Raw genomic sequence first — 69,440 nt, forward strand, 5'->3', positions numbered from 1 at the left:
ACAGACCTGATAAATATATCTTTAGACAGCTTTAAATGTGTACTTTTTTAAAACAGAACAATTCAAAACAAAAGAAAACAGACTGCTCTCTGCTTATGTACTCCGTATGAAATGCGTATTTCTCTCTGGCGCGTTCACTACTGCGAAGATCGCGTATCAGTATCATCAACCTCATCTTTGCAGCCGACACAGAAAACACTTGTTTATTAATAAACAATTAAAATGTCTCCTTGCTATATTTGACATATTCATTACTTTTGCCGGTTCTTTGTGACCGCTTTTAGGTGCTTTATTGGCAGCGCCACCAACGCGTCAGCACCGAAAACATGGAGATTTTTTTCAATCCCTGTTTTGGCAGGGGAAAAACTGATCCGAAAATGTAACGAAACGTTGTAGAAATGTAGTGGAGTAGAAAGTATAATAATTGCTGCAAAAAGTAACGAAGTAAAAGTCAAAAGTATGCACTATTGATTCTACTTAAGTAAAGTACAAATACGTGAAAAATGTACTTAAGTAAAGTAACGAAGTATTTGTACTTCGTTACATTCCACCACTGCCAGCGATGTTACATTTTATAAGAACATGTTCGACTGTTTCTGGTAGTCCACATTTGCTGCACAATCCTGTATTGTGTTTACCAATTTTAAAAAGTGATTTATTTAAAGCTGTGTGACCAATACGGAGCTGTGAAATTATTGCGTCATCCTTTCTTTTGCCGCAAACTTCTCTCACATTTCCTACTTCATTTATTTCATAAGTGTCTTCCCTTCCCTTCCATGGGTCCAGAAACCTTGCCATCTATTCTTAATCGTCCTAATTTAATTAACCCCTTCATTTCAGCTTTCCCCAGGGGGAAATTACTATTATTCTTGAATACTTTAAAGCCTTTTTGCCATCTGCTATTGTTGGAGAATTTCCCTTGTCTCATGTAAAAGTCTGAATACTGTAATGCCAAGCAGAAAATGGGTCACAAGTATAAGAGAATGGAAAAGTACCCAAAAATCTGTAGTGTTGGGATGCACTGGAAGAAAAACATGTTATATAAGATGTTTTTGAGATGTTCCACCAATAGAAGAAGGTCTAGGGGGAGATGTTTTTAATGGTGGCAAGGCCACAAGGAGTGACAAAGAAGAAGAGACAGATATGAGGGTGCCCATTGGGCACCTAGCGATAAGAAAAAAAGTATAAGACATGAACACTGGCCATTGTAACCTCAGATGACCAGCTGGCTTCTCACTTTGCTGCTTGTCAATAAAGTTAATTCTGTCTGACCTGGAACTTCGACTATGAGAAATTTATTTGAGACCTGAACCAAGGACTTTGAATTTGCCACAACACTATTTAATTTCCCACAATTCAACATGAACAGGAATCCACAAAAAGAAGACTTTTATTCCTAGATGTTGAATCATTGAACACAACAGGATCTGAAGGGTTTCTATGAGAATGCTACATGCGATTTTCTGAAATTTAAACTCGCGACTGACACCTGTGGCCAAAAAACGGAACTGCTCTTCCTTTCTGCTCTCTCTCGTACGTGCACACTTCACAAGTCATCCGCTGCAAAGAAGTCAACATTATGTTTACAGAGGTAAGAACAGTCAAATACATATATTGTTTGAGAAACTAAGTTTGTTTGCTGACTAGCGGTGGTGGCAGAGTGATCTGAAACGTTTAACATGAACGCGCTTGACGTCACATCCGCAGACAGCGCGCGAAAAATCCGACCCGACAGAAAATAGAAAAAATAGGATACAGGCTTATAGATGCACCCACTGTGAGCTGACAAGGTGTCAGTATGCTCATCAGGGGATGTTTGAGTCATAAATGGTCAAATAAAAAGGCTATTGTTACGTTTATTTTGGGGAAAAAGTTGCATGTAGCCTCTTTAAGTCAGAATTTCCTTCTTTTTTTTCTTATAAGGATCAGAGCAAATAACAACTTGAAGCAAATGAACCACTTACACCCATTGAAGGGCCAATTGAATAGCAACCAATTCTGAGGAGTAAACAGATAAGAAATTAGATGTTTTGTTTTTTCCTATTTTAAAGTCCAGCTGTGGAATGACTACTTCTGCAGCTGTATGCCCAGATTCAGGATCTTTTGAGCCATCAGTATACATTTAAGTACAATAATGATACTTTTGATCTAAATATTGTTTCACCAGTAAATCTTATGAGATATTTCTCTGATGGTCTTTTATTTCTTCCAGAAAGTGCAGATCGACCAATGGTATTGGGAATAACCATGGAGGTATAGCTAATATTGACTAATTTCATAATAAAAAATTCCCATTCTTTGTGTTACACCTCTTGTGCCTCAGTAGTAAAACATTTCACAATGAAACCTGCCCATCTTTTCAGCAATATGTAAACATTAAAACAATTATAATATAAAACAAAACATGAAACAGCAAAAACATTAAAGTACAAAAAAAACAAAAAACATTTACAACACGTGTAACAACTTGCCCCAAACTGACATTTATTTTTGGAACACGATTCATTCTTTCAGTTGACCCTTACCTGTATGTATTCCAGTGTGGTTTTATTGGGTTTACTTATTAACCAACAGCTATAGGAAAAACTAGATTTTAGGTCAACGTACCCTATTTGCATATACATACATTTAGAAAAACAGATGATTTTTTTAACTTGTACACTTGCTCAGAGAACGGAGGCCTCAATATGTTGAATCTCTAAGACGAGAGGAGGCCTAACTACATTCAATACTCAGGGCAGCTCCAAGGAGGCTTAAAAAGAGCCTACAACTCGGAATTGCATAAAAGTGCCTAAATGTACAATTATCTTAAGAGAAGGCCTAGCATTGCTTATTAAAAAAAAACCGCCAAGGAGGCTCAAGAGAGCCTAACAAGTCAGCATTGTTACTCCGTCAAGCTCCCATCAAAGAGGCATGTAGTGCACCTAAAAACTCGATTCTGCCCCAGGTGGAGCTCTGAGGAGCAGTTTCTATAAAGGCAGAAGCCAAGGAGGCTCAAAGGGAGCCTTACAACTTGACAACCCTGCCTACTAAAAAGCAGGGGCATCACAGTTAGATTCTCATAACGAGAAGCCTAACAATGCTCAGACCTAAGCAACAGCTGAGGAGGCTCAGAGAGCCCAAAACAGCTTCCCGAGGAGACTTGATGGAGCCTATCAACTTGTACCATATGCAGGTAAAGCTCAAAGAGTGGGGGCTAAAATAACTCTCCATAGCGAGGGGAGGCCCATGGCACTTCCTAAAGGCAGTGGCAAAGGAGGTTCAAAAGCCTGACAGCTCAGCACCACTAAGTGGTGGAGCCCTGCGGATGGAGGCCTCAACATGACAACTGTTGAGGCCGAGAGGAGGACAAGCGAGAGGAGGCCTAGCAACATCCTACATTTAGAACAGCTTTCCAAGGAGGTTTACAGAAGCCAACTACTTGATGGCGCTATCTCAGCGGAGCTCTAGGAAGCAGATGCATATAAACAGTCAGGGAGGCTCATGAAGACAAAGCCTAACTACCTGACAGCGCTATCAGGACAAAGCTGTTATTTATCCTCTGGGTCTAGAACACTCAGCGCATTTACTCTGGATCACTTCCCAGTCCTCAGACTGCCTTCATGGCTTGAGGCGTAGACCTGGACCGCCGTGGTATAAATGTCTTAAAATCCGCGGAGCACTCCTTCGCCTTGCCAAAAAGCTCGGAAGGTGAAACCAGCGCATCGAGGAGAAAGTTTTTACAAAAAGTTTTACAAAGAGATGTATCTCCGTAGCCACCATGGAGCGACCATGGATCGACCAATCGTGGCGCCAGTCTGTTTTGTGGCACAGAGAGCCAAATCTGTGGTACGGCGCCGCTCCTCTACGCCTCAGGGGGGAGCCCCTGGCCCTGGTCCAGTTCCTTCAGCAAGTGACCCGCTGCCGCATATGCTCTGCCATTCAGATGTGATGCAACACACAGTGGCTTAGTTGGCAGAGTTTAATGTAGATGCCTCACCTACCGAGATATAGCTGGCCAGCGTCTCTTCAATCGGAGGCATCTGTAGCAAATTAGTTCAAAATAAATATTAATAATCAATCAGTACTTGTTATAATTAGTTATGAATATTTGGATCAGTTAATAGAATTAACTTAATGTAGTCAAATGAATAGTACAATCAATTAACCTGTATGTCCTGTGAACACTCAGTGTTAATGGCAGAGATGCTCACAAGTCTCTGAGCTAGAGTCCAAGTCAAGTCTCAAGTCTTTGAGCTAGAGTCCAAGTCAAGTCTCAAGTCTCTGAGCTAGAGTCCAAGTCAAGTCTCAAGTCTCTGAGCTAGAGTCCAAGTCAAGTCTCAAGTCTCTGAGCTAGAGTCCAAGTCAAGTCTCAAGTCTCTGAGCTAGAGTCCAAGTCAAGTCTCAAGTCTATTGTGGTTATAATAAGTGTTGCATCACGTACAGCGACCCATCCAGGCTGCTTAGAACACTGCATAGCTATATATAAGGAATTCAAAGCATGTAATATGTTATTATGACTCCTTTATTTATTACAGTATCAGCTTTGATTTTGGTATATAATCAATGTAAACAGGCTATTGCAACATGACAAAAACACCAAGAATGCTTTACTTTTAAGTTAATATCTGTATTTTACCTTGTAGCATTAACATACAGTACAGACCAAAAATTTAGTTTCTGAAGAAAAAGGACTCCCTTGTCTGTCGCTGAATTATAATGAAAGGCCTTGGCTCCTATTGTGCTGGCTCTGTGGGGCCAAATATATAAAAATGTTATACCTTACACTTACAGTACTAAAATTGACATACTCCTATTTAGTGCAAAACATCACATTGTAGCTGAATGCAAAACACTATTGCAACGAACCAAATGATGTGAAATATACTAGGCCTATTATAAAAATATACTTTTATTGACCCCTTTCCGTGGATGAAAAACACTGAAAAACACTGATTGATCGATATCATGTATGAGGAATATACATTTCGGTAAGTTGTACTGTATCTTTCAACAGCGTTCGTGTTTATTTACTATTAGCTAGTAGAAAGGATCGGTTCACGTGCCGTTAGGGATTGGGTTGGTCACGTCACATTTACAAGCGCCAAAACTGTATTTATTGTTTGAATTTCGTAATAGAATTGACAGAATTTGAGAGCTGGGATTTTTTTCTATCATAAGTAACTTAACCTGCTCTGTCTAGTCTGTCGGTCTCCGTGTCCTCTTTGCTTCGCTATTTTTCTGTGCGTGAGAAAATGGATGTGTGGCGTGAGAGCGTGTGAAAAGTGTCAATCGCGTGAGTCTCACGGTGAATGCGTGACAGTTGGCAGTTCTGTTTAAGTTTTTAAACCCAAAGCTTACGATGAATGGCACAGCAGCCAGTGGCCGGTGCAGTCAACATGTTTGTTGTCCTCTCATGTGTGGCCGCGCGCAGCAATTACGTAGGCAGGTTATAGGTAACGGAGGGAGGGGAATAACAGCGAGCTCGTCAGACGTTTTCTAATAATAAACATTGTTCACAAGTCCCGCAGCTCGAGTCCGAGTCGAGTCTGAAGTCTTTCGAGGTCGAGTCTCAAGTCACGCTGTGTGCGACTCAAGTCGCACTCGAGTCCAAGTCTCAAACTCGAGTCCCCATCTCTGGTTAATGGTTTATTAATTTTAAGAAATATTCATTTCATGGGTGAGGAAAATGTTTTATGTCCTATACAATACTATTCAGAGTAGGTAGTCGAAATAAAAAAAACGTAAATCAAACTAAATCACGAACACTCCTAATCTAAACATATACACATTCGCACAATCACACATACATAGGTCAAATAGAAAGTGACAGGGTGAAACCGTAAACAGGGAATGAAGCTATGGAAAAGATTCATCTGACTATGAAAAGAACCATCAGCTTATTATTTTCAGATCACCTCATTAAATGTATACTTGCATGGCCTTTGCAGTGAAAGCATTTCGTGAAGTTCCTGAAGAAGGATTTTGATGGTTCCATGAGTCTCAGTCGATTTCTTCTGCATTGAATGAAGAAATTGTGATGAACTTGCATGGTTTGTTTGACTTTGTTCACATGGCTGGAGCGCAGATTGTGGCCTGCCAGCCCTGGGCTGGAGAAGCCATGCAGAGCAACCAGGAGAAGAGAGGAAGTCGAAAGAGTTGATGGTTGTCCATTCAGTGATGGTAAAGTTGCAGTTTTCTTCTGAGTTGGAATGAAGAAATTACAGTCTGACTCTGTTGGGAGAGTCAAGGCATAGCAGGCTGTGGTCAAGGCCTGCCGGCACCCATGGGCCCCGGTGGGGGTCCCCACAGACATCAACCCAAAGAAGCAGCAGTAGAAGCCAGAAGAAGAAGAGAGAGGGTTACTGAATTTGTCTCTAATAAAGCCTGAGAAAAGTCCCACCTCTCCAGGTTTCCTTGACCAACGAGAAGGGTGGAATTTCCAAGCGGGAAAATTCCTCTACTGGCGATTTATGGATCTTTGTTTCAAGCGTGCTCATTTGCATGTGCAACTGGATTGGTTGCTGATGAAGAAACCATGAAAGATTCTTGTAATACTAATATGTTGCGCATCTATCGACATATCATTTACACGGTAATTTCGATCTTCAAAGTACCAATTTATAGAGATCAAAAATGGTATAGGTGAGGTTACATTGACCGTTGGTTCTATCATAAAATGCACAGTATAAAAAAAAAAATAGAATTACAAGACACTACACAAGACAGTAAATCATTCACACAATGTTCTGGGATGCATTTTCATTTATAGATCAGTTTGTCTATAAATGAATGCAGGAAAGTCTGTTTTAAGGTCTGTTTCTGTCTTTCCTATGGCCTCTGACCACATGACCACCTTTTTAACAGTAATAAAACCATCTTATCTGATGGTAGTCATGGTTCTTGTTGGGGGGATGGGACCATAGATCCCAGAGTGAGTTTTAAAGATTATTTGTTAAATATAACAAATAATTGTGTCTGATTTGTCTCAGTCGTTACACATCGACACATAACCATATTCCTGCATCCCCTCCACATTAGCATAGTTTGCCTGTGAACGATGGATGCATACAGAATATGACTATCCCCAAGATGTCTGCAACTCAGTGTGAAGTTTTGGGAGTCTCCTACTCGCCTCAGCTGCAGTGGTTCCTGAACCACTGCAGAAAAAGGGACAAATTAGAGCGAAGCTTCCTCTTGGGAAAGCACTCACAATGTATGAATATAGCCCCCTCAAGGACTGTACGTGCATGCTCCTCGCCCAGGCACATAACGCACATATTATGTGTGTCAGGGAACACTGACACGAATGAACACACTTTCCTAAAGTTCATAGTGCTATTGCTGGCCATAGTTTGACTATTTAGACACATGCTCAAACAGACAGTCTTCCGAAGACAAGAAAGAGGATGACGTATTTCACAGGTGCCCTTTTATACTCAAGGTCGCACCAGTAGTGACATCATAGGCTGCTACCTGCCAAGTTCATTGTCATTTTCAGACTTATGCTTCAGGCACTGGTCATGCTGGAGGCATTCCCCATAGCACCCTCTAGGGGACACAGCGCGAGTTCCCATTCGAAAGGGAATCAATGATAATGTCATTGAATCAACGTTATGAAGTAATGTTGGCTCAATATCACTTTTGCACTAGCAATTAACGTTGAAACAATGGTAAGATTTGCAATGTTCCTTGTTCCCAGGATGTACCACTGTGTAACATGGGCACTCCAGCCAGAAGCCACTGACTTCATGTGTTAGTCTCAATAGCATAAGCTTTTATAGCTTGTGGGAACTGGCTCAGTGCAAGGGTCACTCAAAGAACATTAAGAAACGCTCATTGTGAACGTGAGGGAAACAACACCACATTTTTCTCAAGCAATAAAACAATGATGTGAGGTAATCAAATGAAACACCATGGGATTGGATTGTAATAGAATAGGTTCATGACCACCAATTTGAAATATAATGATAATGGCAAACTGACTTTTAATAGGTGAGTACAAAACTAACATGACACTGTATGTTAGCAAAACAGAGATGATGCATGAGACCAAATGAACAATTCCTTATATATTAGTTTTATTTTAAAATGTATAAAAGGTAACATTATTACTGTACAAACATGTCAGGCGTGTATATGTTATGTAACATAAAATGTCTTTTAAAATCGTGGAGCATAAGTGCATCATAAAATAACATTCTATGTCTTTTGTGACACCTGAGAATTATGGGTAAAATTACTTTCAGCTGTTAATTACTAGATACCAGTAGATTATACGTTTCATATACTAGTTATTGTGCTGATGTCTTCACCAAAAATGAAAAACCTAAAACTATCTGAGGCTCACTGCTGTTGACTGTACAATAGAGAAGATGCCTGTGTTTTAAACCATCAGCACACTTTCTCACACATAATTTGCACTGTCAGAGATTCCATCCAATTTCTGTAATATCATTGACTTCAGTGCACTGTATCTGTAAAAAAACAAAAGTACAACAAAGATAAAAATGAATATATTGTTGTGTTGTTGAGGGAACAAAGAATGTTGTGCTTGCTTACTTTCTTGTCAGTTTTAAAATCTCTCTCTCTTCCTCCTCTTTCAATTTCTTGATGAAACTGTCCAAAACAGGCATTTCAAACTTAATATACTGTGCAACCTGAAAGACAATGCATTAATGCATTAACCACTGAAATATAAGCAATGAATGTTCTGAATATAAACAAAAACAGCACAGTAATCACACATACACTACTGTTCAAAAGTTTGGGGTTTGGTAAGATTTGTTTATGCTTTTGAAAGAAGTTTCTTATCCTCACCAAGTCTGCATTTATCAAACTTTTTTTTTTTTATCAAAAATACATTAAAAACAGCAATGTTGTGAAATACTATTACAATTTAAAATAGCTGTTTTTATATATTTTAAAATGTAATTTATTCTGTGATTATTGGAGACAAAGCTGAATTTTTTATTATTATCAATGTTGTACTGATTAAAATTTTTGTGGAAACCGTGATAAAAAAAAATCTGGATTCTTTGATGAATAGAAAGTTTAGAAGAACAGCATTATTTTAAAATAAAATCTTTTGTACCATTGTGTCTTTGCTGTCAAGTGAAGTAAATCATTTTAATTAATCTTTTCTGTAGAAAATTTTCATTTTTTTAACAGTAGTGTATAAATATGCAATAGAAATATCTGTACCATTGTTATTCCACTTGGAAGGATCCTAAAATTAGACTTGATATCTGGAAGTGACATTATTGTTTACTGTATCTAAATTTGAACAGGGAAGCCAGGGGAAATCACGTTCTGAATGACCTATTGTGAACTTTGAAATGTACAAAATACTCACATCATATGTAATCTCTTCACCAAGGTCCTTTTCCATAATAAATAGTCTGGCGATTTTTTCACATGGACCATGCAGCAGGCGAGATACCAAAGGGTATTCTGTGTCCTTCAGTTTTGTTCTCTCTGGGTGCAAAAGATGGAGAAAAAATCATATAATCTGCACATTGTTGATGCTTGCAGAAACTAAACAATGTAAACTTCAGAATGACAAGCCTTACCCCCTGATGCATGAACTAGGTAGAGGTCAAACTCATCTGTCTTACTTTCAACCTGTACAGAAGTATAGAATGGAGAAGTAAAAGAGTAGTAAAGATCTTCAAATTCAGCTGAATTAGTGAAAACTTACCCGAAACTTATTAAGAAGCAAGTTAAGAACTTGCTGTGTTGTTAAAGTGCTGTTCACTCGTACATTAGTCACTGATCCATATGATGGAGTAAAAACTGATGTCTGTAAAGAAAGCAATAATTAATAGAATGTTCAATCGTTCATAAATGATGTGGTACAAGATTACTGTAAAATTTGGCAAATAAGGTTTGAAAAAACAGAATACAATAAAATGAGCTACAATAAAGATTAATAAAATAAAATGTACTATACTATACAATACAATAAGTTATGAAAGGTAATATAGTCTGTGGTGATAAATTGATCTATGCCATAAGACAATTGCACTTCTGTTTCATGTTTTAGCACAAACTTTTGTTCACAATAAAGCAAAAATAATTGATAGTGTACATTAATAGTGTAAAAAAAAAAAATCTGTTCATATAGTTGCAAAGCCAAAATGAGGTGTTTGTAGGCTGTGCCATTTAATTAGCATAAGGCAGTGGTTCCCAAACTGGGGTACGTACGCATACCCCTGAGGTGACAGAGAGGGTACACGAAACAAAACGCTGAGTTTGATCTATTTAAGATCTATTTAAGACTTAAACTCTCTTCAATACAGAAACATACCCTATGTGAATTCTTCATGTTTTAATGTTGATCATATATTATACGAGCAAGAATGCAATTTTTCCCGAATATCCACACAATTACAAATGTTACATTGATTTTATACAACAGTTCAAAGAACAAAAAGGTTCTATTAAATGACATACATTTTAAACACAGTACTGTCAATATTATTTGCTCTATTTTGCAACAAAATAATAGTTCCAATGAAAGCCTGTGTGTGTGTGTGTGTGTGTGTGTGTGTGTGTGTGTGTGTGTGTGTGTGTGTGTGTGTGTGTGTGTGTGTGTGTGTGTGTGTGTGTGTGTGTGTGTGTGTGTGTGTGTGTGTGTGTGTGTGTGTGTGTGTGTGTGTGTGTGTGTGTGTGTGTACATCTCCACACCTGCAAAGGGACCAGGCCAACTTATATGACCTTCGAGGACCATTTATGAGAGAGGCAGATGACAACAGATAATAAAAGCACATGGTGCAGCCAAAGGGAAGGCCTGCACAGGAAAACACTGCCTCTCAACACCTGCATCCATCTCACAACACTGATGTACAGCATAAACACTTAGACGACGGACACTTCCCTTAACAGTTGCTGCTGTGGCACTTTATGAGAGCACCAGGCCCTTTGCCAGGCACAAGGCATGTTATCTTTCTGTGAGCACTATTGTACTATTGTCCTGAGCTTGGAGCATGGAATACTTCCAACTCATCTCTGCCTTCAGCCTGAAAGGCAGCCCTGGTGTTCTCGAAGTGAAAGCTTTATAGATAATCACAGTTCAAGTTTAACTGTGCTTATCTAGAATAATAAAGTAAACTTACTTTGTGGTTGTAGAAATGGCCATTGATGGAGAAGCGGTTTCTTTTTATTCTCTGTGAATCGGCAGAGCTGTGGATTTTAGATCTTCTTTGGATATTCACAAAGCTTGCATCACTTCTGGTTCTCAGCAGTTGAGGAATGTCCTCCTCAGCAACATCCACACCTGCAGCAGAACAGCAATCAGAGACATATTAGTATTAAGATGAGGCATTCAGAGATTAGATTAGTTCAGTTAAGAATTATAATCTGTAACAACCTTCAAAATTAAAAAGAGCATTTTAAGATTTTCCTACTTTTGTGTGGAGAGATCTGGATCTTTTTCATACTCACTGGGTACAGGTGTACCACTGATTTTGTTGTTGTTGGACTCTGAAGAAAACTGGTATGAAAAACTCTGTTCACCATTTTCATTCCTGTAAACAACAAAAATAATTGAATGATATCATGATGAACTATAAGCTTTCAATGGATATGGTACAACAAATGGGAATAATGTTCTTTTCATGGTCAAATTTCATGGTCAAAAGTTCTTTTTCAGCAGTTGTTGTAGCAAGACTATAAAATAGACATTTATTTAAATGAAGTTACCAATATTTGGCATAAACTTTAAACTCCTTATTTGTGTGATTTAATTTTCCAGCATTAAGCACTATTGATTTTACATTAACATTTGATGTTAAGCTACTTTTCAAGTTAATTTGACTTTATATTGCACAATTTACATTCTCTATAGAAGTGTTTTGTCTTTTTATATAACATTCAAGAAAAGTGTCAATAATTAACTGCACAAAACTTATTTATTTTCACTTTATATTAGGAATTTTGTATTAAATAACTATTTAATTGGAAAAAGAAACATGATTATTCTGACTGATTTTTCTGTGGTAGCTATATAATATTACAACTGATTTGACTAATGTGATCACGATGACAATCTTCTTATGTTCACATGCTGAACCTTTTTGGTTCCAGCATCGGATCAAGGTCACCACATCTTCGTATATGATACTTATGAGCTGATTAAAATTTCCATGATACAGATGAGTGCTGCACGTGAGCCCAAGACTCTGAATAGCTAGTTCCTCTGTCGTTTCACTAGTGCCAGAATGACCACAGGTCATCAACACCTACCGTATTACAGCTATGATAGAAAGTGCATTAAATCTCAAAGAAAAGTATTTATTGGATTTTAGGAAAAGTACAAAGCATTATCTATGATTCATTCTAAGCTGACCGAGGAAGATAAAGGAGCAGCCAATTTAACCTGTAAAAAAGCTTTACACCCATAACTGGCCTTTGGATTGAGACGTCTATGATTGAATTAATGAAAGAAACAGATGGAGTTACGACCTAATGAAAGAAAGGAGACATCTGGGTGTGGTGTTCCACCCACCTGCTGGACTCTGAGCTCTCCGACCTCCACGCACCAGTGCAGGCATAGCGAAAGCGCTCATTGTCATCATGCATTTGGAGTCTGATTGGCCTCTTCAGGCCCCAGGAGATGTTGAGTAAACCCTCCACGATCAGCTCGCCCTCTTCCTGCAAGAAATAATAATAATCATCATTAACTCTTTTGTCAGACGGAGGAAATCCTGCTGGCCCATGTCTCAGCTCGGTTTCAAGTGTACGTGCTGAAGAGGCAGTTGCAAACCACAGAAATTCAATTGGAGACGGTGAAGTTATGGAAAGACGACTTGGGAGGAGTACAATACAGCACACGTACTAGATGTATTATTTTCGAGTGTGATTCTGAACAATGGTGTGCTTACAATTCAGTAATATGAACTATTAGTTCAGTGTTGAATGGAAAATGTCACAAGGCTATAATACACATTTTATTGTAAAATATTATTACAATTTAAAATAACTTTTTTCTATTTTAATATACTGTTATCAAACAAAGCTGAATTTTCAGGAGCCATTTCAATCTTCAGTGTCACATCCTTCAGAAAGCATTCTAATATGAGAAAGCTCAAGAAACATTTATTAATATATTATTATTATTAACAGTTGAAAATGGTTGTCCTGCTTAATATTTTTTTTGGAAACCATGATATATTTTTCTTTGATATATGATTATGATATATGATTCTTTCATGAAAATGAAGTACAAAAGAACAGCTTGACATTCTTTTGCAACAATATAACTGTCTTTATATACATTATAAATTACAGTAACTTTCAATTAATGCATCCCCAATTAATAAAACTATGGATTTCCTGAAAAAATTTAATCACTCTCCTTTGAACGGTAGTGTACAATATGGCATCATCATGAGGTTGTGAGCTTTTCAGATTGGGAAGTGATGTCTGGCTTAGGAAAACTGACCTCTTCTTATTAGAAAATTACTAGATAGATTGATAGAGAGAGAGAGAGAGATAGATAGAGAGATAGAGAGACAGACAGACTTCATGCAGTTCTTTTCAGACAGAAACGTGCCACTTAAGCACAGTCTTAATACTATCAAGGCCTAAGTCAACAAAGTAGATAAGTCTCTTCCGCTCACATAGAAAAAACAATATCGTCTGACTACTGCATGTGACAGAGCTAAATATACCAGAGATTAAAACTGCAAGATTAAGGACAACTGCTTAAAATAACTGGTTGTAATAGATGCATGTAACAGTGTCACGGCCTTCTATTTATGTACGTTTAAAAGGTATAACCTAATTTTATGAGCACCTTTCTTAGCTCTACTGTACGCTATCTTTGCTTTTAGCTTAAGGGTGAATCTGAGGTGAGAAAACATAATTTACATGTGAACATTATAATTCACATCTCTGATATTATTACCAGCTGCATTTCACCTAAAAAACCCTTAGTCAAACTTTAATTCAGCAAACCACAAAACCACAGTGTTAAAACAAAACTCCTTTATGGTGATATTTACATAATTGTATTGCTGGAAGAACTTATATGCCAACAACTAATTTCAATCCTAGGCTATATTTACTTTCTGAATTCACAGAGAACAATAATTTAATCCTCAATTGTTCAGATTATTGTGATTCTTTGACTCTTTAACTTTAATCATTCAACACAGTCACAAAGCAAGACAGAGGTCAGAGCTGAGGCCCACCAGACTTTTCCCCACTGGATCTCTGAGGACTTGCTCTTCAACAAAAATCCTCGACCAAAATAATAATCTGTAATGGCGTTGGCAGCTGTTGTAATTGTGAGTGAGCGTAGTCAAGTGTCATGTAGGTGGAGGGCCGAGTGCTCCCAGCATCTCATTGTTACTGCAATGTAAACATTCAGGGCAGCTGCGGTCAGCTTCCTCTCTACTCTCCGCTCAGCACACACACACTTCCTGTCAGTCATGCAAGGTCAGAGCTTAGCTAAATTTAGCACCATTGGCCTTGGCTTATGGTCCTTAACTGCCGTGGCTGTATAAAAGGAGTTGAGCTGCCTCTAAATCAGAACAAACCAAACACAGACACAACCTCTCCACAACAACCACCACTCTGATGCTAGAACCTTGTCCTACAGGTAAATTTGAGATATCTGATCAACTGAATGATTTAAATTCAACTAAACATTTCTTGACTGTCAAATCTCATTACAAATGCAGACTGCATAACTAACTAACTGTTGCTCATCTCTCTCTAGGATGAAACCCAGAAGATTACTCCTGTCTGTGGCTCCTCTACCGACAATAACGGAGTCGCACGAGGACCTCTCGCAGACCCTGGATGAATATGTGAACTCCATTAAAGAATTGGCCCAGCCTGCTTGCGGCCCTTTGAGGATATCCAGGACTCAGAGGCGTAAACCCGTGGGGAAGCACGCGGGCTCTTCCCGGGCTCTGCAACCCCGGCGCGTTTCCCTCGGCCTGGATGAGGTCACGCTGAGGTTCAGCAGCCAGACGGACTGTGGCACTAAAGATCCACTGGACTGGTTGTTTGCACAGACACACTTACAGTCTCACGGAGAGAATTTGCGCAGGACTGACAGCGCACCTGCTGCTTTGTGGTTACTCTAATGCGCCAAAGCATAATGACATGCTGATGGGAGGATAACACTGAACGTTTGATGGATGAACGCAATGGAAGATTGAACTGAACTTCTTAATTTATTGTCTGAACAGACTTTTTGTACAAAGGTGCTAATGTTTACACCCTGTCAAAGTCATGGTTTTCTACATTCTATGCTTTTTTAAATAAATGTAAAACGTAAAATGACTTCAAGAATGTTAATGATTGTGTTCTTTGCTAAAATTTCTGTCTATCTATCTATCTATCTATCTATAGTAGGCTATGTACGCTATATATATGCTATCTATTTATCTATGCTATCTATCTATCGTATGTACGCAATCTATCTATCTATCTGTAGTATGTACTCTATCTATTTCTCTATCTATCTATCTATCTATCTATCTATCTATCTGTAGTATGTAAACTTTCTATCTATCTATAGTATGTACTCTATCTATCTATCTATCTATCTATCTATGTGAGTGTGTTTAAAACTGATAAAGAAATACTAATATGACCATAGTCACATTGTGTCTGTAATACACATAGACCATATAATATATTGAGCACTTATGATAGTGAGACAAGGGAGAACAAAATGCATCAAGAATAATAATAAATATGTTATGGCAGATCTAGCTTGTGAATACTAATTTCATCTATCGCTGACAAAAAGATTTCTGTACACCTTCATTTTCACGGATCAATCATTTTCACTTCCCCCAATATTATCCATCAGCAAATTATGCAAATAAAACAAGGGCAGGGGCTAAAATACAAAACTAAATCTATTTACAGTTACAACCACGTATACTGCAGTTTCAGGTCTCCAAGGCAAATTTTTGAGATATAAGTCCAGTTATGCAGCGGCCTCTGTTGGCAACATTTAATTTTTAATTTTACAGCATGCACTGTCTGAACAGAACCAGCAGAGGGCGCTCAATGAACGCTCTAATTCTGACACTGACCTGAAACCTGCGGAGTGCGGACACAGAGAAAATATGTTAGTTAGAAAAAAATATCTTTTCTCGTATCGTGAATCATAACATTTTTCGATAAGTATTGCAGAAAGGAATAATTAAGTTTAATTTGAATAGCTTTTTAGTCTTTTTAGTGGCTTGTAGTGTTTTCCTCCCATTTCCATCGCAATTGTAGGCAGGGGCGCCGCTAGAAATGTATAGGGGCCCTATGAAAGACTATGAGGTTAGGCCCCTACCGCACCCATGCCATTAATAAAATTGATCTCTGGGGGCCCCAAAAGTGCGTGGGCCCTTAGAATCATCCTAATTCTTACCCCCTTAGCAGAGCCCCTGATTGTAGGCCCATCTCATTAAAAACTTGTTCAAAAGAATAAGTCCAAATAAAAGTCCATGTTGACTGTGCAGAAAGGACAGAATTATCATTTCTTTCTGATCAAAATTAAGTACATTATTTTATAGAAATTGCTCCCAAAAGTGTATTTTTTATTCTTGCACTTGATATAGTCTACTTTAAAAAGAGGAATAAATAAAAATGAAACAATAAAATAAAAAGGAAATTCTTTCAAAGATGTGATGCACAAACCTGGCAAATTGTCATTTCCAATGATTAATTTTTCCATAGTAGGCTTAGGCTATATTAACACATTTTTATGACTGGTGTACCCAGATTCCTGGAAGTTTCCAAAAAGATCCCATTTTTTCAGAGCAAACAGATGTGGGTGGTCGCTGTGTTCTGCTGAGTCTAATCTCATAATGAAAGACTAAACAAACAGCCAGAAGCAATGTGAGTGGAATGTGATTTTGCAATAAAGTGTTTCTAATAACCTCTAGATGGAGCCGTTTTTGAACAGTAGGACAATTTTATCTCAACAGTTATTCGGCTAGCTGTTAACCTGACTGTCTGCGGAAGATGTAACGTGAAAGTTGTCAGAAATGGAAAAAAGTAATTTCTCATGTTTTTAAGTTGGGCACTGGTAAATCATCTTAATTTTATATGTTGTATTTGGTCAGAATACACAGCTCATTTTGAATGACCTTATCAACTGAGGTATTCCCATAGTGCCAGGGCTGCTACCAAGAAGGTTGCTGGTTTAAGACCTGTAAGAAGTAAACTATCATTGGGACCAAGAGCATGCCAACTCCATAGGCTCCTGCAATCCATGTCAGTTACTCATGTCCTTTCAGCACTCTCACTTTTCCTTTGAACCTTTTGAAGTCTTTATCTTATGCAATCTGTCTTTCATGTTTCTCTCTCTCTATACAGATTGCCTTCAAATATCACTTGGTATATCAGTTTACCCATGGGCGTCGGAAGGAAAAAAAGTGGGTGTGTCCCACTTTTGTTACTGGAGTAAATACCATGTATTCTGGTGCCTTTTAATTAAACAAGTAAACTAAACTCCACTTCACGCCGGGCGGTTCTTTGCCTCCACGTCGTGCATTAAATGCACAGCTATCTGTGGATTATCACCCTAATTCCATGGTCATTTGCCAGCAATGACAACTTAAAGCTGTTATTGATGTTTGCAACGCCATATTTGACTGGAAGGGTACAACGGGCGGTTACTTTCGTCAGTTGCGGCTCGTTGAGAAATATAATGTAGCGATTCAGCGGAAATGGAGTTTAATTTATTAGGGAATTCCTCAAGTGGAATGGATTTGACTGACGGCGCTCTGAAAAGCGAACAGACAAATGCGCTTAATTAGAGACGGTAAAAGTGAGTGGGTATAATACATAGGTATAATATCATCGGTCTTAAAAAGTGGGTGGGTCTTGTCCCACTCCCACCCATATACAATGGTTCCGACGCCCATGAGTTTACCTCACAATACCTGTGACTCAGCATCATTTTGAAATGCCCTCAAGGAGCAATTACTCAGTGGAATCCGTGCAATGCTAAGGAATTTGTTAACTACTGTCACTACACATACGATTCATCACTTAGACCCTAGATCCCTTTGTCAGCTGTAAATCATTCCAATACAACAAACATATACATGGCCAATACATATTTTCAACACTATAATTATAAATATAGCTGCGAGCAGCAATTATCAGGGTTCAAGCATTTAAGGCCTTTAAGCATATGTGTAAAAGAAATTGTTGTATTTAGCATGTATCCACTTAGATCATAGATGGAAAAGACCATTTACAGCCTATACAGGCAATTTACCATAGGAAATATATGGTTTATGAAGCTTTTTAACTGTTATAGCACCACCTATTGCCCAATCTCCATTAAAGTTTGCATGCTTGTTTAGAATCATATGTCGTATGTGCTCACCTATTTTCGTGAAGTTTCAGGTATTCATTTAGGATTTATTCATAATTGGGAATATTTAATAAATGATTTGATTGACAGCAGTGGTTCTAGAGGCAACATTGTTCAGTATGAGGAGATCTATCAAATGATATGAATATTATGTTGATGTGTGAAATACCACATGATTACTGAGGCGTAAAACTCTTTAGCGCCACCTTGTGGACGATTTCTTTCAAAATTCTCACAGACCTCTAGGGCCATGAGTCGAACATGCCCAGCGAGTTTCGTTCCGATCGGCCTCCATTAACCTTGTCTAATAGGTGCTCAAATTTTACTGGCCGATGGCAGCCATGTTTTTTTTAGATACATCACCTTGGACAAAGACCCACCTTTGCCCACCTTGGACAAAGACAGTGCAAGTAAATCGGACTTACGGTTGTGTGGTTTTAGCCATTTTCATGTGTTTTTTTTTTCCTGTTATGGCGCCACCAAGTGTCCAATCATTTATTTTTATTTTATTTTTCGTTTGAGCCTATACACGTGTACTGAGTTTGGTGAAAATATCTCATTTCGTTCTTTGTAGCCATATTAGTAAAAGTGTCTCTGCCCACTTCGAACGTTTTGGCGCCCCTTACTGTACGTTCACACCGCCGCCGACTTGAGCTGCAAAGAAGCTCTGGCCGCCCTGTCAAGGACGCTTGTCAAAAAAGTACGGGGAAGCTTGTTGACGCTTTGGCCGCTCTGAAGTCTGTGTCACACCATGAAATGTAAACAGAAAAAAAACAAGCAATACATTGATACTAGGAACCTTTTATAATGACAGCATTTTTAAAACCGATTTGGTCGGGAAAAAAAATATTTTGATTAATATGCGCGAGAGAGAGAGAGCAAGACGTATTGTTTGAAGACGGTGAAGGTGAGTGCGCGCGCGCGGCCGGGGCTCTCTCTCTTTTGTAACTGGTCCCTATATGAAAATAACGTCATATCATAAATGATAGGAAACCCAGCAACAACGATTATCAGTTTCTCCTCCATTTTCTCGGAACTAATGTTTTGGTAGGAACGAAAGTTTACATCGTATGTTTCTCCGGAATCAGCCAGCGCGAAGGACGTCTATATTCCGATTGGTTGCTGGCGTTTGCCGCTGAACCGCGTCATAGCTCATTACCATAAAGTTGAGATACTTTCAACTTTCTGGTTGACGCTCAAAACGCCCAAAACGCGACGCCGATGGATTTGACGCTCCTTGCAGCTGAGAGAAGCCAGCTTCCATTGAAAATGAATGACTTCCGGTAACTTTGGAAGCTCAAGTCGGCGGCGGTGTGAACGTACAGTTAGTGCCCGTGAATATAAATTTCGACTCCAGAGAATCTTTCCGCACTGGTTTGGTTCCATTTGGGCAAAAAACCTAGAACTAGTTCGCAAAAGTAGGTTTTGGACAAAATTCTAAATGGTGGAAAATGTATCCAGGTGGAAATGAAATTATGTATGTTTGTCCGTCTTGAGCCACAAATTCCAATGATATAAGACACGTAAGTCTATGACAAACGGTCTAGGAGTTATGAGAGATTTCCAACTTTTGATTGCTGTAGCAAATTGAGACCTACCATCTGAGTCTCTAGGCCTTACAGTTTGGTCTGCACAATCAGTTTTACGGCAGAAAAAAAAAAAAAATCCTTACAATTACAAAAGTACAATAACAAAAAGTAACAGCAAGCTGAAGAAATATGTGAGTATGAGTCCTCATTCAGTCACATGAGGTTTTAAAGTAAACAATTCAGACAAAGACAAACAAAAGTCAACCAGAAACAAATAAGAGACACACATACTCTTAAGCACCGAACTTGATCTTCCAGTCTGCATTATGTACAAATGTGGCATATTAATGGATAAACTTCTTATTCCATTTATGGCATTTAATTACAAAAAGTGTCCTATTATACATATAAAATGTTTTCACTAAGAATAAAGGAAAATCTGTTATTTTAGACACTATGTCTAAAACACTAAATCTCTTTACTTTTGGTATCGTAGGTTAAACTCGTTCTTAAACACAAACAGCCTGGAGGGATTTTCCAGAGACTTTAACAGATCCAACAGATCATAACAATGTGACAATGTGTGTCCTGTTTGCTGACAGACCAGACCAACCCGAAAAATACTTGTTAAGTTAACTTGTTGAGATAAAATTAGACATAATTAATAACAGTTTTTTTGCAATCTCGGTCGTTCACCGAAAGCAACAGATTTTGAGATGCCATTGCTCTCAAAAGTGGGGGGGGAAATGTCACTAGAGAGAAGTCAGTTGTTTTCACTGGAAGGTTATTACATTTTGATTAAACTTTCTGAGGTTAAAAATCTTTTTAAAAAACAAAACAAAAGCAATGATGAATTCACAATAAGATCTATAACACGCATTTAGAAAATAGATCCAGCGAATTTCCATTTCATACTGACTTTAAGATTTAAATCATCATCTAGCACTAACCTAAAGGGTTAATAGATTACAGTGAAGATTTAACCCCGTATTTTAAAATAAATATTTAATAATCTTTAATTCTCTACATTATAATGTTTTGTCTATATTTACTTGTAGCACACAAACAATTTTTTTGTCTTTAAATTTTACTTTTTTAAACAAATTACAATATTATAATATTAATATGGGCTATATATATATATATATACTATATTATTGTCAGGGTGCGGTGTAGGCAGAAGAAGATGAGGAGTCAAAAGTTCCAATGCAAAACGTTTACTTACAATAATATAACTTAAACTGGTACAGAACGGGTAGAAGATTCACACAGACCAAATACAACGGCACTACACTTCCCAGCATCCCTCATGTTCCCCACCTGCACACTATCGGCCATCACCTGCACATCATCAATCACCATGAATACTAAAATCTTCACAGCTGTCTGTCTTTGTCTCAGTATCTTCTGTAGCGTCTGGACCAATCAGACACACACAAATTATTAATTTATTTAATGAATAATCCAGCAAACTCACTCTCCCAACAAATGCCTGTGAAACTTCCCGAAAAAACTAACATCCCAAATGAAGCTAACACACTGGCAGAACGCGGTGTCTTGTTACAGGACACATAGAGACTGATAAGAGGATTTTACGATCCAAAAGCTGCGACTCTTACTTAATTCTCACTGAGAAGGAGAAATAAACCCTGTTAATTCTATATATTCTATATATAACCATTTGAGAAATGTGTAAACATGTATCTAATTTTCCGATCTCATGATTTTCCTTTAATGTGGTTGTCTTTTGTATTCTTGTAAACTCTATTGGGTTAATATTTCAGACTTTGGATAATATGGCTAACCAAATCAAATGTGTGGCATTTTTGGTATCTATAAACTCCAATCTTTATCCCCGTTTTGTTAATTTACATTACATTCTGCTAACTTTGTGACGCATTAGTATTATAAGCATCTTAAAGATTCTTGTGTTAAACATCCAATCAAATTGCATGTTCAAAGGGACAATGGGTCGTAAAAATTTCCCTCCAAAGGGAAATCTTCTCATTGGCTCACACAGCTCCAGAGGTTGTGCCATCTTCACGCTTTAAAGTCACTGATCAGCTCTTAGCTCTCGCTTAGTCCCTTTCTGAAATGCTGACGTGAAGATGATACTGAACTAGAAACTTCTAAGGACCCACCAAGCTTGTGCCAGGCTGCGGCCTTGTCTTTCCATTCACCAAAGATACTCTGAAAACCACTGGTTCTCTCTCATCAAGACCACATCAGCAAAGATCAACTGGAGCCTCAACAGATTGCATCAGGACAGTTTAATTCAAATGGGCGAGACATGCAAGTATCAAACTTAGTCTCATTATTTGATACATTAAGTATCCTTACCCCTTTAAAGAAGGGCGTGTTAGAACTAAACTGATGGTTTGCTCAAGGCTGTTGATCTGCTGAATTTCAAACAATGCTATAATTTCTTGCTTTCCTGTATTCTGCTTCAGCTCTCTTTCCCTTTGTAAACTGTATGCATGTATGTGTGTGTATGTTAGAGTAGTTTAAGTGTTTAGACTAGTTAATAAAATCTTGTTCATGTCACACGTAAAGTTGTCCGTGTCTCAAGCTCATAACTGGAGTCACTAATCATTTAAGATTTTTGCTACTGCTCTTAGTAGTACTGTAAATTAAGAAAGACATTTCCCATGCCCCGGAAATGTACATTTCTTAGAGTTACCCGTAAATCCTCTAATATAGGCCCGGGCCTTTATTTTACTCAAAACGGCATTTTGAGCAAAACGGACTACCAGTAGAATGAATAAAAACGAGAGTTTGTGTCTATTTGAACCTATAAAATACTAGGTTAATTTATTGAAAATGTACAGTTACCATATAACATTATGGTATGCATACAGAACATTAACAACAAATAAATATAATATAAATGATATTTTTTTGTGAAAAGCAATGATTCATTTTGAAACAGTATTTGTTCCAGCTGTAGTAGCTCCACAACAGCACGCATCTGTGCATTCATTCATTCATTCACACACACACACACACACACAGAAATGCGATTCATATTTAAAAAGTCTTTTTGCGTGTAACTTACAGACACTATTGCGATTAGAACAAAGCAAATATAGAACTGACGTATTTCTCAGCTGGATCCGTTCCTCGAAATAATACTTCCAAGCACTTCTGAGGTACATTTTCCAGGATTATTATTACTTAGATAGATGCGTGTTATCCAGCTGATTGTGGGCGTTCACAGGTTTGCGTGGATCGCCTCAGATTATTTGCGTTTGAATAGCGCGCGCTCTCCGTAATTAAGATCAAAGTCAACAGAGTATTTTGAATCTCTTTTGCACTTAAGAAAAAAAGCGAGCCTATAGCGCCAGCGCGATTGTCGATCCCAGGGGGTTAAAAAATAGATTTTCGCCCAAAGTCCTCTTTGGCTCCGCAGCTGCCATGGTAAACAACATTAGCCTACCGGTGACTGAAGTCTCACGTGCGAGTCAAGAGCGAAGTGATTGACATGACCAGGCTACCGTAGCTATGACTTGGAGTCATTAGCAAACATTGCCGCCCTGTGGTATTTGCATGTTACCAGAGAATGTCTAAGGCCCTGTCCCAAATGGCACACTCCGGACTTGTGGACTTCCTCAGAGTCCACACTTTGGTGACGTCATGTAGTGCAGACCTATAGGGCCCTTGGCGCGAGTCCACGAGGGCGCATTGAGAGGTATTTTTGGGACAGACTCGATCGGCATGCCGGAAATAACGGTCTGGTTGTTGTTGGACAGGAGAAATCACATTTTTGCGCTCCGACGTCTTATCTGCATGTCCACTACACAGCCTAATTTTACAGTTCTATATTTTGATATTATGCATATCACCTGGGCATTAGACAATAGATAAATCATGCTTATTTAAATGATGTATACAGTTGTACATAATAATACATAATGTTCCATTTGAACTAAGATTACAATTTTAAAACATAATTTAAACATATTTTTTTCAATTTACAGGTTTCAATATTCATACTATGTTTACATATGACTCAGTAAAGCCCTGCCATTCGGTTCTATTTATTTAATGAATCATAATGCGATCGTATTATTAAACACGCTATTATTATGTTTGAGACATCAACCACTGGTCGATGACCATAATGTTTGAATAAACTGTAGGTAACAACTGGTAAAATGTACATTTAGGTCATAAAAACAGTAATATTTTCTTCACAGCCATGTCAACAATTATCCGTGAGTGAAATCTCCTCCCATCTGTTGTCTGATTGGCCTTTCGCAAGGATTCCTGGGTAGTTAAAGTGCGTGGAGCCTGCATCTATGCGGGCTTCGTGGAAGACCGCTTCAAGGGTACAAAGGGGGCGCTGCTGAGCACACTTCAGAGCGGTAAAATGCTGAATGGGACGGCCTACGGACTCGTAGACTCAGCGAGCACGCGCAATTCAAGTCCACGAGACCGAAAGTCCGCATGAAGTGCGCCATTTGGGACAGGGCCTAATATGGCGAGAAGTTTCACTCTCACTACACTTCCGGCTTCTGAACTGGTTGCAGTTCCACTCTGATTCCATATGAGGGCGCTCACAGGACGAGTGCAGAATGAATGGAGGTCAATGGCGGTATACCCCTCAAAATCCACTTTTCTCAGGATATAATTTTTTGTCTAGTAATTTGAATGTTGTATTCGAAAGGAGATGCAAAGAAATTACACATTGCTGGGTGTTAGATTTTTTAGAGTCACTTATTTGATTTAAAAAAGTCTTTCAAAATGTCAATGACGTCAGAATGCTGACGTCATTAGCAGAATGCTAGTGTGTTATGGGCAACAACAACTCAACCTGTAAGAAATCAAAACGACATAAGTACTCGTTCATTCAACTTTCGACCTAAAACCCATGTTGAACTTGCAAAATCTACAATCACATCTGAGATTTCTCAACGGCAATCGGGTGAAAGAGACAAATTTAGCGTCTAGCCCCATTGACTCCCATTCATTTTGCACTCATGGCGAGCGCCCCCAGTGGAACTCTGGTGGTACTACAACCAAAATTCGGTACAATAGGGCTTAATAGGGAGTGGACAGGCTCTCCGTAGACGGGCTCTGATGTTACTATCACAAGCATAATGTTGTGGCCTGCCCAGAAAAACGTTGGTTCTAATAATAGCCCCGGCCACTATTAGAGACCGGCCTTTATTTACCTCCGCCGACAGCGAGACCGGCCAATGTTAGAGACCCAGCCGCTAATGGAATACAGGCCAATATTAGAGGATTTACGGTAATAAACAATTAATCCTGAGTGTTCACGGGACAAACAGGTTAATTGATTGTAATATTAATTTACGACAGTAAGTTAATTATATTTACTGATCCAAATATTCATAATCAATTATAACCAGTTATTATTGATTATTAATATTTCATAGAGCTAATTTGCTACACTTCTGTGTATTTAGTTCCTGCTTGTCTTCTGTTCAGTGTCCGGTATTGTTTGTGCTTTGCACACTGTTTCGTATTTTTGGCTCCTTTTGTACCCATCTGAACCCGACCGATCGCCTACTGACCTGTTTTCAGAATGGCCGCTCTATCGAGCAATATGTGAGGGAATTCCAAGAGATATCAAACCAGCTCATCTTGACAGAGGATTTCCTTAAGAACGTGTTCAGGCTTGGACTGGATGCTCCTCTTTACCAGCCAACTTCAGCTGCTACACCTTGTTCATTCGCTCAATACCTAGATCATGTGCTGTTGTTGAACGGGTCCGCCTTCACTGTGGGTGAGGCGGATAATGACCCAGCCACTCAACCACCATCACCAGCCATCTTCCTCGCCACAACGCCTGAATGTCTTCACATCATTCCTGCCCAGTCTGAGAATTTTCACGTCATCCCAGCCTTCAGACCTGCCACCTGATCGGTCTATGAATATAATATCCAGCTTAACAGATCCACCACTGATGTCAGTGCGATCAGCCAAAAGGGCCATGGCCACGCCCAGTATAGAGACTCGTCCCATCGAGACCGCCCGTCCAGAGTCTCGTCCCGTCAAGACCGCCCGCCCAGAGTCTCATCCCGTCAAGACCGCCCGTCCAGGGTCTCGTCCCGCTGAGACCGCCCGTCCAGGGTCTCGTCCTGTCGAGACCACCCTTGCTGGGTCTCGTCTTACCAAGACTGCCTCTCCAGAGGCTCGTCCTGCCGAGCCTGAAACTGTCCATGTCAGGCCCGCTGAGCCAGAGACTGTTCACGTCATGCCCACCGAACCAGAGACTGTTCACGTCAGTCCTGCCGAACCTGAGCTTCACGTCAACCCTGCCAAACCCGAATCTTCTGTCCCCGAACCTGAGTCTTCTGTCCGTGAGTCTGTCTTCCCACCCAGCCTCCCTCTCCCATCTACCACCTCTCAACCCTTCTTCCACCACTGCCTGTCAGCCCCTCAGCTCCTCTAACCACCTTCATGGAGGTGGAGTCGCCGTGGGTCTGCCGGCCTACAGCTCCAGCCTGGTCGGTGGATCCCTGGTCACCACCTCCAACCTCCGCGACCAGGACTCCGCCTCAGCCCGATGGTCCATTAATGTTCTCTTGGCTCCTACCTCCCTCAGCTCCACCGTGGCCTATCTGGTCACCAGATCCGCCAGGCTCCCTCGTCCCCCCGGATCCACCTTGGTCGCTCGTCAACCTTCCCTCACCTCTGGACTGCACTCCTGCCCTGCCCTGGTCCATCCTACCTTCTGTCTGCCCTTCACCTTCATCTTCGTCTTCAGTGGATTTCGAGCGTGACAATTATTCATATTTACAATAGGAAAATAATTTGTGTTTTCACAGAATCACAAAACTACCCCTGGTAGCCTTAGAAACATGATGTTTATTATTATTACTACGGTAAAATTTCAGAGTATCAAAAAAAATTATAATAATAACAAAATAATAATCATAACATAATTACAACCATGAATAATGGACTATAGTTCAATTTGGGATAGGTTCTGCATAAAAATGCAGTCAATCATGTCATCTAGGCCAGCCTTTCTCAAAGTGGGTGCCGCGGCACACTGGGGTGCCCCCTGACTGTGTCAGGGGTGCCGCCAAAAAATTACGTAGGCTAAAAAAAATAATAAAAAAAATCGGACATTTCATATATAAATATATTTGAATTTACATAAATACATTCTTCTTCTTTTTAACCCTTTCGCACGTACGCTCACACCGGTGTGATCAGTCTAGGCTGGTCCCTGGAGCACCGGTGTGATTAGAACGGTCAGTGCATGACGTGATCAACTGCTAAATTCAAATGTGCTTTCGCGCGTTGGCTGGAGCTGAGCCAGAGACAGGCGCGCTCAGAGCTGTCATAATCACAACTTTTCAGTGTTTTCATCCACATAATGTTTGTTTTAGGTTTCAGACATAAGTACTAAAAAAAACAATACATTATACACACTGATGTCAAAGGAAGAGGCAATAATAATCCTTTCTATTATAATTAGTTGTATTCATATCAGATACACATTGTGTAAGTAACTTTAAAGTTTACTCTATTCTTCTCCCAGTTCACCTGCCACTTACTTTTATGTATTTCGGGAGAAGTGGATGAATTCACTTGTTGTAAATCCAACAGATCCGATTCTCTGAACTGCGTCTGCGGCACAAACTAACATGGCGGCGCCCATCGCGCATACAGCTCAACTAACCTGATCGTTATAATTGTGTTCAAAAAACAAAACACTTCCACTTGCATATATTTTACAATCGGAATATCAGATATTTCATGCCATATCTAACAAATTTGTGAATATTTTGAATAAAAAAGGAAAAATGACATAAAAGCAGATCATCATTCATTCAGCTCTGTTGTTGCTGCGGTGTGTCACGTGACAAGCAATGACGCGTCACCATGGAAACCATAAAGTGACACAGTGACTTGAAAAACTCACGCTGGCGGGTCAGCCAGAATATTTAAAATTTACGTGTGAAAGGGTTAAACATATAATCGGATTAATAAAATTGTAAATTCATTTTAGATAAAATATATATATATATATAATTTACATTTACATTTGGGTTATGCAGTGTTTTTAAATTATATTTTACACTGGGGTGCCTTGAGATTTTATGCACTTTTGAAAGGTGCCCTGACTGAAAAAAGTTTGAGAAAGGCTGATCTAGGCTAGAGTTCTCAACGGGCCTGAAAATTACAACCCGACCCGACCCGGCCCGTGGCTTTTAAAGCCCGGACCCGATGTAACCCGACACATCAACATGAATTACCTGCCCGAACCCGGCCCGCGGCCCGACGCCGCGTCGGAATTTTTTTTCTCATACACGTAATTATCATGACCAGCAGACGCGAATTCAAATCAACCCTTAATGTTCACGCCTTTTAACAATACAAACAACTGAAACAATAAACTTTAAATATATGAATAGGCTGTAGTAGCGACGGTGAATTCACCTGCGGCAAGTTTACTTTTCACCAACTCCATCCTCTTCTCCAGGCTAAAGGCGTGCACGCAGCGGCGTCTGCCCCCGCCCCTCTCCATGATGCACGTTGCACGCAGCAGCCAGACTTTCTTTACGGTGAACAGCAGCGATGATTAATAAATGTTTTTGTTTTTTACTGAGCGGAAAAGATTAAGCCCGAGGTCCGACCCGACCCGAGTCATTTGCTTATATTTTCGACCCGATCCCGGCCCGAACCCGCGGGTCCCGTCGGGTTTGTCGGGCCGACCCGACCCGTTGAGAACTCTAATCTAGGCCCATTTACCCATCTAGGTTTGCAGAGAGTGACAAACAGCTGTACTGAGCACTCACTCTAACCCCGGATTTCCACCAACTGCGGATTGGCTCCGCTGCGTGTCGGCTCCTTGCTCCACCGTCCTTCAATACTCACCAGGTCCGGATTTATTGCGGAACGGCTGCGGCCATGACTGACAGCTGAAGTCATGAGGACCCACGAGATCTTGCAAATTCACGAATGGTCGCGCGATATAACAGGATGCCCTGTGCTGAATTGCTGCGGAGCTCTCCAGCATCCGGCAAAAATAGAAGCTCTGCGTACCTGCTCCGGAGGGCTGCGGATCGCCGGAGTCGGAATGCAGCCATTCCACAGTCAGTGAAAATACACACATTGACTTTAATGGAAACCTGTTGACTTCGCCGCCGTTCCGGAGTGGATCCGCAGCCGTTCTGCAGTTGGTGGAAATTAGGGGTAATGTCCCACATACGAAATTCCGTTCTGAGACAATAGCTTTTTGTATCACACACTCTTACTCAACTCTTCTGTAGGCAAGATTAGATATATTAATCATCAACTAGGACTTGATTTGATCCACAGTTAGTTTCACTTTCAGAGATGTTACATACCTCACGAATGCGAAGCTGAAAGCTTTTTCCTTCGTGGTAGCAGTTGTACGTTTTCAGAAGGGACAAAATATCAGACCTGAAAAAAGACATAAATGTATTACACTAAGGGGTTTAAGTTGGGAGGTGTGTTTCTAATGTTCAGCGTGTATCAGACATGGAACTCTTACTTTGCAATAACTTTCTCCTCATTCAGCCTCACATAGAAGATCTTGTCAGGATTCATGGTGGTGTTCCATCAATAGAAAGACTTTCAGCTAGAGAAGAGAAAGACAATGGGAAAGGTAGGGAAAAGAAACAAAGTTAGTCAGTGAGCGAATAAGGATATGCCATGTGTTATGTGACTCAACATTATCCAAATGACCCATTCATGTCACAATGAATCTTGTGCAGGAGGACCAAGTGAAAGTAATCACAGGAATGAGGGGAAATCACATGGTCCTACAGTTTAGACAATTTTTGTTGTTCTTGCAGTAAGTCTTGCTTCGACATGTTTTCAGACCTTCTGAAAGGTCACAAAGCAATACTTTTTTCACTGGAAAGTTTAGAAAAATCTTCATATGGCTGTTTTCTATATAAATAGAAATCAAAGTGATCACATCTGACAAGGTCCAAAAAGAAAGAACAAAAACACCATAAAACTAGCCCGTATGACTTTAATTATTCTCTGAAAATCTTCTTCATTATTGCAGCTCTAATCTTATTTTCTATTTCATTATTCAAAACTGTCCCGCCTCGACTAATCACGTGACAAGTGTGGATTAGTAATAGTAACTGGCTTGACACATTGACTTGCCATTTTTGAATCTGGCATTGATGCAGATGAGATTCCACTAAAGGATATGGATAGGAATATATTTTTATGAAAAATGATTTCAGTCTGTTCCACATATTAAACTATAATATGGCTTCAGAAGACTTTCAGTACAGAGAAAAAATAACAGCATATGGGTTTGGAATGACATTAGGGTGAGTAAATAATGAAATAATTTATATTTTTTGGGTGAACTGTGATGAGATTATGTGCATGTGACCACATTTTTAAAGATTCCAGCAGCAGTGGGTTTTTGGAAATTCCTATCTTTCACATTCATGTTAAAATGACTGAGAGTAACTGGGAGTAGCGACAGGGCAGGAGCGGCAGCTGGGAAGTCCCTCAGAGAGAGTATAAAATGGCAGCAGGCCATTCAGCACTTACACACAGAAACATTCTCACCATGACGCAGATAGCTTATGCTTTGCTGGCTTTCAACCTCAGTATCCTCCTAACAGGTGAGTGTATGAGAACAGATGAAATTTCTACTTAGTTAAAACGCATTACATCTATGCAAAACTTGATTTTCAAAATGTGTTTAATTATAAATTGTTAATCATACACTCCAATTCAAAAGTTTGGTTTTGGTAGAATTTGTAAAAATATTTTTGAACAAAGTCTCTTGTGTTTAGGCTGAATTTATTTGATATAACTTAATTAAGTTAAATATTTTTTTATACTATTATAACTTTCTGCTTTCTATTTGAATATATTTTAAAATGTAATTTATTCCTGTGATGGCAAAGCTGAATTTTCAGCAGAAATTCCTCCAGTATTCAGTGTCACTTAATCCTTCAAATTATCACAGTTAAAACATTTTTTGCTACTTAATATTTTTGTGAAAACCATGATTCTTTATTTTTTTGGATTCTTTGATGAATAGAAATAATATAAGAAATCTTTTGTATCAAAATAGTAGTTACAGAACTTGATAGCAAGTCTTTACTGTCACGTTTGAACAATTTAATGCTTCTTTTTTAATAAAATGTATTTATCAAAAAATTATTATAATTGACTGACCCCAAACTTTTTAGTTACATCATGGCTGTTTATTAACTTTATTATTTATTTATTTTTTACAGTCCAAGTGGTAGAGAGTCAACATGTTCCAAAGACCTGTCGGTGTCCACAGGTCAAAAACAGAGTCCAGGGACCATTTTCAGATCTAAAAATCACTCCAAAAGGACCTAACTGCTTACAGAATGAGATAATGTAAGTAGTCCACATATTTTACTTCATAAGATTCTAAATGTGTGTGCACCATTGGGTTTACATGCTCTATTATTCTCTGTACTTTTCATTAGAGTCACACAGCAGAAGACCAATAATCATGTGTGTCTCAATCCTGAGGGAGACCAAGGAAAAAGACTTCTGAAATGTTGGCAAAGGTAAGAGAGTGTTATCATCGAATAAGTCTGTACACTAAAGCACAGCATATCCAAACATCACTCACTATCTCCAAATATTATGGTGGTCTGCATGTTTTAATCTGCTTGATCCATCTGGGTTTTTTTCAGGATGCAAAAGGATGGCAAGGACAGTAAAAACTGCTTACGCCGACAAAACCAACGGCCAAGGAAAATAAAGAGGAAGCAGGCAAAATCCAAGAAGGCCACGTCTTAACCTAAAATTCTAAACAGATGGAGATTATCAGAAGAAAATTCTGTTCAAAGCCTGTGCTGCTGCTGTACATTCATATGCACTTAACAAGCCAAGGACACGAGAAAAGGCTGAACTCAGAGGAGTGCCTGTGTGTATGGATGGAGGCCAAAGGAATGGCATATAATAAGGCGTGTTACAACAGGGACAGCATCTAAACTTTACATGTATACAAGGATGAGCAGAGCCCTGCTATGCAAGTCATATCGGCCAGTTTTTATTTTTTTAGACATATTTATGTTTATCATAAATACATGTATTCAGTGATTATGTGAAAAAATGCATTTTTACAGTTTTACAATTTAATATGAAATAAACTAATAAACATGAACTACTGAGAACTTCAATGTGTTTCTCTACTTTCTTTTTTTCTCATGTTTGTTTACATAGGACTGAATTCTGCTATACAATGCAACAATTGGACATCAAATCATCCCAAAATTTTTTTTAAAGCAATTTCTATATTTTGGTTTTTAAACGTCCAGTAATTGCTATAAATCCATTAATAAAAGTCATGGAAATGTCTCAGAAATGCATTGGTCAAAAGGTGTGGGAACCCTTCAGTATGAACAATTCTCAACAGGTGTTGAGAAATCACTTCTCTTGTCTTGAAGCATTTCCTTGAAATCATGTGACTCTGATCCTACTTAATATGGCAAAACAGGAAACGCATTAAGGAGGGAAAGTGAGGGAGAAAAGCAAGACAGTTCTGCACACACTCAGGTGCAAACGCACATAAGAGAGACTTTCTTGTGAACGACACAGCTTTAATGAAATGGCTTTCAGGTCTCTGCAAGGAAATATGAGCCTGCTGCTCCTGCTCTTAGTCTGCTTACACTTCATTACAGGTAGGTCTATAGTAGCGTTTAATGGCTTATCAGGACTGTTTGCAGATTTCCATCAGATATTGGTCATGGGGGTGATGTGGGACACATGGCTTTATGTTTCTTAATCCGTCTTTAGAAAACAGGACTGCTGCAACTTCCCTTCGAGAAAAATGCGAGTGCATTGAGGAGACTGGCTCAGTGCAATGGAGAAAAATCACAGACTACACAATCATACCGAAGAATCCTCTCTGCAACAAGGTTCAAATCATGTGAGTAAACAAACATCATTCCCATGCAAATTGAGGGGGATTTGATTGTGTAGTGCTCCATGAGATTTGTGACCCTGGATCACAAAACCAGTCACAAGTCGCACGGGTATATTTGTGGCAATAGCCAACAATACATTGTTATGGGTCAAAATTATCGATTTTTCTTTTTTGCCAAAAATCATTAGGATATTACGTAAAGATCATGTTCCATGAAGACATTTTGTAAATTTCCTCACGTAAATATCTAAAACATTTATTTTTGTGAGTGAATGCAGCACAATCGCGAACATAATGGACAACTTTAAAGGCGATTTTCTCAATGTTTCAATTTTTTTGCACCTTCAGATTACAGATTTTCAAATAGTTGTATCTCGGCCAAATATTGTCCTATCCTAACAAACCATACATCAATGGAAAGCGTATTTATTCAGCTTTCATATGATGTATACATCTCAATTTCATGTTGCTGGTTTTGTGGTCCAGGGTCACATTTATGAATCAAGTGGATTTTGAGTGAAGCTTCCAAAAAACTTAAAATAATCTTTGATATATTGTAGGTAGAAAGTGTTTGTCTAAAACACTTTTGCGGAAATCATGTCTAAACTTGGTCATTCCGATCCGAGTCACACCTTCCACAGATCATTTGCTGAAATCATTTATCGCCCTCATGTCACAAACTCGCATGACTTTTTTTCATGTAGAACACATGTTATGTCAATGCTACTCTTTAGTAATAAAACAAATAATAAAAAAACACTTGGTGATCACAGCCTGTCTAAATAAATGCAAAATACAAAGTGAGCAAATTACCTCTCAAAAAATGCCCTTGCCTCCAAAATCTATAGTAATATTCAAATGCACTCTGTACTTTATACTGTAGAACTAAGTCTGTAATAATTAACATGTGATAACCCTTCTGGAAGTTTTGAAATCCAGTTCATTGTAAACAGTGTATGAGGATATTACACAATATCTCGTGTTGAGGCACATCGCGAGTTGAGATCATTTATCTAATTGGAAGCCCAAAGCCAGGCTGTGGCAAGATGAATTGCCCATCATATTGGATTCGGTTAATTTGAATTTGGGCATGAGGGGGCATGATATGACAAACAAAACCATTGAATTCTTTCTCAAGAAACTGGAAATGCAACAAGATCTAGTGAATACAGATAGAGTGGGATAATTTTTGATAAAAGAAAATTCTTGTATTTTGATGCCAAATGGCTTAACCCCTCACAAAATACTTGTTTAAATAGCTCAAGATCCTCAATGCACTACAAAGAGGAAACAGGAAGAAATATGAAATGTAAAACTTTCCAAAAGGTCCCACTGTACCTGTATTTGCCTTATGTCTAATGCTTAAGTTTGATTTAGTAAAAACTTCTACAATAGTCTGAGCAATTACCAAACAATGCAAATATTAAATACATTTTCAGTATATTTAATTTCAGAGTTCAACTGAAGACTCAGATCAAGAATTATGTATTCTGTAGCTTGAAGTGGTTTGCTCACATTTGACAACATAATGATCTCCTCCACAGACTCCAGCTGTCAGGTAAACGAGTTTGTCTAAATCCAGAGTCCAAGCAGGGGAAAAAACTGCAAAGATGCTGGAAAAGGTATGTGAACAACAGCTGCCCTCTCTAAGGACAATTTTACTATTATTTATAATGAATCCACTCATAAAAAAATCTTGAAAAAGTATAAATTAGACTGATTTAGAACTTAATTCAAGGAATTTCAGTGAAAAACACTTGCCACCCTGTGGCAGAAGTAAATCCTAGCACTAGTAGTATTTACTTCTGCCACAGGGTGACAGTACACGCAAATCCTCATTCTATAGAGTCACTAGCTCCCCTCTCTGCATACATTCAACACAAAATCTATATTTGCATTTTAATAAATTAGCATTCAGTAATTTAAAAATGTTTTAAAGTAACATGATCTTTATAAAAAATATGATTAAAAAATACTTGTTATATGCACTACAAGCCTTGCTTGCATTATACAGATTGTCGTTGCCAATGCTTTCAGGGATGGTTGAGTCAGAATAAACAGGTCTCTGGTGAATTTTAAGTGTTTACGTTGCCATTAATGATGTGCATTGATTTAGGGTCGAGAATGTGTTTTGCTCAGCTTTTCAAGCCTCCCTAATAATTAAACCCCTTCACTGTTCTATTGTCCAGGATTAAATTCAACACACAGAAGAAGAAGAAGAAGGTCTGTCTGACGCTCAAGAGGAAGCGGAATGGACCAAAAAGTTCCAAGAAGCATTAACTCAACAGTTCTGATCTTTTCTGTGTAGAAAGATTATCTGCCTGCACTTCATCATTTACCCTCCCTGTCCTTTATTTGCACAAAATATATGAAATGTGTTATGTATATGTAATTTGTATATATATATATATATTGTTTTTGTACTGCTCATTTCTAATAAAACCTTTTTTTTTTTTAAATAGTATTTGTGTATTTCATGTGATTGAAGTTAGCCTGTATCATTTTTTGTGCACATATGTGACATGACGCTATTTGACATAATTATTATTTTTTTAAATACAAATGACACAAATTATCAGAAAGTTCCCCAATTTACCTGTATTCACCAAACTAAAATAAACAAAATGGCTCCTACTCAGTGAAGGAAATAAATTGGAATATTCTATGAAATAACCCAACCTCAACTAACCGTCCACATCAATTATTAATTATGCCATTTTAGTCTCATGGCAAGAAAACGCCTTTCAATGGACAAAAAGATATACACAATCTACTGTGTCCACCCGAAAGAATCACACTTATAAAATGCATTAGGCTAATTTAAAAACAAGATGTCCTGTCTAGAGATGCTCCCCAACTCCATAAAGAAATGACACTGTGAATCCCCCAACCAATTACTGTACAGTAGCTGTGACTCTCAGCTGCAGGAATATCAGTAGAGCCCTTAACCACTGCTGTATTTCTGTGTGACAATTTTACAGAAGTTGGACAGACTGGAAAGACACAGGAAAAATGCTAAGTTTAATATAGGCTATATATGATATGCTTCTATCATGAAAAGGAAAAATACACATATTCCAAAAATATCACAATGCTGATTCACATCTGGTGCAGATGTAGTCTGTCAGAAGGTTCACTCAAGTTTGTTTTGACTGCTGTATAAAGACACATACCTGAGAAGAGTTTCAGAAGAAGCCTAAGTAGCCTTCAAAAGTAGACAGCAGTAGGTACATAAAGCTCACCTGCAGAATTATTCAGAAAACACCTCAAATAAATCCATTCCCATTAATAATGCACTCTATCTTTTCCATTTCCTTGCATATTGCCTCCTTACCATCTCATGAAACGCCGTTCCTTTGTAAGAGCTGACAGAGCCCAGCTGTTTTGTAAGACAACGTCTTATCTTCCACTTCACCCTGCTGCTTCCTCGGGGAATAGAATAATGCTACTCGATGAGAAGACTGGCAGCTGTGTAAACCAATCATACACTCCGCTGATTACCGGACCCAATCAGAGACGTCCGTGGGCGGGAGACTTTTGCGGTTGCCCTGGGAAACGCTGGGACCGTTCACACCAGTATTAGCATGTCTGTAAGATAATTATCAGGAGTCTTGCGATAACCACAAGACAATTAAACTGCAAATGAAAGGGTGCTGTTTAAATTGCTTTCGGTCCACCTGTTATATTACAACTTAATTAATGCTTTTCAAATGTAAAGCTTTAGTTAAAATAAAATGTGTACTTAACACGCGTATAAATGCAACGTTAGATAGTTTCTTTCAGTCTCATAACTGGGGAACATGAGCTTCCTGTTTTTAGCTCAGTCTAGGAAAATATGACACTGAAAGGTCGGATAAAATATTTGAGGAAGTAGATGCTTTAAGCTGCCAAGAGACTTCATCCATGGGGGAGGACGTATTTGTTTTAAAGGGGAAATAATTGTATTAACGGGACTGTCAAAAAAGGAAACTTATTTATGAATTTAGAAACAAATGTTTCAAATTGCAAACCCAGAACCCTACTCAAATAGGCTAGCTTACTCAAAATATTTCAGTGAGCAAATTTGTAGCCCCACCCCCTTTTTCAGCACTGCACTGAACCTTGTGTTCTGAATTTTTATATTTTATAGTAGGCCTAGTATTATATTAGTTTTAGTTTATATTTCCACAGCATGAAGGTAAGATCTTATGGATTTATGAACTCACCACTAGTTTTAAAATCTGTTTTGACGTCAGCTTCAAACATTACAATGCTCATGAGTCATGGTCACAAGCTAATAACTTGGCATAATAAATATATGTGGCTAACGCAAAAACAGAAGTCAAAACCACTAAAGAAGGATGCACGCTTGTTTATCTTGTGCATAAGGTCTATAGTGTCTCTCGGGCCTCAGCTGTGGTTAATAAAGAGTAGGAGATAGAATTTTCAATTTTGGTATGTCATCACTTACTCACCCATATGTCTTTCTAAAGTATGGCTTTCTTGTGTAAATAACAAAAGCAAGATTTATTGAAGAACAGTGTAACCAAACCATTTTGGTGACTATTGACTTCCATTGAAAGGATAAAAAAAGACCATATATTTTGTTCCACAGAAGAAGGATAGACATGAGGGTGAGTAAATGATGCCAGCATTTTTTAATTTTGGGTGAATTATCCCATTTAAACTAGATTGTTGCAAGAATATGAATTATCTCAGATATGTGTAAATATGTGTTTCGACTTTATTTCATTTGAATTGTCTCAAATATAGAAAAGACACTATAATGCTCATAAAAGGAAATTATGACTCTAGGCTAGACACTGGATATATTTAAATTTCCAGAGAAGTACACATACAACTGCACTTCTGCTATTCATCTGTGTGGAGACAAATGGAATGTATTGATCAGGGTCCAAGTTCACTAAAGGGAACATAAATCATCCTAATAGTGACTTCGCCCAAAACATTTATTTAAAACAGCTTTGACAATACTAAGAACTAAAATCTCTGAATTTAAATAACAGCTATGCTTTTTAAATGGCACCTTTTAGTTGTCATATTTACATAATTACATCATTAAACCACAATGGATTATGGGTATTTCCCATAGCTTTCATTTTGTATTTGATCACTTGTAGTTATTAAGGGTGATTTTTAAGCCAAAGAAGATCAAGAAAGATTTATTAGTGGGTTTATGTGGGAGTTTAATTCTTGTAATTCTAAAGCATCATTGCCTGACCCATTGATGCTCATAGATTTTTCACTCCAGTTATTTTGAACAATTTCTGCTCTGCGAGTCTGCGACTAGCTAATATCGCCAGTAAAATGTTGAAGCTATTCGATTTACACAGTTAGAAGCACAACACAAGTGCAATGAATTTATTGTTTAATAGAATATTTTTTCCATGAAGTACATACAACACATGAATGCAACATATCCTATGTTACTCAAGTATTCAGGATGTTGAAGACATCCATACAGGTTAATGGAGAGGAATTACGCCTGGGGGGTTGCTGTCCAGTCTTTAGACTGAAAACCCTCTTGTCTGGGTCAGTATGATGAATGGAATCTCTTAATTGTATTGACGTATGGAGAATGGGTGCAGGAGATCCAGGCTTAAGGTTACAGACTGGAATAAAAAACAGCTCTTTGACTGACAGTGTTCAAATGTTGTTTAGGGAGCTCGCTTCTTGTAAAAGAAGGATGTTAACAATTGTAAGCATGTTTATTTGTTTTTTTTTTATCTGTACCAGATATGATTTCCTTATGTGGGGTTGGTCAGGGTAAAATTGCAAGTACAATAAACCTTACAAGAATAGAAAATTGGCTACTTTGCCATAGACTGGAGTGAGATCATAGACGTCTCTCGAGCTGTCACAATCTTTTTTGGTGCTCTGTCGCATGACAAATCATTGTAGCGCCTCAGTTCAAGCGATCATCTCTTCCGCTTTACTTGTTACAACACGAAATTAACATGAATGAACATCACAATAAGTAATGTTTAAAGATACAGTACATCTTACTGAAATACGTGTTGTCACATGCAATCGCTCAATCTGTGTTTCAGTTGTACCTTAGAAAAGACATTCAATGCCCAAAAACTCATAAAGTCAGCAAGAACATTTAACTTAGAGAGGAGCATTTTGCTAAATATCTGCACTAAATTGCATATTCATTGTATTTTTACTTAACCTTTTCTTGAATGTTTGAATAAATTGGTTTTATGACAGCCACAATTTAAATGTTAAAATGAAATAATGAGTAGAAACATAATTACATCATTATACATTTATTATAACGTTATTATAAAAACTTCCTTGTGTGTAATTCATTTGTAAATAGCCTAGAAATGAATTAATTTTAAACCAATGATGTACCAACTGTGGTTCCCTGTATAGTTTACAGCATTAATTGAAATATATTTTTCTCATATTCTAAGAAGAGCTATTTGTATTAACTTTTCACATAGCATCTAATGCCTACACTGATTTATAACACCATTATCACTCACATTTACAGTGTAATCATTGGTGCTTTATCTGACGTGGTCTCCTCTTGCTCCACCTCATGGTATTCTTCCATTTCAGTATCACTACATCTGAGACTCTCAATGAAGTGCACATTTCTTGTGTCTGTTTGTCTTTTCTTGCGTTGGGCATTCTTCACTGACTGAGCCCTGTCTTTGGGGCCATGCAGTCGGCTATTGCTAGGAAAAAAAGATGCTCTTTTGCCGGAGATGACGTGGAAGAAAGAGACGTGTTCAGTGTCCCCCGTGTCTGGGACACAGACAGAAGACAGTGCCGGGTCACAATACGATGCACTGGACTCTTTAGGCGGATCTGCCTTTTTCTTTTTGCTCAATATGAAGTTAAAGAATCCAGTCACTACCAGCATAACTCCTGTAAAGTATAGGCAACGTTTCTTAATTCATGTTAACCTGTATGCTAGTGTGTTCCTAAACTTGGTCAGAATTCACTTTTAGCAGATATTTACATATTTAAATTGTTCTAAATGATTGTTTTGATTATTTATATGTTTATTAAATAATATAATAATATATGATTAATGTAATAAATTGAAAGACCTGGTATTACAGCGTGCCATGCAAGCACTGGATGCAGGAAACACATCACAGACATCATTGTGTAGTATAGAAATTTCTGAAAACCTCCAACTTTGGTCATCTTCTTCCAAAGAATGAAAATCTTCCATGTGGGTGGACAACTGCACGCAAGAAAAACAGATATGAGTAAATGCATTGATTAAAATCGCACAAGCAAGTACATGATTCATATAATCTGATTGTACGTACGGAAGGCACATTGCCAACAGAGCGTCAATGAAATAGGCAACTTCAAAAAGCATGATCACCAGCGAGGAAAGCCTGTGGGAATACAAACAGGAGTAATGCAGTGGTTTATAAAATTCCTAACTTTTTGTTAGGAAGAAAGTCAATTCAAACAGTTCAAAGGGGTACCAAAACATTCTTTAAAGTCCATATGAAATCATGTTTACTCTATTAATGTTTTTGGTGAACGATTTAAATGTAACTCTCACTTCTCACAACGCAATCAGTTCCTGGAGAATCAATTCAAGTCCCACTTCACATGTTTTCTGATTGAGAATCCTGAATCTCGCCTCAATAAAGTAAAATGGATTGTGAATATGTATTTATGTTAACTTTAATCACTTGTTCCTCTTCATGCTTTTTATCCAGAGTAAGATATTCATTACCATTCAGTAGATATTTGATCTCGCATCTTCGGGCTGTTTATGATATTCTGGTGTTCATGCATGTGAACAACCGCTTAATCCCTATGGAAATATCTCCCTGTTGTTCATGCAGAACCTCTCTGGTCTGGCTGTGAGCCCAGAAAGATCAGATAATCTGGGACAAGAGGCCCATTTGCCTCCATCTGTGTAATTCTCAAGAGGCGCTACTGTATTGCCAGCTATAGTTAGAAATGGAATGACAGTGGCCTTCAGTGACCATGTTCCTTATAGACTTTATGCACCAGAGAAACAAGCGCGCAGCCATCTTTAGAATTTTGTGTTTGAACTTCCGTTTTTGCGTTAGCCCTGTATATTTCTATGGCATCGCTGTTGAAGAGCAATTAGCTGGTTAAGTGGATTTACCAGGGCTGTAACGATACACTCATGTCACGATTCGATACATATCACGATAGTGAACTCATGATACAATATTATTGCGATACGCCAAGATATAATGTAAAAGGTTAACAAAAAATTAACTGTTGATAAAAATGCTCAAATTTGGTATTACATTGGGTGTGGAAATGAATGTGCTGGTAACCCAATGCACAGGACAATAGTAACTCCAGAATAAAAATACTCATGATTCTGATGCTGAAAACCGAATAATTTTAGACAAATATCCCAGACAGCAACATAGTTTCGGCCCAGATCCGGCTCACATCTGGTACGCGTGGAATCCACATGTACCAGATGTGGCCCGGATCTGGGCCAGTGTCCGTGCCTGTGTCTATCTCCGTGTCAGTCTCCTTGCCGCTGTCCGTCTCCGTGCCGGTGTCAGTCTCTGTGCCAGTGTCTGTGCCCGTGCCGATCTCTGTGCCCGTGCCGGTGTCAGTCTCCGTGCCGGTGTCTGTCTCCGTGCCGGTGTCAGTCTCTGTGCCAGTGTCTGTGCCCGTGCCGATCTCTGTGCCCGTGCCGGTGTCAGTCTCCGTGCCGGTGTCTGTCTCCGTGCCGGTGTCAGTCTCTGTGCCAGTGTCTGTGCCCGTGCCGATCTCTGTGCCCGTGCCGGTGTCAGTCTCCGTGCCGGTGTCTGTCTCCGTGCCGGTGTCAGTCTCTGTGCCAGTGTCTGTGCCCGTGCCGATCTCTGTGCCCGTGCCGGTGTCAGTCTCCGTGCCGGTGTCTGTCTCCGTGCCGGTGTCAGTCTCTGTGCCAGTGTCTGTGCCCGTGCCGATCTCTGTGCCCGTGCCGGTGTCAGTCTCCGTGCCGGTGTCCGTCTCCGTGCCGGTGTCAGTCTCTGTGCCAGTGTCTGTGCCCGTGCCGATCTCTGTGCCCGTGCCGGTGTCAGTCTCCGTGCCGGTGTCTGTCTCCATTCCAGTGTCCGTCTCCGTGCCAGTGTCCGTCTCTGTGCCAGTGTACGTCTCCATGCCGGTGTCCATGCCGGTGCCGGTGTCCGTGCTGGTATCCGTCTCCGTGCCGGTGTCAGTAACGGTGCCAGTGTCCATCTCTGTGCCAGTGTCTATCTCCGTGCCGGTGCCCGTGTTCGTGCCTGTGTCTGTGCCGGTGCCTGTGCCGGTGTCCGTGCTGGTGTCAGTCTCCGTGCCGGTGTCTGTGCTGGTGTCCGTCTCCATGTCCTTGCCGGAGTCCGTCTCCATGCCAGTGCCGTTGTCCATCTCCGTGTCAGTCTACATGCCGGTGTACATCCATGTCTCCATGTCCTTGCCAGTGTCCGTCTCCATTTCCTTGCCGGTGTCCATCTCCATGTCCGTGCCGATGTCCATGCTTGTGCCGGAGTCCATCTCCATGCCAGTGCCGGTGTCTGTCTCTGTGTCAGTCTACATGCCGGTGTCCATCTCCGTGCCGGGTTTTGTCTCCGTGCCAGTCTCTGTGCTGGTGCCGATGTCCGTGTCTCCATGTCAGTCTCCGTGCCGGTGTCCATGTCAGTGCCGGTGCCCGTGTCCGTGCCGGTGGCCGTCCCCCTGCCGATGTCCGTCTCTGTGCCAGTGCCGATGTCCGTCTCCCTGCCGATGTCCGTCTCCGTGTTAGTCTCCATGCCGGTGTCCATCTCCTTGCCAATGCCCGTGTCCGTGCCAGTGTCCGTGCCGGTGTCCATGCCCGTGCTGGTGTCCATCTCCGTGTCAGTCTCCTTGCCGGTGTCTGTCTCCGTGCCGGTGTCCGTCTCCATGCCAGTGCCGGTGTCCGTGTCTGTGTCCATGTCCGTCTCCATGTCCGTGCCGGTGTCCGTCTCAAAAACGAAAATCCTGTCCTTATTTACTCACTCTAATTTTGTTCCAAACCTGTATTAATTTTTTTCTTGTGCTGAACTCAAAAGAAGATATTTTGAAGAATGTGGCTAACCAAACAGTCGCAGGTCCCCATTGACTTCCATAGTAGGACAATATATTCTTTGGAAGTCACTGGGGACCAACAACTGTTTGGATAGCCACATTCTTCAAAATATCTTCTTTTGAGTTCAGCACAAGAAAGAAATTAATACAGGTTAATAAAAAAACAAAACAAAAAACAAAGAAAAAATCACTCACTGCACTGAGAACATTAATAGTAGCTTTAATAAGTATCAATGCATAATTTATACAGTGAAGTCTATGTAGTGTTTATTTAATTTGTATATTATGTAATCTGAATTTTTGTTATTATCTTTTAATAACAAAGAAAATAATAACAAAGATTTTATCTTTGCCACTTTGGCCTTAATGTCTAACATTCTTTTTTCTTTTATATTTTGTTACCTAGTAAGGCTTTGTTTTTAAAATAGGGACATTAGTTTGGCTGTAATGCTCAGTCACTAGCAAAATAGTAAAACCAACATGAAAAAGAATCGTGATAAAATCGTGAATCATGACTTTCCTGAAAAAAATTGTGATATGATATTTTTGCCATATCTCACACCCCTACTTTGCCTTGGCATGCGCTGACCCCGCTCTGATTTTACGTGGCCTAGCACTTTGTGGCTGAGTTGCTGTTGTTCCCAATTGCTTCCACTTTGTTATAAAACCACTAACAGTTGACCGTGGAATATTTAGTAATGAGGAAATTTCACGAATGGACTTGTTGCACAGGTGGCAACCTATCATATCACGCTTGAATTCACTGAGCTCCTGAGAGCGGCCCATTCTTTCACAAATGTATAGAAGCAGCCTGCATGCCCAGGTGCTTGATTTTATACAACTGTGGCCATGGAAGTGATTGGAACACCTGAATTCAATGATTTGGAGGACAAGGATACAAAGTATTAATAACAAATACTATCATAAAACAATAACTGAAAATACATTAAAGGAATGGTCAATTCTAAAATGGGGAAAAAACTGATCAGTCTCTTAGATCTAACCACATCTTTAAAAATCACTGTGGCTTTATTTGCTCGTTGCAGGAAAAATTAAATACAATCTGACAGGAAGACATGTCTCAGAGAACTTTCATATGAATAACAATGTGCTATACCTCCCACAGCAGCTTATTATATACTCACAGGAGGTAGACGGCCAAGCTGTTGAACTCCCCCTGTCTCTGAGTCTCTACACCCACTGCACAAAGCACTGACAGCACACACACACACACACACACACACACACACACACACACACACACACACACACACACACACACACACACACACACACACACACACACACACACACACACACACACACACACACACACACAAACACACACACACACACACACACACACACACACATTAAACTTAACCTGCAGAAATCATAATCAATTAATTATGAATTTACTGCTTATTCAGGTTAGTAGTTGTTGTTGAAGTTGTTAAGTTTAGGTGTAAGGGAGGATTAAGGGATGTATAAATTAGAATATGGTCATGGTCATAAGGCATTAATATTATATTAATATTATTATATTATTATAGGTACTGTATAAGTACTAACAGAAAATATGTTAGTAATAAGCTAATAAGAAACTAGTTAATAGTGAGAATTGGTCCCCAAACTGAAGTGTTATTATAAAAAAATTTTTTTCATTTGTGCCGAATATCGACCCCCTGCTAAATTATTACCAACCAATGCTAGGGGGGTACTAATTTGTCGGGGTCGAAATTCGGCACAACACCTGTATAACCTTTGGACTTTTCACAAAAATGGAATGCAATTCTTATTGTGGCCACTAGATGTCAGATTTGCCACACACTACAGCTTGGCAAATAAACCCAAATAAACCCCAGGTTTTGGAGAAGAAGAAAAAAATTACAAAAACAAAAACAAATTAAATAAAATACAATACATGTGTTATTCAATATGTGTGAGAATTTTACAGGTCTCTGTGCAATGCAAAAACATTTTGAAACATTTTTATTAGATTTGTGAATGAAATAGCCTACGTAAAAAGTATTTTTCTTGTATTACTAAAAAATGAGTAAATACTCTTAGTATTATTATCATGTAATTTGTAACACTAGCTAGTTTTATTCACATTACACCTTGAAAATTAGATAATAAAAAAAACGTTATTTCTTATTATTTGTAAAAGATCTCCTAACAAGCAAAAACATTTTAAGAGACAATTCAAGTCACCTTAGTTATATAGCGCTTTTTATATAGCGTTTCAAAGTAGCCTAGCTTTACAGAGATAACAGGAGAATGATGCTACAAAATTTGTTTCTAGAAGAAAATAGCATCACAGTCCAGTAAGTTCAGTGATGGTTAATTTTTCTTGTAAAAAAAGTTATTCATTTAGTTCATTTATAGCCGTTCTGTAGAAAACCTTGATGTCATCGTCAAGGGGTGCGTTTCCCAAAAGCAACGTTAGCCAACTATGGTCGCAAGTTCCGTCGTTATCTTATCAGCATAGTTCAATGAGTCGGTGTTTCCCGAAACCATCGTTCCAACGAACATTCGCAAACAGCATCTCAAAGATATGTGGTTTAAACGACAGCTCTAGAAGCATAGTTTCTATTGCATGACATGTGGACTTAATAAATCCTTATCTTGAGCAAAATAAGCAAGATGACATTCAGTACAACCTGTGTCTTTTATTTAGAATACAAATGTCCTTTACGTCTTTGAGTTTGTCAGGAGATTTAAAGCACCGTTTTTGAAGACTGCGCATGTGCGAACTTGCTCTACCAACTAAGAACCAGGGGTGCGTTTCCCGAACAACGACGTAACTCGCTGCTTAACTACCATAGTACGATGCATTGTTAAAGAAATCAACTAGCTAGGCTGCGTTCCAGTCCAAAATTGTCATGCCCTTCACTCGCTAACTTCCCTCCGTCTCGTTCACCGTCTCGTACGTCATTGCTTACGATGCACGAGTGCCCACTACTGGCGGAAACTGCAATGGGATGAATTGGAACGTCCTAAGCCCTTGATCACTTGGAATCAGCTATGGAGTTGATTTATTATTTAAAAAAATTCCTTTTAGAATTTGTTTAATGAAGCATCCAAATGTTAATAGGTGTGTTTGGGTTGTTTTAAATAAAAAAAAATATAATTAATATATCATAGAGTTGTCTGTTGTGGTGGTGATTGGAGATATGTGGTGACGTCACAATCATACTGCATTGTGGGACATATAGGTGCCTGAAGTGTACATATGAAGTAGACTCGCTCCCTCGGTCAAATCGAGGGAACGAGGGTCTGTCCATATAAACTTCCCTCGTCCACTTCATGAAGTGGAACGCACTTCAAAATGGTGGTGGAAGTGCGAGCGGAAGTGCTTAGGGAAGTTCGCAAGTGCGTGTCTAAAAGTGGACTGGAACGCAGCACTAGTCACGACTGTTTCCCGAAACCATATTGTCGCAAAGTGGTCATTCAACCACGTTAGTTTATGGATTTACGTCAAGCACGTGGTGGAGTAATAACTTCTTTTAATGAATCTGTTTGAGATCGAATTAATGCTTACTAATGCGAACATTCGCAAACAGCATCGCAAAGTTGTGTGGTTGAAACGACAGCTCTCGACCTGTGGTTAGAAGAGTAGTTTCTAGTTTGCATGACATGTGGACTTAATAAATCCTTATCTTGAGCAAAATAAGCAAGCTGACATTCAGTAGGCCTACATGACATTCAGCATGACATTCAGCTGACATTCAGCTGTGTCTTTATTTAGAATACATACAAATGTCATTTACGTCTTTCTAGTTTTTCAAGAGATTTAAAGCACCGTTTTTGAAGACTGCGCATGTGCGAACGTGCTCTACTAAGAACGAGCCTATGATTGAATCTGGAAATAATGCAAAATAACTGAGAAAAATGAGAAACAGTCCTCAGATGCCATGTCTGTAATTTAGCGTTAATTCGATCTCAAACCAATTCATTCGTGACGTCATAAACCAACGTGGTTGAACGACCACTTTGCGACAGTACGGTTTCGGGAAACAGTCGTGACTAGCTAGTTGATTTCTTCAACGATGCATCGTACTATGGTAGTTAAGCATCGAGTTGCGTCGTTGTTTGGGAAACGCACCCCAGAACGAGCCTATGATTGAATCTGGAAATAAAGCGAAATAACTGAGAAAAATGAGAAATAGTCCTCAGATGCCATGTCTGTAATTTATATCAAAACATCTAGCATTAATTCGATTAATTCGAACAGTTTCATTAAAAGAAGTTATTACTCCACCACGTGCGTGACGTCATAAACCAACGTGGTTGAACGACCACTTTGCGACAATATGGTTTCGGGAAACAGTCGTGTTGATTTCTTCAACGATGCATAGGCCTACTATAGTGAAGCATCGAGTTACGTCGTTGTACGGCAGGCAGATCAATAATATTGTTGAATATTAGATTAAATGTCCCCAACTAAGCAACCCAAAAGTCAAAGGCGACAAAGGCGAATGTCAGAATGGAGAAAAGAAATTAAGTAGGCTAATATAATGTGGATCTATTACTTTGCATAGTCTCATTATTATTAGTATTATTTAATAAAAATAAAACCCCTGTTGGTTTTAAAGTTTACTATTGAATAATCTTGCATTTAATATTGTTTATGTAATTGTTGGACTTAAGGAATCTCAGTCATGTAGTAGCTTAAATCATCCCTTCTCATAGATTTCTTTTCTTTCTTTTTTCATTCTTTTTCTTTTTTTCTTTTTCATATATTTACACTCTATTTCAACTTAAATGGGCCATTTCCTAAACACTGGAACAGTGCCTTTCTTTCCCTCATTTTAAAGCAGGTTACAGTATGTTGGGTAATGAGCACAAAATGCACATTTCAGAATTCTAAACATCAATCACAGGGTTTAAAAATTGCTCCTAATGCATCCTTGATGCAACTGGTGCAACATATATATATATATATATATTTTTTTTTTAAAGGTAATTTATAGCACTTTCAATGAAACAATGGCCAACAGAAGAACAGAAAAGACAGTCCTACCTGCAGCAGTCGAGATGCCAAGAACTCTGCAGGCACATTCCACTATAACCCACAAAGCTGAGCCCTTCATGGCTGAAATAAAAATGTTTTTTCTACTTTAGAACATTTGTTGATAGTTAACGTTCTCTTTCGACGGTTAATTTATTGGTAGTTAAAAGAGGAAGTCAGAACTTTGTGTAAGGATGGCAGCGCCACCGCAGCCCCATGGTTAGTAATCTCCTCGCCTGAGCTGGAGGGTGCCGTCGGCTGCGTCCAAGTGCTGAGTTTACCCTAGTAATCAGCCTAACAGAAAAAACTAAAACCCAAACACACCACCCTCTGCTTGTTCCTGCTAAATTCCACCTCTACTCAAGGTGAGTGGACCAAACAATGAAAAAGTTTACAGTTAAAGATTACCTGACTAGGTACTAGCAAAGAGCACAAATAAGGCATGTTCCCTGAGGGATAGACACACACACACACACATGTAAATACACACTTGTGCACACAAGCCTGTTGCAGGACCCCCACAGGTTACAAGCAGTGACCTTCATGAGGAGGTATTCCACCCTCCATCCTTTTACAGCTGCTGAGGGACACATTCAAATTAAATTACCTTCATCCAATCAGCCAATTAATCAAAAATGTCCTTGCCCAAGGTCAGATGTGTTTTTACAAAGTAAATGTACATGGAGTCTCAAACGTCTGCCTGATAAGCCCTGTCCTGAACTGATGATTAATGGTGGAGAAAGCAGCAGTACTTTCATAGCCCAATCCTGACACAAGACAGATGTTAATCATTCAGCAGAGGCACTGAACAGACACCATCTCTTCCAGTCTTTAGTTACCTGTGTCAAAGGTCAGACTTTTCTCAGTCATAACAGATCACAATTGATTAGAACCACAGCATGGCGCATGACGGCATGACACAGTGAGGGTCTGTGTAATTAAATCTGATCACACATGACTACAGTATTGCTAGGATTTCAAACCACATGCGTATGTTCGGCATTACACGACACATCACATAATTTTGGTTAATATATTGACTGATTCATAATACTTTATTTTTTAATAAAACTGTAGAAAATAATAACACCAGTGTGAAAAAGATTTTTTTTTATCTGATATACAACTGAGTTAAATAATATGAATAATAATAATAATAATGTATTTTCTAAATATTTTATTATCCTATAATAATAGGCCTAACTATTATTATCACTATAAAAAGTACTAATATTTTTTTTTAACTCATATAATTTAGTTTTTATTATATTATTATAATTAATTATATGTGATTAGTATTACTAAATAGTTTCTAGTAATACACAAACACTAAATAGACCAATTTGTGACTTAAAAATAAATGGTTAAAAAAAGAAAAAACGGGCAAAATTATATATTTTTTGTGCAAACAGAGCACTTGCATCGCTTCATAAAATTGAGGTAAAACCACTGGAGTTACATGGATTACTTTAATGATGTCTTTACTACCTCTCTGGGGCTTGAAAGTGGTATTGCGTAGCTGTCAATGGAGGGACGGAAAGCTCTCAGATTTTGATAAAAAAAGATCTGTTTCGAAGATGAAATTCTTACAGGTTTGGAATGAGGGTGAGTAATTAATGACAGAATTTACATTTTTGGGTAAACTAACCCTTTAAAAGAAAGTTGTGAACAGCAAAATGTACCATAATGTGCATATCACACATGACAGCTGTTACAACATAACTAAACACAATTGTACAGAAATTCATGGTCTATCAAAGAGACAATCAAAATCATAACTTCCTCTGGCTCTGTACAGAGTCTCCGAGGTTAAATACCTTGCTGGCCAGCTCATCCTTTAGGGAAATATATCCTGAATGTTCATAAATAAGCGGAAAATAAAGGGGATATGGGAGTAACTAGGAAAATATTACAGATGTGAACTGTAAATCCTTTTTAAAAAGGTTTATGTGGCCTGGTCATTCAAGGGACAAAAGAGGGTCTCCCGAAACCAACAGATTAACTGACTTCACTTCTCAGTAACTGAGGCCCTGAAGAAGACAACATTATGTAGTATACATCCTACTGTCCAGAGTGAAATAGGCTATCTTGGCAAACACTTGGAGAGTTCTGCTCTAATTTACAACTCTGATATCCAAGTTGACTCCTGCTAAGAGGAAAAATGTAAATCCCCTAACATTAGAACAAGGCTACCTTTGTTTTCTGCCTGGGTCAACTGTTTTCCAGATTAGCAGAATTTTATTCCAGCTATGTGCATTTCTGTGCTATGTTCTTTATTCACACTGTGAATTCACAACCACAGACCACTAAAAACAAGTTTAAGAGCATGATCAAACCTTTTAAACTAATTCACCATTATTACAACAAACGTATACTTATACAGAATGTGGCATGTATATATTTTCCTTAACATATCAAAATACAACATACACTATATTTCCAAAAGTTTTGGGACGTCTGCCTTTACATGCACATGAACTTCAGTGACATCCCATTCTTAATCCGTAGGGTTTAATATGGAGTTGGCCCACCCTTTGCAGCTATAACAGCTCCAACTCTTCTGGAAAGGCTTTCCGCAAGGTTTAGGAGTGTGTTTATGGGAATTTTTGACCATTCTTCTAGAAGCGCATTTATGAGGTCAGGCACTGATGTTGGACGAGAAGGCCTGGCTCGCAGTCTTCGCTCTAATTCATCCCAAAGGTGTTCTATCGGGTTGAGGTCAGGACTCTGTGTAGGCCAGTCAAGTTCCCCCACACCAAACTTGCTCATCCATGTCTTTATATGGACCTTGCTTTGTGCACTGGTGCGCAGTCATGTTGGAACAGGAAGAGGCCATCCCCAAACTGTTCCCACAAAGTTGGGGGCATGAAATTGTCCAAAATGTCTTGGTATGCTGAAGCATTAAGAGTTCCTTTCACTGGAACTAAGGCACCAAGCCCAACCCCTGAAAAACAAGCCCACACCATAATCTCCAGTCTCCATTGCTATAGAGTCCAGTGGCTTTACACCACTGCATTCTTTCACAAATGTGTGTAGAAGCAGCCTGCATGCCCAGGTGCTTGATTTTATAAAACTGTGGCCATGGAAGTGATTGGAACACTTGAATTCAATGATTTGGAGGGGTGTCCCAATACTGTTGGCAATGTAGTGTATGTAATAAAACATTTCTGACTGTGATTGCTTGTTATACAGTCAGAAATCTTCAATGTCTCAGATTTTGGGGATTTTTTATCATCTGCCACGGGAAAGTCCAATAAGTTAGGAAAGACATGGTAAACTTAGTCAGAATAGACTGATGATCTGTGCTGAGTTGTAGTGGGAGTAGTTTGAAAACTAGATTAGTTTAGAAATGCTGGTCTCTGTAATGTTGAAAAAACCCAAACCTCAGTTTGTGCAATAATACTATGTTGGTTTTGTAAAGACAACATAATTGTCTCCTTACACTGAATTTCTTGTGTCATTTGTTTGTTGCTTTGGATAAATGTGTCTGCTAAATGAATAGATGCAAAAGTAAATACTGTGTATCCACTTCGTGCATCCCTAGTTATGAATCTTTTTGTGCTACATACAACATCTTTTGAGCTCAGAGCAAATCATAGTTGTTATTCATGGAAAATAAAATGAATGCATTCAAAAGTACCCACAAATTGTCATAGCATAACAAGACAGCTTCAATGCTAGACTATGATAAGCAGCACAAGAGAAACGATCTACATTTTATGAACTGGAAACTGGAACTGAAATGGATTATTTAAAACAAATGTAGGACAGGTACTTGGTCTATCCACCATTGTTGATTGGATGGAGGAAGATCTGAATGTGAGCTGGAGGACGTTTGTTTCACTGGAGGATCAAGCTGTCACATTTTGATTAAAATTAGAAGGTCAAAAAAATGTAAATGCCTGCATGGATGCATAATTCATAATAAGACCAATAGGTTAAACTCTATTTTAAGGTGTCCTTGTTACAGTGTAATTGTACATTTAAGTACAGAATAATATTAATTAACAACATGTACTTAATATTAGGGTAGGATTAAGGTTTGGTTGAGGGTTAGTTGCATGTAATTATGCATAATGTACTGTTATTACTATAGTAAGTACATAGGATACTATAAATTAAAGTGTTACTGTTTAATAACATGCATTTTAGACAATATATAGGATGAATTTTCAATTCATGCTGACTTTAACAACAGAAGATGTTATGACAACGAGAACATGACAACAACAATACAACATATAAATATCAATTACTTGTTCCTATAAACATAACAACCAGAACCCAGAACATAAATATACTTGACATTGAGGTTTGGGTTTGGTCTGGTTTATATTTATTGCTATGATATGTCTGGGCTCTTTCTGCAAAGACATATCATAATTATTTTAGTCAGAGCTGACCCACACTGAGCTGTGATGCTGTAAAGACAGACTGATTGCTGGTTAATGCTGCGGAGTCAAAGTGACCCCTAATTCATGCACTCAAAAGTTCACGTTCATCACATTTATGGGCCTTGAAATGATTTTTACTCATTTGTCCCATGCATACATAAACACATGATGGGTGTGAGTGACTCCCACAGGGAATGATATATGAAATTTGATGGCCTTTTGAGGCATGTGCACTTGATATATTGCTTTACCTCAACAAGAAAGAAAAAAATCTTATCTTTAGGGAAGTACAAACATCACACATGACACTGCGCCATTTATCTTCCTAGCACACAGATGACAGACTTCTTCAGCAGCAAATCAACAGCAAATCATTTGATAGTGACAATGGTGTTAATGAGTTTGATATGGTGTCATGGTATAGGCAGCCATAGCATAACATTTCATCAGACAGCCCAATGTGTAATTGTGTTGTTAAGCATATGTGAGGGATCGCTGTGAGCTGTTGGAATTTCCCAGCACTGTTGAAATAACATGAGGTCAGAACATTGTGTTTTGCAAGCAGTGGTTCAATCATGATTTGTAGAAATTAAGTTAAAATATGATATTTAGATATAAAAAATTATGATTTGTAATAAGTTATAGGAGAAAATGTGTAGATGAACCATATTGTTTAATGTGTGTTTCTGGACTCCCCCTCGTTTCCCATTCAATAATGAGATCTCTGCCATGGATCTGTTATTCATCACGGCCTATGGGGTACATTTAATCTTGATTACAATGGCAATTTTATCTCGCTTTATAAACATCTCATGAGATGTATTCTTGTTCAACATCAAACTTCTCTGCATTCAGAAAGACCTCTGCTTTTGTTGTTGCAACACGAAGTGAAGAAAAGGATAATTTTTTAGAAGGTTTTGTACTTTAAGTAAATAATATCAAGATGACTGATCATTAAAATACAGCAGCCTTTTTTTCTATTTTTTATGCTATACACAACCCAGCCTGAACAAAGAATATCTGTGTGCATGTTCTGTATATAAACTTACAGACCTTAAACTTTTGAATATACAGTACGTATATATTTCATAAATGATTTTTAATGTTTGTGAAAGAGGTATCTTATGCTCACTCAAGTTGTTTATTTAATCAAAAATACAATTAATAAAAACAGTAATATTGTGAAATGTTTTTACAATTTACTGTTTTCTATTTTAATATATTTAAAAATGTAATTTATTCCTTTGATGTCAAGACTGAATTTTCAGCAGCCATTACTTCAGTCTTTAGCGTCACACGATTCTTCTAAATCATTTCTTATTATTAACAATATTGAAAACAGTTGTGCTACTTAATATATTTGTGGAAACCAAGCTAAACTTTTTTTCAGGATTCTGATGAATATAAAGTTTGAAGGAACAGCATTTATTTGAAACAAATCTTTTGTAAGATTACTAATCTCTTTTATATTTTTTAAATATTTTTTTTAATGAATGCATCCCTTTAATTAAAGGGTTACTCTGAAAAAAATAAGTCCGAAACTTTTTAACAGTATAGTGAATATGTGTATGGGCATATACACTCACCTAAAGGATTATTAGGAACACCTGTTCAATTTCTCATTAATGCAATTATCTAATCAACCAATCACATGGCAGTTGCTTCAATGCATTTAGGGGTGTGGTCCTGGTCAAGACAATCTCCTGAACTCCAAACTGAATGTCAGAATGGGAAAGAAACGTGATTTAAGCAATTTTGAGCGTGGCATGGTTGTTGGTGCCAGACGGGTCGGTCTGAGTATTTCACAATCTGCTCAGTTACTGGGATTTTCACGCACAACCATTTCTAGGGTTTACAAAGAATGGTGTGAAAAGGGAAAAACATCCAGTATGCGGCAGTCCTGTGGGCGAAAATGCCTTGTTGATGCTAGAGGTCAGAGGAGAATGGGCCGACTGATTCAAGCTGATAGAAGAGCAACTTTGACTGAAATAACCACTTGTTACAACCGAGGTATGCAGCAAAGCATTTGTGAAGCCACAACACGCACAACCTTGAGGCGGATGAGCTACAACAGCAGAAGACCCCACCGGGTACCACTCATCTCCACTACAAATAGGAAAAAGAGGCTACAATTTGCACGAGCTCACCAAAATTGGACAGTTGAAGACTGGAAAAATGTTGCCTGGTCTGATGAGTCTCGATTTCTGGTGAGACATTCAGATGGTAGAGTCAGAATTTGGCGTAAACAGAATGAGAACATGGATCCATCATGCCTTGTTACCACTGTGCAGGCTGGTAGTGGTGCTGTAATGGTGTGGGGGATGTTTTCTTGGCACACTTTAGGCCCCTTAGTGACAATTGGGCATCGTTTAAATGCCACGGCCTACCTGAGCATTGTTTCTGACCATGTCCATCCCTTTATGACCACCATGTACCCATCCTCTGATGGCTACTTCCAGCAGGATAATGCACCATGTCACAAAGCTCGAATCATTTCAAATTGGTTTCTTGAACATGACAATGAGTTCACTGTACTAAAATGTCACACAGTCACCAGATCTCAACCCAATAGAGCATCTTTGGGATGTGGTGGAATGGGAGCTTCGTGCCCTGGATGTGCATCCCACAAATCTCCATCAACTGCAAGATGCTATCCTATCAATATGGGCCAACATTTCTAAAGAATGCTTTCAGCACCTTGTTGAATCAATGCCACGTAGAATTAAGGCAGTTCTGAAGGCGAAAGGGGGTCAAACACAGTATTAGTATGGTGTTCCTAATAATCCTTTAGGTGAGTGTGTATTAAATGCCTCATATATTATATGGGTCTCACTGACCTTCGCCTTCGGAGGGAGATGATAAATGAGGTCAAAGGAGGCCATTTGATCACTTTCATATTGAGACTTTGTAACAAGAAATAAGCATTGTAGTCACTAAATATTTGCTTAGTCATCTCTAAAACTCACATTAATTTGTTCAAGACCAGTTTCCTTGAAACCTGATCTGAAACTAGTTTCATTAAGATGTACCTTCATACAAAAACACTGCATTTGGTTTCAAATGGTCAACATGTAATATTGTGACTCATATCTAAAAACATCCAAGCTTTATGCTTTGAGACACTGTGACACATGATTAGTAAGGCATTTCATGCGTTTAACAAAGTTGCAACACTGACACCATGTGGTTGCAGAAGAAATTGCATTTATTGAATTAGGCCTACATGCATAAAAAAAGAAAAGAAAAGAAAAATCCTTTGTATTATTGCGCCACATTCAGACTCCACTGGTTTAGTTACAGGAATATGTTTCTTGTGATCATCCATGAGAAATGCTGAGAGGATGCAGGAATGGGTCTCACTGACCTTCGCCTTCGGAGGGAGATGATAAATGAGGTCAAAGGAGCGTTGGCATCAGCTGATGACATGAGGAGCATCAGCAGTGTCTGTGAAGCTTCATGCTGAAGGGAGCAGTGAAACTCCAGCAGTGAGTCACAACCACCACCACAAACATTCCTCCTTGTTATAGTCTATAGCTGTGATCTTCTCCCAAACGCAGCTCTATCACACTAAGATGGTATGATCATAACTGATCCCGGACTAAATAACCCATTTCATCTCTTCCATTTCCCAGCCAACAGGATCACAGAGTAAATTACCCATGAGTCCCTCAAGGTACAGAGGGATTTGGATGGCTCTCGGAAGGCTTATCTGATGAGTCAGTTCATAGTGGGAAAGAGAATTAATTCCTGTTAAAGTAAAAAAGAAAGTAATCTTATTATTTGAAACTGAAGTCATAGTTCATGCTGTTATGCAAATCTTGAAACGAAATACAATGGAAATAAAAAAACATCTGTTCTGCATCTTCCTGAAATATTTGGGCTGCTAAATATTTTCATTTATACTAAAAGTGTGAAATACATAACTTGATTAATGTGAGAGTAATAATAAATAATTATTTCATTCATATCTTAAGTGCCCACTTTAACTTAACTAAATAGGGGGAGGGGTTTCTTCACAATTAAAGTATAGGGAAGTCATACCTTAAGTGCACTTATGATATTAATGAAATGTGTTTAACATGTAACATAATTACTAAAAATTGGATAGCATAGCACCCCTTTGCAGCAAAGTGTATCAGGTGTATCAGGACAACTAGATTGTCCCTGTGTTCGAATCCCCTTCATTTGCACTCTGGGCGATCCTCATGCAGCTTTAGTAAGTAACTGGCCTGAGCCCCTCTCATTATTTCTGATTGCTCCTTTCTTTGTCCCTCAATGAGTGGAGATAGAGCCTGACAACCATGGTGTTTTTGTGGGGCCCTCGCTGCACTTCAGCTGGATTAGAAAAAGTGGATGACTGCAGAGCCATGCCGTGGTGATGAGTATCTCCTTGTGAAGGACACACAAAATTAATATCCCACAGCTGGGATCCATTAGATCACCAAATAAAACAAATTGGTGGGGTTTATCAGCACTTTCGACAAGAGCAGACATCGCATGTCTACTGAACTGAATAAATCTCTGTTATACTTCAAACTATCACATTTAGAGCTTCTTGGGATTATAACAATCCATGAGCGAGTCAGAAGAGCACATAGGGTGCACTGCACACACATGCATTTCTCAGCTCTGATTTACTCCAGTTTAAAGGAGTGCACCATCCATTTCTCAACATCCCTGTAGGTTGAGTTGAAGGACACCAGAGGAATTTTTCAAAGCATTTGACATCTGAAACGTTCCCTGTCCGTATTAACAAGGGGTGCTCGTCCAACTTCTGACTTTGTGGTTAATTTTTTGCTGTTTTTTTTTTTGTTCTGATTTTGAAGAACGCAGGAAATCATTACAGCTCTTGTGCAAGATGGTAAGCTCATCATTATGTCAGTCAGGGCTTAGATTTAAAATGAAGACATCTGTTCTTCTGACAAATGGAATATAAATAATGAAGTCAAATAAAGGCAAGCACTATGAAAGTCATATTAAAGCAATAACATTTATAATTTTATACACCGATGACTGCAGAAATGGAACAATTATTAACAACCTTCACTGCACTTTAATGCATATTGCATATTGCATATATGCATATATATATATATATATAAAATAATGCAACCGGATACATACATACTGTTTGGTTCAAAAGCCTGAGGCCACAGTGAATTAGGGTTAGGGTTAGGGTTTTTCTAACCCCTAACCCTAACCCTAACATTTTTCTAATTTAAACCTGGGGAAGAAATCCTTGATAAAAAAAATAAAATAAAAAAAAGGTATTTACAAAAAAAAAAAAAGATAATAAAAGAGTTGTGTTGTAAAATTAATAAGAAACATTTAAATATAGCACAACATATAGCAAAATGTGACAGACCATGCACACAATTTTTTTTACGAAAATACTTTAGATATTTAGAAATTATTTTCTATTTTTTAATCAAACTTTTCTATCAAAATGTTACAACGATAAAATAATTAGAAAAATGTGAAAAAAGCCTTTACAATAACGGTCTCAGACATTTTAAGTTAATCATTTCCAGACTCTAAAAGCTGTAATGAACACCATAGTAAGATTTTAAAAATTGTATTATGTTTTTTAAAAAGTCTTCTCTTCAGAAAATGGATATATTTCATGAAAGTCATTTATACATGGCCAGCTACATCTAGGAAAACCATGTGTGTCAAAGGAGTAGCATCAATCTCTCACAAAAAGGAAATGGAGGGGAGATTCTAGCCGTGAGGTGAACAAATAGCTTTTAAGAGCCCATAGATCTTTCCTCTCACTGTGGTCGTTTTTCTTGAGAGCCATTTTGTGGAATGCAATATTTCACTATATAGGAGTCATAAGTTACACTGTAATACACTACCTACTAAAGTTAGTAAATAATACGTATGATTTCCTTAAAAAATAGGAAATAATTTCACAATTTAATGAGAAACAGCACTGAATTGGTAAAAAATTTCCATATCCATCAGAATTGGTTTCTGTAGACCTAAGCTTCTGTTTGAAGGTGTTTGTGCAGAGAAAGAACATTACCTCATGTTCCTGAAAGAAAAGAACCGTACAGTAAAAAAATGACCCCCTAGACTATTGTGTTTGTTTAGTAATGACTAATGGGGTTTCACTAAATTAATACACTGGAGCAAATCCCGCTTTGCTTGTGTAATAGTTCTTCAGAAATGTGTGGTGGAGTATTTCTGAAGAACGTAATAAGACCTTACAAATGTATATATAGCAAAGAAATATTGAAACATGTCTGCAGCATTCCATCAGACTTGATGACTTTAATAACAAGTGGATTTTATAGAGATGTTGCATGTTTATTCTCCATTGCACCTCATCTTGCCCCAGTCACATTATAGATAGTGGTGATAAATGAGTCAATTAGCTGTGGGCGGATTTCTGGAGTCTTGGATTAAAAGAGAGTCATGGAAGACTGTAATGAGCCAGGCTTCTGTCATTGGACTGATTTGTCAGGGAGATTAATGAGTGTAAATGAGCAGCTTTTTGTGTGCTGAACAGTTTACTTGACATCAACTACAGCTATCAGACAAAAGAGCTGCTTCCACAAACAGATGCAATGATTAATCTGCATTTATTAAAGGATCCACAAATAAAATAAAAGCGAATTGCTGTTTATCCGAAAGCTACACTGCCCCCTTTTGGAGACTTTCAGAAAGGTGACGCTCTCCGGAGAGCAGCATGATACAGTACCATTACCATTTGCAATGTAGTGTATTTCTTGCTCAGCACAAAGTTGATTAGGACCCATGTGTATAACATACACCATAATTCACCTGCGAGGCTGCCAAATCCCTGTCATGACAATTATAGCCATAATCTGAAATCATGTAACCGACTGTTGTACCAGTATTGCATCTTTATGTCTCAAAACAGCCAGTGCACATAAAGAGAAAACACTCTCGTAACCCACATGACCTTGAAGCTGCTATACCAATAAAGCCAGAATGTAAGGAACCTCCCGGCCAGTGCATTTGGCTCTATGTTGTGAATTTTATGGATCATGTATGAGCCAGACTGGAGCCTGCTAAAGTCAGTGGCAGCTGGAAGCCACTAGCACAGTTGTTCTGCCAGTGTGGCTGTCTTTAGAGACAGAACATTTCTGAATAGAGCCCGGTGAATTCGGTCATGGCTCAGTGGTGGTCCAGGATTCAGATTCTATGCAGCAATTAATCAGGATTTGAAAGACAATTTAGCAGACTGCCTAATTTCAACTGCTTGACCTTAAACAATGTATTCGTTTATTTGCTTCCTGTAGATATAGTGTGACTTTGCTCAAAGACAGTTTAATGGCCTGTAAACAGGATGCATTATACTTGTAGCACAAGTGCTTTACAGTATGTCAGAAACACCTATGCTAAAAAAAAAAAAAAAAAATTGTTAGTTATGAAACCACAGCATCTAGAGTTTTAGAAAAGTGACGCCACTCTTGTCAGGACATTTAACATGCTAATACCCAAACATTTAACTCAAACCAGCTGCTATTATTCTCTAAACTTACATTCTATAGAAAAGCATGTTTTTTAAAAGCCTGAAAAACCAAATACTGGCTATGAATCAATAATGAAGCATTTTTCCTTAATGAAAGGAACAGTCAAAACCTATAGCATGAGCCGTAAAAAATAAAGAATCCACTTTGACAGTTATAACGTGTAATGAGATCAAACCAGGAATGATAGTTTTACCAGACTTAACTGGAATTTAGTAACACAAAGCCTAATATGCCTAACTGTCTAATAACTAAAGACAGCAATAACCATAGGTTTGGTTACCTTTTTTTTTAAGCTCAGACTCTAAAGTTACAGTTGAACTAGATTACGCAAGCATTCATGTGAAATTGATGGAAAACACCAGGCTCATAAAAGGTGTTTGGGAACAGAACAACAGTGCTGCATGGACTTCATTGCACATTGCTCTTCAATAGAGTTCTTTAAGAAAATAAATTGAAAGAATTTTGATGTTTGGAAGCATGGAAATGGATGTTTGGAAGTCTGGAAGCAACCCTATACTCTCACTTAGATCAAGACTCTTGATCTAAACCTAATCTTAACCATAACGGTTCCTGCACTCCATGACGAGGTTATCTAATAAGATTTGATATTTAAAATGAAGTTTTCTTGGATAGCTTTGCACCAAATTTGAATAAAGCCTCACATGAGGAATTACATTTAGTGGAGCACAGATGAATTAAATGTCACACAGAAGTAGTAGCCTATTTATAAAGCTCTTTACTTTGTCTGCCATGAATTTGTAATACAGAACAAATGTTTCAGAGCTTTTAAGCACTTGTTTTTTCCATGTCCTAATATTTTTAGTTCTGGGTCTACAGAAATTTACAGGGTGATGCTCTACAAATGTTTTAGTTCTGTCAAGAGGCAGATGGAAGAAGTCACTGCATGCGCATTACATTAAACATGACAGAAATACATTATGTGTCTATAATATATGATGCTTCATTAACCATAGCCATAAAACCTCTATCATTTATCAGAAAGGACTTTCTGGATAAACATGTGTGAGTGCAACACTGAGGTTTGCTGAATTGCTATTCCTCTCACTTAAACTTCACATTATTTCTGTCGTACAGTACAATATGATATTATATTTCTATGTTCTGTCCAGTTTTACAAAGGCATTTCCTTTTCTTTTCAATCAATGTGTGAATACCTTGACAAAGACTTGTAAAGTCATCATTCTTAAAGTGCTGTATTGTTTTTGGGAAAAACAAAAAGTGACATGACCTGAAGGCCAAGTATGGTAACCCATACCCGGAATTTGTCCTCTGCATTAAACCCATCCAAGTTACATTAGGAGAACACATATTCCGAAGGTCTATAAGGTTCATCCCAAAGGTGAACACAAATCCCGAAGGTCTATAACCCTGTGTGCTATGAACATTGATGTCCTAGGCATAAGATATAATCAGACTCACAATCAAAACAGGAAACTGAATATGAATGACTTGACAACAGCAGTGAGTGGCTTCCTCTGGAGTACATCTTTATGACCTTGACAAGGCCGTGAACTCTGATCACATAGCATGGCAGTCAACATTTGCTTATGACAGGGTAAAAGGAAAATATTTTCACAGAATGAGATTGCTTAGACCCATTCTCCAGAAAGTAGAACATTACTTACAGATTTTTTTATTTCGTGACCACATTAGAAATCAAAACAAACAAACAAACAAAATTTTTTATTTCTGGCATCTAAAACCCTTTTAAACTTTAAAGTCAAGCAAACATTGGGGGATTACCAAGGAGACCCCTGAGGTTATTTTTAGGCATTAAAATCGAATGTGTTTTTTGGAAGGCACGCCGAGCACACAATAAACAAGATTTTTAAATTGTTGTTTGATTAGCAAATACTCTTATGTCTTCTGAGTGTTGTAATTTGTTACCCAAGTCTTAGATGGCCTTATTAACCACCAACTATTTGCACTTTGATGGAACATAAATAATTTTTTATGCATTCCCTTTTTTGAATTTTATTTAGAACTTCAAATTATTGAACTTACTGTACTGGTGAACCAATAATATCCCACAGGCCGATACCCTGACAGAGCCAACAGCTACAGTACAACTCGTGTTTTCACAGACGAAGGACTGAACTGGCCAAAAAAGAACTCCCACCTGCATAAGTTTGAATACACAGATTTAAACACTGACAGAATAAATGGATGGGAAGCCAAGAGAAACAAACAGACAAGAAGAAGCGTATGGAGCCAAGGCAGTGGTGTGGCCATCCGCAGCTCATCTCTCACACTCCCGCAGAGCCCTGCTGAGCAGAATGACAAACACAAGCCTACGAAGATGAGCCACTGGGGCATTGAACCCTATTATTACACATGGTATAGATAAACATTGACCATGTTCTCCTGTTATTTCAATGTCAAAGTAAAGGTTTATTCCTGCAGCCTATAGACGGTGGTTTTAATGTTACCACAGGAGCCTGATGTCTTCCCACAGAGGAACAGAAGTCCTGCAAGGCTGTGTGGTCATGTCAGCAAAGCTTTGATTAAGATTAAATGGTGTTTTCAGGTGATAATTTGTATGTATTAATTGAAACCAGATGATTTTTAAGACACAGTCGACAGCTGTGAATGTTTTAAATCACATCTGAGCTGCCACATACTTAAAAGTCAAAAATGATTTATTCATAGTACCTATTTGAATATAAAAGCACAATGAATATCAAATGTATAGAGTCTAGAAATGCATGCAATTTTGTGTGTGTCCATAACCCAATTAGTAACAGTAACTACTTAAAATGTGTTTCATATGAGTATTTCAATGTTAATATTATTTTGTTTACATTATTCCAGATGTCCTGATGCTGAGTCATTACATGACTATAAAAAGGTTTGTAAAACGAAATTAACAAAGCAGACATTTCCATATTAAGTCTCCCTGACAAATGTTCTCCATCTGTCTTATCTGGGATGTCTGCTGACGCATTTTTGCACTTCTCAGACAAATCCGACATTGCATGGAGTTTTGTCTGTTTCATGGGAAAACTGCTCTCTTTTCAGCCATGAATTCTGCTGGACTGTGATAATGCAATAATCAGCCTGTCACACGCTATGAGTGTAAAACCCAAAATGAGGCTTCACGCTTACAATATTTAAACAAAACTTTAGATTGACAAGCCACACTACCCTATTCCTCGCCAATACTGGATGCATGATTAGGACTGCTTTGCTTCATAACTGTAAAGACGGTTTAAAAAATATGAGAACATTTAAAAAAAAGCATGGCACTCACTTCAATCCATCTAAAAAATGTAGGTAGAGGATTGTGTGGGAAATGTTCCCAGATCTGCAGTTTTAAATCCAGTCTAGGCACATTGGAAACATTTCCCTGTACTACATTTTTGCAAAAAATCCCAAACATATATTGTTCAAAAGGTTTAGATTGGTAATATTTTCTGCCAGCAAAGGCTGTATGTTTTTAATCCAAAATACAGCAAAAACAGTAATATTTACAATTTAAAATAACGAATATGAACACTGTATTTTAAAACGCATTCCTGTGTTGGCAAAGCTAAATGTTTAGCATCATTACTTTTGCTACTCAAGAAACATTTATTATCAATGTTAAAAATAGTTGTGTGCAATTTTATTATTCTTTTATGAATAGAAAGCTCAAAAGAAAAGCATCTATCTGAAATGGAAAGCTTTTGTACCATTATAAATATCTGTACTGTCACTTTTGATCAATTTAATGCATCCTTGCTGAATAAAAGTATTCATTGCTTTAATGTATTTTCAAAACAAAACTAAATAATCTTACTGACCCCACATTTTTAGTACAATATGTTACAAAAGCTTTCTATTTCAGATGAATCCTGCATTAGTAACTTTCTATTCATCAAATAATCCTGAACTGAAAGAATCCTGAATCATAACTGTTTTCAACATTGCTAATAATAAGATGTTTCTTGAGCAGCAAATCAGCATATTAGAATGATTTCTGAAGGATCATGTGACACTGAAGACTGAAGTAATGATGCTGAGAATTCAGCTTTGATCACAGGAATAAATTGCATTTTAAAATATAGGCTATTCAAATAGAAAAAAAGTTTTTCACAATATTACTGTTTTTGCTGTATTTTGGATCAAATAAATGCAGCGCTGGTGAGCATAAGAGACATCTTTAAGAATATTTTTTTTAAATCTTACTGATCTAAAACGTTTTAATGGTAGTGTAATTCAATCCAGTCTCCAGGTGAGACAACAGCTGTAAAACAACTTTACCTTTTCACACAAATTATGATCTATACAGTCTATACAAAGACTTGGAGAAGTAAGCTTAAGTGGTTACTTCAGCAAATGTTTTTCTTTACACTATCTGTTAACTGCTGCAAAACAACATTAATAAAACTGCCAAATTCTCACTAGACATTTCACTTTGATAGTGCCCTGAAATGTGTAAGAAGCAAGGTAATATCACCTTTCAGATATGTTGCCAACAGGCACGTATTTTAATGAGCCTGGGTTGTTTATATCTGAAAGATAGGCTCCACTTGTAGCCTAGCTTAAAATAACATTTTAGTCTTAGCTGTTGTATTTATATGCAGTACAGAATTTATTTCCTACAACAAATTCTAGGTTTTCCAAAACATACTTCTTAAGATGCACCAAACAAAAATGTGGGATTTTTGCTGATATTTCACTATAGACCCTTTCTATCTGTGCTGGAGTGCTCACCTAACCAATGCACCAGGAGGCCCCTGACCTGTGTCCTGGCCCAATGGCCCCTCAACCCCTTTGAATAATGGCCAGGGATCCCTGGAGGATGTGAGATCACAGCCTGCAGGATGTTAGTCATTAACAAAGCCCCAGTGCTACACTCGGGGACCAGGCATAATTGTTTTTCTCTCACCCAGTTTAAGGAAGGCACAGCTGGTCCATGCAGATACATAATAATTTATGGTTTTATGAATGCTGATTGCAGTTTGGAATCTTTATAGCTCTCATTAGTATTTCAAGTTGTGTAGACCTGTTCAAGAATGTAAATGAATGTAATTCAGTTCACAATCAATCAATCTATGTTCTGAATATATAAAACTGTAGCTAAGTAGGCCTATGTATGTATATATGTGTGTATATATGCATGTATGTATATATATATATATATATGTGTGTGTGTGTGTGTGTGTGTGTGTGTGTGTGTGTGTGTGTGTGTGTGTGTGTGTGTGTGTGTGTGTGTCTGTCTGTCTGTCTATCTATCTATCTATCTATCTATCTATCTATCTATATCTATATATATATATATACAGTATATACGGGGAGAACAAGTATTTGATACACTGCCGATTTTGCAGGTTTTCCCACTTACAAAGCATGTAGAAGTCTGTAATTTTTCTCATAGTTACTCTACAACTGTGAGTGACGGAATCTAAAACAAAAATCCAGAAAATCACATTGTATGATTTTTAAGTAATTAATTTGCATTTTATTGCATGACATAAGTATTTGATACATCAGAAAAGCAGAACAGAAACCTTTGTTTGCAATTACAGAGATCATACGTTTCCTGTAGTTCTTGACCAGGTTTGCACACACTGCATCAGGGATTTTGGCCCACTCCTCCATACAGACCTTCTCCAGATCCTTCAGGTTTCAGGGCTGTCGCTGGGCAATACGGACTTTCAGCTCCCTCCAAAGATTTTCTATTGGGTTCAGGTCTGGAGACTGTCTAGGCCACTCCAGGACCTTGAGATGCTTCTTACAGAGCCACTCCTTCGTTGCCCTGGCTGTGTGTTTCGGGTCGTTGTCATGCTGGAAGACCCAGCCACAATGCTCTTACTGAGGGAAGGAGGTTGTTGGCCAAGATCTCGCGATACATGGCCCCATCCATCCTCCCCTCAATACGGTGCAGTCGTCCTGTCCCCTTTGCAGAAAAGCATCCCCAAAGAATGATGTGTCCACCTCCATGCTTCACGGTTGGGGTGGTGTTCTTGGGGTTGTACTCATCCTTCTTCTTCCTCCAAACAAGGCGAATGGAGTTTAGACCAAAAAGCTCTATTTTTGTCTCATCAGACCACATGACCTTCTCCCATTCCTCCTCTGGATCATCCAGATGGTCATTGGCAAACTTCAGACGGGCCTGGACATGCGCTGGCTTGAGCAGGGGGACCTTGCGTGCGCTGCAGGATTTTAATCCATGACGGCGTAGTGTGTTACTAATGGTTTTCTTTGAGACTGTGGTCCTAGCTCTCTTCAGGTCATTGACCAGGTCCTGCCGTGTAGTTCTGGGCTGATCCCTCACCTTCCTCATGATCATTGATGCCCCACAAGGTGAGATCTTGCATGGTGCCCCAGACCGAGGGAGATTGACCGTCATCTTGAACTTCTTCCATTTTCTAATAATTGTGCCAACAGTTGTTGCCTTCTCACCAAGCTGCTTGCCTGTTGTCCTGTAGCCCTGTAGCCCATCCCAGCCTTGTGCAGGTCTACAAGTTTATCACTGATGTCCTTACACAGCTCTCTGGTCTTGGCCATTGTGGAGAGGTTGGAGTCTGTTTGATTGAGTGTGTGGACAGGTGTCTTTTATACAGGTAACAAGTTCAAACAGGTGCAGTTAATACAGGTAATGAGTGGAGAACAGGAGGGCTTCTTAAAGAAAAACTAACAGGTCTGTGAGAGCCGAAATTCTTACTGGTTGGTCGGTGATCAAATACTTATGTCATGCAATAAAATGCAAATTAATTATTTAAAAATCATACAATGTGATTTTCTGGATTTTTGGGTTAGGGTTCTTTTGGCAGTGTGGGCAGGTGCAAATCCTGCTGGAAAATGAAGTCAGCATCTCCATAAAGCTTGTCTGCTGAAGGAAGCATGAAGTGCTCTGAAAATGTCCTGGTAGACGGCTGCGTTGAGTGGACAGCACAGTGGACCAACACCAGCCGATGACATGGCTCCCCAAACCAACACAGACTGTGGAAACTTCACACTGGACTTCAAGCATCTTGGATTGTTTGCCTCTCCATTCTTCTTCCAGACTCTGGGACCTTGGTTTCCAAATGAGATGCAAAATTTGCTCTCATCAGAAAAGAGGACTTTGGTCCACCGTGCTTTATTAAATCCAGAGTCAACGCAGCCGTCTACCAGGACATTTTCAGAGCACTTCATGCTTCCTTCATTTTCCAGCAGGATTTACACCTGCCCACACTGCCAAAAGAACCAAAACCTGGTTCAATGACCATGGTATTACTGTGTAATTACTGTGTGATTTCATGTAATATTCAAATTTTTTGAAATCCTGTTTTCGTGGGTTGTATGAGCTGGAAGCCCAAATTATTTACAAATAAACAACTAAATACTTGAAATCGTTTAAGTTGTCGGCCCTGAATCTATAATCTATGGAAGTTTAACGTTTTGAATGGAATTATGGAAATAAATAAACTTTTCCATGATATTCTAATTTTTTGGAAAGGGTCTGTATATCCATCTATCCATCTATCAGTCTGTGCCTATATTCACTTGAGGGCTTAAAACGATTTCAGGTTTTTCCATTTTTTTATTTCTTAAGACAAAATAGTATATAGCTTACTGACCAACATGAAAATTATCTCCTGAAAATGGTCTATATCAATGATTTGTGCACAAAAACACTTTAATCCTTGATATCCACAAAAATCCTCTTGTACAAATGAGTGAACCACAACACATGAGAAAGATGACAGTTCTGCCCATTAATGAGGTTTATTTATCCATGTGGTTTTTATATGACTATAAAACAGCCAGCAGCCCTGCTCATCCCACCCTGATGTGATGAAGTGTTCAACCACTTCCCATGGTGCCTGTTTCAAAGCCACACTGTCTCTACTCTGAAACGTTATATAGGCTATATATTCTACAATGGGCCCCTAAATGCTGCTTATAAACCACTGAGTGACATCTATACTTGAAATGACAAGATCTTTGATCACTTTTAACATCTTTTAAATGTTGTGCTGAAGTGTGAAGAACTAGAAAACGTTGAATGATTTGGCAAATGAAGTACCCACTGGCATACTCCTCCGGGAGATAAAGTAAAAGAATGTTGTCAAGGATGCTTGGTTGTAAAAAACAAAACAAAACAAAACCTGGCATTAACCATTCAGTGATGAGATGAACCCTCAGGATTTGGTTCACTGACTGACAAGACACAAAGCAGTAGTGGTGTTAAAAGCTTGTCTCGTTCTCTGAGCAGTAAAACGATCAGATTCTGACAGATCCACTCTGAGTCAAAGACAGGAGAATGTTAACATCTCTCAGTCTCTTAGCATTCCTTTCCTCTTTAAATGTGGTTTAATGGCTGACCCCGCTGACTGCTCCGGCTGCCAGAGTTTACGGAGGAAATTGAAGCCTCGCTGTGGTTCACAAACAGAGGCTTCTCTCTGTGACACCAACTGTTAGGGATCTCCTTTTTCAAGCCGTGGTTGAGTCCAAACACCTCTCCAATTGCCTGGTAAACTCACTCAGACAGCCAATACTGCAAACCACAACATCTTGGAAACATTTAAAGTTCCTTTTGGATGTTCAGCATTGTGTTTGTTAGGTCGAATGATTTTCACATTATTAGTCATTCATCATCTTCTTTTCAAAACATTTAGAAAAGCATCTAACAGGTGATTGAAGAAAAGTTTTCTGTGCAATGATTACATGCACTAAAAAATATTTTGTCTTGTTTTACAGTAAATACACGGTAACAAATATTGTTGGTTTCAACGTAAAAATTAACCACATTAATTACCTAAGTTGATTTGACAAAAAACAAAAAAACAAAACAAAAAAAAAACATGAAGAAAACATTCCGCTGTATACATGTAACATTTATTATATTTGATAGATAGAGAATATATACTAAGTTTATACATTTAAGTAAATATACATTTAAGTTTTCTTTAATTATTCCCCCTGTTTTTTGAGCATAAATTATGTTTAAAACAAAATAAAACAAAAAAATTAAAGAGAGAGAGACATGAACAACATGTTTTTCTGAAGAGGGAGAGAGAGAGAGAGAGAGAGAGAGAGAGAGAGAGAGAGAGAGAGAGAGAGAGAGAGAACATGAACAACATGTTTTTCTGAAGAGGTAAAATGTTCCTCCATAATTTACCACACTTAAATGTTCATTGGTTTTCATTTACATTGCCTACTTGTACAAACACTCATAACATATTCCATCATACTCCTGCCAGCTGCACAAATATGAATTGGTGGACCTTAAGGGAATATGAATTTCATTTCATGCAGAGTCATAGCATCAGCCATGGGTCAGAGGTCTTAACCTAGCCAAACGGTCGCTTTCAAAGTCTCTAAACGCAAAGAAGCGCTTTCTCAACTACTTCTGATAAATTTTGGTTCTCGCAGGAAATACATGGAAAAGGAATGTTTTCCTTGGATTTAAATTAGTAAGTTGTAAATCACTCAGAGAGTTACACTACAGTTGTTTTTAGGTTAAGTGATAACAGTAAAGTTTATTCAGTGCGTTGTCTCAGCAGTTGTTTATATTACTGTTTGTGAAATCATATCACTTGCCAGAATCAACAGACAAATAAAACCACTACATCAATTGTTCATTAAACTGAGTTACTTATGGAGTTTACTTTAGTGCAGCATCTTTAATCACAATTGACAATATGACACGTTTTAAAAATGACAAGAGACACAGAACACTATGATAAAATCTAAAAGGTTAAAACCACACATAAAACATCAGCCAATGAGAGGTTTTTTTGTGTGTA

General features: G+C 38.4%; 6 protein-coding genes and 1 long non-coding RNA gene across 7 annotated transcripts; 5 read left to right on the top strand and 2 right to left on the bottom strand.

Annotated features, from left to right (window-relative positions):
- Positions 1-8,038: 8,038 nt before the first annotated feature.
- On the bottom strand, positions 8,039-36,228 carry rassf4a (Ras association domain family member 4a). The gene is made up of 12 exons (XM_082153721.1): positions 36,081-36,228; positions 35,920-35,988; positions 29,351-29,437; positions 29,184-29,259; positions 12,488-12,633; positions 11,425-11,507; positions 11,097-11,257; positions 9,680-9,781; positions 9,552-9,603; positions 9,335-9,456; positions 8,542-8,639; positions 8,039-8,456 (listed from the first exon to the last, which is right to left on the bottom strand). The coding sequence occupies exons 3-12, from the start codon at positions 29,404-29,406 to the stop codon at positions 8,387-8,389; spliced, it is 966 nt and encodes a 321-aa protein (XP_082009847.1). The 5' UTR covers positions 29,407-29,437; positions 35,920-35,988; positions 36,081-36,228; the 3' UTR covers positions 8,039-8,386.
- LOC309486427 lies at positions 12,646-17,826 on the top strand. Its single transcript, XR_014201539.1, has 3 exons — positions 12,646-14,584; positions 14,705-17,379; positions 17,817-17,826. It is a non-coding gene; the product is annotated as an uncharacterized lncRNA (long non-coding RNA).
- On the top strand, positions 25,363-29,177 carry LOC309486423 (uncharacterized protein). Its single transcript, XM_082153724.1, has 2 exons — positions 25,363-26,842; positions 28,575-29,177. Exon 1 carries the CDS (start codon positions 26,040-26,042, stop codon positions 26,601-26,603), a length of 564 nt encoding a protein of 187 aa, XP_082009850.1. The 5' UTR covers positions 25,363-26,039; the 3' UTR covers positions 26,604-26,842; positions 28,575-29,177.
- On the top strand, positions 29,838-32,000 carry cxcl-c13b (CXC chemokine 13b). The gene is made up of 4 exons (XM_082153725.1): positions 29,838-30,452; positions 31,077-31,206; positions 31,299-31,382; positions 31,512-32,000. The coding sequence occupies exons 1-4, from the start codon at positions 30,353-30,355 to the stop codon at positions 31,615-31,617; spliced, it is 420 nt and encodes a 139-aa protein (XP_082009851.1). The 5' UTR covers positions 29,838-30,352; the 3' UTR covers positions 31,618-32,000.
- On the top strand, positions 32,317-35,195 carry cxcl18a.1 (chemokine (C-X-C motif) ligand 18a, duplicate 1). Its single transcript, XM_082153726.1, has 4 exons — positions 32,317-32,501; positions 32,617-32,749; positions 34,291-34,368; positions 34,936-35,195. Exons 1-4 carry the CDS (start codon positions 32,429-32,431, stop codon positions 35,024-35,026), a joined length of 375 nt encoding a protein of 124 aa, XP_082009852.1. The 5' UTR covers positions 32,317-32,428; the 3' UTR covers positions 35,027-35,195.
- Positions 36,229-38,097: 1,869 nt separating the features above from the next.
- tmem72 (transmembrane protein 72) lies at positions 38,098-48,151 on the bottom strand. Its single transcript, XM_082153164.1, is given in 7 exon segments — positions 38,098-38,325; positions 38,328-38,374; positions 39,247-39,628; positions 39,814-39,953; positions 40,042-40,113; positions 43,933-43,999; positions 47,814-48,151. Coding segments are annotated over 7 exon segments (927 nt in total). The 5' UTR covers positions 47,884-48,151; the 3' UTR covers positions 38,098-38,176.
- Positions 41,187-43,923, top strand: LOC309486865 (uncharacterized protein; the record flags this gene model as incomplete). Its single annotated transcript, XM_082154332.1, has 3 exons — positions 41,187-41,656; positions 41,698-41,780; positions 41,818-43,923. 3 exons carry the CDS (start codon positions 41,187-41,189, stop codon positions 42,483-42,485), a joined length of 1,221 nt encoding a protein of 406 aa, XP_082010458.1. The 3' UTR covers positions 42,486-43,923.
- Positions 48,152-69,440: the final 21,289 nt, after the last annotated feature.

Source organism: Leuciscus leuciscus (assembly GCF_965113295.1).
Source record: "Leuciscus leuciscus genome assembly, chromosome: 22".
Lineage (NCBI taxonomy): Eukaryota > Metazoa > Chordata > Actinopteri > Cypriniformes > Leuciscidae > Leuciscus > Leuciscus leuciscus.

What these genes read in the sequence shown, in the direction of transcription:
- cxcl18a.1 (XM_082153726.1), top strand. Translation starts at nt 32,429, where the DNA reads ATGGCTTTCAGGTCTCTGCAAGGAAATATGAGCCTGCTGCTCCTGCTC. An exon ending in TGCAACAAGGTTCAAATCAT is followed by an intron (nt 32,750 to 34,290) that starts GTGAGTAAACAA and finishes TCTCCTCCACAG; the next exon opens with ACTCCAGCTGTCAGGTAAAC. An exon ending in CTGCAAAGATGCTGGAAAAG is followed by an intron (nt 34,369 to 34,935) that starts GTATGTGAACAA and finishes TCTATTGTCCAG; the next exon opens with GATTAAATTCAACACACAGA.
- LOC309486423 (XM_082153724.1), top strand. Translation starts at nt 26,040, where the DNA reads ATGTCAGGCCCGCTGAGCCAGAGACTGTTCACGTCATGCCCACCGAAC.
- cxcl-c13b (XM_082153725.1), top strand. Translation starts at nt 30,353, where the DNA reads ATGGCAGCAGGCCATTCAGCACTTACACACAGAAACATTCTCACCATG. An exon ending in TGCTTACAGAATGAGATAAT is followed by an intron (nt 31,207 to 31,298) that starts GTAAGTAGTCCA and finishes ACTTTTCATTAG; the next exon opens with AGTCACACAGCAGAAGACCA. An exon ending in CTTCTGAAATGTTGGCAAAG is followed by an intron (nt 31,383 to 31,511) that starts GTAAGAGAGTGT and finishes GGTTTTTTTCAG; the next exon opens with GATGCAAAAGGATGGCAAGG.
- rassf4a (XM_082153721.1), bottom strand. Translation starts at nt 29,406, where the DNA reads ATGAATCCTGACAAGATCTTCTATGTGAGGCTGAATGAGGAGAAAGTT. An exon ending in GCCATTTCTACAACCACAAA is followed by an intron (nt 9,782 to 11,096) that starts GTAAGTTTACTT and finishes CTTTCTTTACAG; the next exon opens with ACATCAGTTTTTACTCCATC. An exon ending in CCTAGTTCATGCATCAGGGG is followed by an intron (nt 9,457 to 9,551) that starts GTAAGGCTTGTC and finishes TTTTGCACCCAG; the next exon opens with AGAGAACAAAACTGAAGGAC.